Genomic DNA, 72089 nt, shown 5'->3' on the forward strand with positions numbered 1-72089 from the left:
TTGAATTGCTTAAATTTGCTAAAACAGTGCTTCTTTCGCTGAGAAAACGCGTTTCTGCACTTTAAGAAGTTAATACAACTCTAAACATTAGTTTTGAACTCAGTTATAACGTATTGTTATGGGAACACTCTCCCTACTCTCAGAAATGACTTTTTTTTACATTTTAACATGTTTTTCCGCTACGGAATTACTATATAACCTGTTCTAAATAAAAATGTATTCATGGGTGCTCATTTGGGTAAACATGTTTAGATATGTTGCAATAGTGCTTCTTTCGCTGAGAAAACGCGTTTCTGCACATTAAGAAGTTAATACAACTCAAAGACATTAGTTTTGAACTCAGTTATAAAGTATTGTTGTGGGAACACTTTCTCTACTGTCAGAAATGACTTTTCTTACATTTTAACTTATTTTTTCACTACGGAATTACTATACTACCTATTCTAAATAAAACCGTAACCAAGGTTGCTCCTGTTTGTTGAATTGCTTAAATTTGGTAAAATAGTGCTTCTTTCGCTGAGAAAACGCGTTTCTGCACTTTAAGAAGTTAATACAACTCTAAACATTAGTTTTGAACTCAGTTATAAAGTATTGTTGTGGGAACACTTTCCCTACTGTCAGAAATGACTTTTTTTTATATTTTAACTTGATTTTTCACTACGGACTCACCATATTACCTGTTCTAAATAAAACTGTATTCATGGGTGCTCATTTGGGTCAACATGTTTATATATGTTACAATAGTGCTTCTTTCGCTGAGAAAACTCGTTTCTGCACATTAAGAAGTTAATACAACTCTCAACATTAGTTTTGAACTCAGTTATAAAGTATTGTTGTGGGAACACTTTCCCTACTGTCAGAAATGACTTTTCTTACATTTTAACTTATTTTTTCACTACGGAATTACTATACTACCTATTCTAAATAAAACTGTAAGCAAGGTTGCTCCTGTTTGTTGAATTGCTTAGATTTGCTAAAATAGTGCTTCTTTCGCTGAGAAAACGCGTTTCTGCACTTTAAGAAGTTAATTCAACTCTCAACATTAGTTTAGAACTCAGTTATAAAGTATTGTTATGGGAACACTCTCCCTACTCTCAGAAATGACTTTTTTTACATTTTAACTTGTTTTTCCGCTACGGAATTACTATATAACCTGTTCTAAATAAAAATGTATTTATGGGTGCTCATTTGGGTAAACATGTTTAGATATGTTGCAATAGTGCTTCTTTCGCTGAGAAAACGCGTTTCTGCACATTAAGAAGTTAATACAACTCAAAGACATTAGTTTTGAACTCAGTTATAAAGTTTTGTTGTGGGAACACTTTCCCCACTGTCAGAAATGACTTTTCTTACATTTTAACTTATTTTTTCACTACGGAATTACTATACTACCTGTTCTAAATAAAACCGTAACCAAGGTTGCTCCTGTTTGTTGAATTGCTTAGATTTGCTAAAATAGTGCTTCTTTCGCTGAGAAAACGCGTTTCTGCACTTTAAGAAGTTAATACAACTCTCAACATTAGTTTTGAACTCAGTTATAAAGTATTGTTATGGGAACAGTTTCCCTACTCTCAGAAATGACTTTTCTTACATTTTAACTTGTTTTTTCACTACGGACTCACCATATTACCTGTTCTAAATAAAAATGTATTCATGGGTGCTCATTTGGGTAAACATGTTTAGATATGTTACAATTGTGCTTCTTTCGCTGAGAAAACGCGTTTCTGCACATTAAGAAGTTAATACAACTCAAAGACATTACTTTTGAACTCAGTTATAAAGTTTTGTTGTGGGAACACTTTCTCTACTGTCAGAAATGACTTTTCTTACATTTTAACTTATTTTTTCACTACGGAATTACTATACTACCTATTCTAAATAAAACCGTAACCAAGGTTGCTCCTGTTTGTTGAATTGCTTAAATTTGCTAAAACAGTGCTTCTTTCGCTGAGAAAACGCGTTTCTGCACTTTAAGAAGTTAATACAACTCTAAACATTAGTTTTGAACTCAGTTATAACGTATTGTTATGGGAACACTCTCCCTACTCTCAGAAATGACTTTTTTTTACATTTTAACATGTTTTTCCGCTACGGAATTACTATATAACCTGTTCTAAATAAAAATGTATTCATGGGTGCTCATTTGGGTAAACATGTTTAGATATGTTGCAATAGTGCTTCTTTCGCTGAGAAAACGCGTTTCTGCACATTAAGAAGTTAATACAACTCAAAGACATTAGTTTTGAACTCAGTTATAAAGTATTGTTGTGGGAACACTTTCTCTACTGTCAGAAATGACTTTTCTTACATTTTAACTTATTTTTTCACTACGGAATTACTATACTACCTATTCTAAATAAAACCGTAACCAAGGTTGCTCCTGTTTGTTGAATTGCTTAAATTTGGTACAATAGTGCTTCTTTCGCTGAGAAAACGCGTTTCTGCACTTTAAGAAGTTAATACAACTCTAAACATTAGTTTTGAACTCAGTTATAAAGTATTGTTGTGGGAACACTTTCCCTACTGTCAGAAATGACTTTTTTTTATATTTTAACTTGATTTTTCACTACGGACTCACCATATTACCTGTTCTAAATAAAACTGTATTCATGGGTGCTCATTTGGGTCAACATGTTTATATATGTTACAATAGTGCTTCTTTCGCTGAGAAAACTCGTTTCTGCACATTAAGAAGTTAATACAACTATCAACATTAGTTTTGAACTCAGTTATAAAGTATTGTTGTGGGAACACTTTCCCTACTGTCAGAAATGACTTTTCTTACATTTTAACTTATTTTTTCACTACGGAATTACTATACTACCTATTCTAAATAAAACTGTAAGCAAGGTTGCTCCTGTTTGTTGAATTGCTTAGATTTGCTAAAATAGTGCTTCTTTCGCTGAGAAAACGCGTTTCTGCACTTTAAGAAGTTAATTCAACTCTCAACATTAGTTTAGAACTCAGTTATAAAGTATTGTTATGGGAACACTCTCCCTACTCTCAGAAATGACTTTTTTTACATTTTAACTTGTTTTTCCGCTACGGAATTACTATATAACCTGTTCTAAATAAAAATGTATTTATGGGTGCTCATTTGGGTAAACATGTTTAGATATGTTGCAATAGTGCTTCTTTCGCTGAGAAAACGCGTTTCTGCACATTAAGAAGTTAATACAACTCAAAGACATTAGTTTTGAACTCAGTTATAAAGTTTTGTTGTGGGAACACTTTCCCCACTGTCAGAAAGGACTTTTCTTACATTTTAACTTATTTTTTCACTACGGAATTACTATACTACCTGTTCTAAATAAAACCGTAACCAAGGTTGCTCCTGTTTGTTGAATTGCTTAGATTTGCTAAAATAGTGCTTCTTTCGCTGAGAAAACGCGTTTCTGCACTTTAAGAAGTTAATACAACTCTAAACATTAGTTTTGAATTCAGTTATAAAGTATTGTTGTGGGAACACTTTCCCTACTGTCAGAAATGACTTTTTTTTATATTTTAACTTGATTTTTCACTACGGACTCACCATATTACCTGTTCTAAATAAAAATGTATTCATGGGTGCTCATTTGGGTAAACATGTTTATATATGTTACAATAGTGCTTCTTTCGCTGAGAAAACTCGTTTCTGCACATTAAGAAGTTAATACAACTCTCAACATTAGTTTTGAACTCAGTTATAAAGTATTGTTGTGGGAACACTTTCCCTACTGTCAGAAATGACTTTTCTTACATTTTAACTTATTTTTTCACTACGGAATTACTATACTACCTATTCTAAATAAAACTGTAAGCAAGGTTGCTCCTGTTTGTTGAATTGCTTAGATTTGCTAAAATAGTGCTTCTTTCGCTGAGAAAACGCGTTTCTGCACTTTAAGAAGTTAATTCAACTCTCAACATTAGTTTAGAACTCAGTTATAAAGTATTGTTGTGGGAACATTTTCCCTACTGTCAGAAATGACTTTTCTTACATTTTATCTTATTTTTTCACTACGGAATTACTATACTACCTGTTCTAAATAAAACCGTAACCAAGGTTGCTCCTGTTTGTTGAATTGCTTAGATTTGCTAAAATAGTGCTTCTTTCGCTGAGAAAACGCGTTTCTGCACATTAAGAAGTTAATACAACTCAAAGACATTAGTTTTGAACTCAGTTATAAAGTTTTGTTGTGGGAACACTTTCCCCACTGTCAGAAATGACTTTTCTTACATTTTAACTTATTTTTTCACTACGGAATTACTATACTACCTGTTCTAAATAAAACCGTAACCAAGGTTGCTCCTGTTTGTTGAATTGCTTAAATTTGCTAAAATAGTGCTTCTTTCGCTGAGAAAACGCGTTTCTGCACTTTAAGAAGTTAATACAACTCTAAACATTAGTTTTGAACTCAGTTATAAAGTATTGTTGTGGGAACACTTTCCCTACTGTCAGAAATGACTTTTTTTTATATTTTAACTTGATTTTTCACTACGGACTCACCATATTACCTGTTCTAAATAAAACTGTATTCATGGGTGCTCATTTGGGTCAACATGTTTATATATGTTACAATAGTGCTTCTTTCGCTGAGAAAACTCGTTTCTGCACATTAAGAAGTTAATACAACTCTCAACATTAGTTTTGAACTCAGTTATAAAGTATTGTTGTGGGAACACTTTCCCTACTGTCAGAAATGACTTTTCTTACATTTTAACTTATTTTTTCACTACGGAATTACTATACTACCTATTCTAAATAAAACTGTAAGCAAGGTTGCTCCTGTTTGTTGAATTGCTTAGATTTGCTAAAATAGTGCTTCTTTCGCTGAGAAAACGCGTTTCTGCACTTTAAGAAGTTAATTCAACTCTCAACATTAGTTTAGAACTCAGTTATAAAGTATTGTTGTGGGAACATTTTCCCTACTGTCAGAAATGACTTTTCTTACATTTTATCTTATTTTTTCACTACGGAATTACTATACTACCTGTTCTAAATAAAACCGTAACCAAGGTTGCTCCTGTTTGTTGAATTGCTTAGATTTGCTAAAATAGTGCTTCTTTCGCTGAGAAAACGCGTTTCTGCACATTAAGAAGTTAATACAACTCAAAGACATTAGTTTTGAACTCAGTTATAAAGTTTTGTTGTGGGAACACTTTCCCCACTGTCAGAAATGACTTTTCTTACATTTTAACTTATTTTTTCACTACGGAATTACTATACTACCTGTTCTAAATAAAACCGTAACCAAGGTTGCTCCTGTTTGTTGAATTGCTTAGATTTGCTAAAATAGTGCTTCTTTCGCTGAGAAAACGCGTTTCTGCACTTTAAGAAGTTAATACAACTCTAAACATTAGTTTTGAACTCAGTTATAAAGTATTGTTATGGGAACACTCTCCCTACTCTCAGAAATGACTTTTTTTTACATTTTAACTTGTTGTTCCGCTACGGAATTACTATATAACCTGTTCTAAATAAAAATGTATTCATGGGTGCTCATTTGGGTAAACATGTTTAGATATTTTACAATTGTGCTTCTTTCGCTGAGAAAACGCGTTTCTGCACATTAAGAAGTTAATACAACTCAAAGACATTACTTTTGAACTCAGTTATAAAGTTTTGTTGTGGGAACACTTTCTCTACTGTCAGAAATGACTTTTCTTACATTTTAACTTATTTTTTCACTACGGAATTACTATACTACCTATTCTAAATAAAACCGTAACCAAGGTTGCTCCTGTTTGTTGAATTGCTTAAATTTGCTAAAATAGTGCTTCTTTCGCTGAGAAAACGCGTTTCTGCACTTTAAGAAGTTAATACAACTCTAAACATTAGTTTTGAACTCAGTTATAAAGTATTGTTGTGGGAACACTTTCCCTACTGTCAGAAATGACTTTTTTTTATATTTTAACTTGATTTTTCACTACGGACTCACCATATTACCTGTTCTAAATAAAACTGTATTCATGGGTGCTCATTTGGGTCAACATGTTTATATATGTTACAATAGTGCTTCTTTCGCTGAGAAAACTCGTTTCTGCACATTAAGAAGTTAATACAACTCTCAACATTAGTTTTGAACTCAGTTATAAAGTATTGTTGTGGGAACACTTTCCCTACTGTCAGAAATGACTTTTCTTACATTTTAACTTATTTTTTCACTACGGAATTACTATACTACCTATTCTAAATAAAACTGTAAGCAAGGTTGCTCCTGTTTGTTGAATTGCTTAGATTTGCTAAAATAGTGCTTCTTTCGCTGAGAAAACGCGTTTCTGCACTTTAAGAAGTTAATTCAACTCTCAACATTAGTTTAGAACTCAGTTATAAAGTATTGTTGTGGGAACATTTTCCCTACTGTCAGAAATGACTTTTCTTACATTTTATCTTATTTTTTCACTACGGAATTACTATATTACCTGTTCTAAATAAAACTGTAACCAAGGTTGCTCCTGTTTGTTGAATTGCTTAAATTGGCTAAAATAGTGCTTCTTTCGCTGAGAAAACGCGTTTATGCACTTTAAGAAGTTAATACAACGCTAAACACTAGTTTTGAACTCAGTTATAACGTATTGTTATGGGAACACTCTCCCTACTCTCAGAAATGACTTTTTTTACATTTTAACTTGTTTTTCCGCTACGGAATTACTATATAACCTGTTCTAAATAAAAATGTATTCATGGGTGCTCATTTGGGTAAACATGTTTAGATATGTTGCAATAGTGCTTCTTTCGCTGAGAAAACGCGTTTCTGCACATTAAGAAGTTAATACAACTCAAAGACATTAGTTTTGAACTCAGTTATAAAGTTTTGTTGTGGGAACACTTTCCCCACTGTCAGAAATGACTTTTCTTACATTTTAACTTATTTTTTCACTACGGAATTACTATACTGCCTGTTCTAAATAAAAATGTATTCATGGGTGCTCATTTGGGTAAACATGTTTAGATATGTTGCAATAGTGCTTCTTTCGCTGAGAAAACGCGTTTCTGCACATTAAGAAGTTAATACAACTCAAAGACATTAGTTTTGAACTCAGTTATAAAGTTTTGTTGTGGGAACACTTTCCCCACTGTCAGAAATGACTTTTCTTACATTTTAACTTATTTTTTCACTACGGAATTACTATACTGCCTGTTCTAAATAAAACCGTAACCAAGGTTGCTCCTGTTTGTTGAATTGCTTAGATTTGCTAAAATAGTGCTTCTTTCGCTGAGAAAACGCGTTTCTGCACTTTAAGAAGTTAATACAACTCAAAGACATTACTTTTGAACTCAGTTATAAAGTATTGTTATGGGAACACTCTCCCTACTCTCAGAAATGACTTTTTTTTATATTTTAACTTGTTGTTCCGCTACAGAATTACTATATAACCTGTTCTAAATAAAAATGTATTCATGGGTGCTCATTTGGGTAAACATGTTTAGATATGTTACAATAGTGCTTCTTTCGCTGAGAAAACGCGTTTCTTCACTCTAAGAAGTTAATACAACTCTCAACATTAGTTTTGAACTCAGTTATAAAGTATTGTTATGGGAACAGTTTCCCTACTGTCAGAAATGACTTTTCTTACATTTTAACTTGTTTTTTCACTACGGACTCACCATATTACCTGTTCTAAATAAAAATGTATTCATGGGTGCTCATTTGGGTAAACATGTTTAGATATGTTACAATAGTGCTTCTTTCGCTGATAAAACGCGTTTCTGCACATTAAGAAGTTAATACAACTCTAAACATTAGTTTAGAACTCATTTATAAAGTATTGGTATGGGAACACTTTCCCTACTGTCAGAAATGACTTTTTTTATATTTTAACTTGATTTTTCACTACGGAATTACTATATTACCTGTTCTAAATAAAACTGTATTCATGGGTGCTCATTTGGGTCAACATGTTTATATATGTTACAATAGTGCTTCTTTCGCTGAGAAAACTCGTTTCTGCACATTAAGAAGTTAATACAACTCTCAACATTAGTTTTGAACTCAGTTATAAAGTATTGTTGTGGGAACACTTTCCCTACTGTCAGAAATGACTTTTCTTACATTTTAACTTATTTTTTCACTACGGAATTACTATACTACCTATTCTAAATAAAACTGTAAGCAAGGTTGCTCCTGTTTGTTGAATTGCTTAGATTTGCTAAAATAGTGCTTCTTTCGCTGAGAAAACGCGTTTCTGCACTTTAAGAAGTTAATTCAACTCTCAACATTAGTTTAGAACTCAGTTATAAAGTATTGTTGTGGGAACATTTTCCCTACTGTCAGAAATGACTTTTCTTACATTTTATCTTATTTTTTCACTACGGAATTACTATACTACCTGTTCTAAATAAAACCGTAACCAAGGTTGCTCCTGTTTGTTGAATTGCTTAGATTTGCTAAAATAGTGCTTCTTTCGCTGAGAAAACGCGTTTCTGCACATTAAGAAGTTAATACAACTCAAAGACATTAGTTTTGAACTCAGTTATAAAGTTTTGTTGTGGGAACACTTTCCCCACTGTCAGAAATGACTTTTCTTACATTTTAACTTATTTTTTCACTACGGAATTACTATACTACCTGTTCTAAATAAAACCGTAACCAAGGTTGCTCCTGTTTGTTGAATTGCTTAGATTTGCTAAAATAGTGCTTCTTTCGCTGAGAAAACGCGTTTCTGCACTTTAAGAAGTTAATACAACTCTAAACATTAGTTTTGAACTCAGTTATAAAGTATTGTTATGGGAACACTCTCCCTACTCTCAGAAATGACTTTTTTTTACATTTTAACTTGTTGTTCCGCTACGGAATTACTATATAACCTGTTCTAAATAAAAATGTATTCATGGGTGCTCATTTGGGTAAACATGTTTAGATATTTTACAATTGTGCTTCTTTCGCTGAGAAAACGCGTTTCTGCACATTAAGAAGTTAATACAACTCAAAGACATTACTTTTGAACTCAGTTATAAAGTTTTGTTGTGGGAACACTTTCTCTACTGTCAGAAATGACTTTTCTTACATTTTAACTTATTTTTTCACTACGGAATTACTATACTACCTATTCTAAATAAAACCGTAACCAAGGTTGCTCCTGTTTGTTGAATTGCTTAAATTTGCTAAAATAGTGCTTCTTTCGCTGAGAAAACGCGTTTCTGCACTTTAAGAAGTTAATACAACTCTAAACATTAGTTTTGAACTCAGTTATAAAGTATTGTTGTGGGAACACTTTCCCTACTGTCAGAAATGACTTTTTTTTATATTTTAACTTGATTTTTCACTACGGACTCACCATATTACCTGTTCTAAATAAAACTGTATTCATGGGTGCTCATTTGGGTCAACATGTTTATATATGTTACAATAGTGCTTCTTTCGCTGAGAAAACTCGTTTCTGCACATTAAGAAGTTAATACAACTCTCAACATTAGTTTTGAACTCAGTTATAAAGTATTGTTGTGGGAACACTTTCCCTACTGTCAGAAATGACTTTTCTTACATTTTAACTTATTTTTTCACTACGGAATTACTATACTACCTATTCTAAATAAAACTGTAAGCAAGGTTGCTCCTGTTTGTTGAATTGCTTAGATTTGCTAAAATAGTGCTTCTTTCGCTGAGAAAACGCGTTTCTGCACTTTAAGAAGTTAATTCAACTCTCAACATTAGTTTAGAACTCAGTTATAAAGTATTGTTGTGGGAACATTTTCCCTACTGTCAGAAATGACTTTTCTTACATTTTATCTTATTTTTTCACTACGGAATTACTATATTACCTGTTCTAAATAAAACTGTAACCAAGGTTGCTCCTGTTTGTTGAATTGCTTAAATTGGCTAAAATAGTGCTTCTTTCGCTGAGAAAACGCGTTTATGCACTTTAAGAAGTTAATACAACGCTAAACACTAGTTTTGAACTCAGTTATAACGTATTGTTATGGGAACACTCTCCCTACTCTCAGAAATGACTTTTTTTACATTTTAACTTGTTTTTCCGCTACGGAATTACTATATAACCTGTTCTAAATAAAAATGTATTCATGGGTGCTCATTTGGGTAAACATGTTTAGATATGTTGCAATAGTGCTTCTTTCGCTGAGAAAACGCGTTTCTGCACATTAAGAAGTTAATACAACTCAAAGACATTAGTTTTGAACTCAGTTATAAAGTTTTGTTGTGGGAACACTTTCCCCACTGTCAGAAATGACTTTTCTTACATTTTAACTTATTTTTTCACTACGGAATTACTATACTGCCTGTTCTAAATAAAAATGTATTCATGGGTGCTCATTTGGGTAAACATGTTTAGATATGTTGCAATAGTGCTTCTTTCGCTGAGAAAACGCGTTTCTGCACATTAAGAAGTTAATACAACTCAAAGACATTAGTTTTGAACTCAGTTATAAAGTTTTGTTGTGGGAACACTTTCCCCACTGTCAGAAATGACTTTTCTTACATTTTAACTTATTTTTTCACTACGGAATTACTATACTGCCTGTTCTAAATAAAACCGTAACCAAGGTTGCTCCTGTTTGTTGAATTGCTTAGATTTGCTAAAATAGTGCTTCTTTCGCTGAGAAAACGCGTTTCTGCACTTTAAGAAGTTAATACAACTCAAAGACATTACTTTTGAACTCAGTTATAAAGTATTGTTATGGGAACACTCTCCCTACTCTCAGAAATGACTTTTTTTTATATTTTAACTTGTTGTTCCGCTACAGAATTACTATATAACCTGTTCTAAATAAAAATGTATTCATGGGTGCTCATTTGGGTAAACATGTTTAGATATGTTACAATAGTGCTTCTTTCGCTGAGAAAACGCGTTTCTTCACTCTAAGAAGTTAATACAACTCTCAACATTAGTTTTGAACTCAGTTATAAAGTATTGTTATGGGAACAGTTTCCCTACTGTCAGAAATGACTTTTCTTACATTTTAACTTGTTTTTTCACTACGGACTCACCATATTACCTGTTCTAAATAAAAATGTATTCATGGGTGCTCATTTGGGTAAACATGTTTAGATATGTTACAATAGTGCTTCTTTCGCTGATAAAACGCGTTTCTGCACATTAAGAAGTTAATACAACTCTAAACATTAGTTTAGAACTCATTTATAAAGTATTGGTATGGGAACACTTTCCCTACTGTCAGAAATGACTTTTTTTATATTTTAACTTGATTTTTCACTACGGAATTACTATATTACCTGTTCTAAATAAAACTGTAACCAAGGTTGCTCCTGTTTGTTGAATTGCTTAAATTGGCTAAAATGGTGCTTCTTTCGCTGAGAAAACGCGTTTATGCACTTTAAGAAGTAAATATAACTCTAAACATTAGTTTTGAACTCAGTTACAACATATTGTTATGGGAACACTCTCCCTACTCTCAGAAATGACTTTTTTTTACATTTTAACTTATTTTTTCACTACGGAATTACTATACTACCTGTTCTAAATAAAACCGTAACCAAGGTTGCTCCTGTTTGTTGAATTGCTTAGATTTGCTAAAATAGTGCTTCTTTCGCTGAGAAAACGCGTTTCTGCACATTAAGAAGTTAATACAACTCAAAGACATTAGTTTTGAACTCAGTTATAAAGTTTTGTTGTGGGAACACTTTCCCCACTGTCAGAAATGACTTTTCTTACATTTTAACTTATTTTTTCACTACGGAATTACTATACTGCCTGTTCTAAATAAAACCGTAACCAAGGTTGCTCCTGTTTGTTGAATTGCTTAGATTTGCTAAAATAGTGCTTCTTTCGCTGAGAAAACGCGTTTCTGCACTTTAAGAAGTTAATACAACTCTAAACATTAGTTTTGAACTCAGTTATAACGTATTGTTATGGGAACACTCTCCCTACTCTCAGAAATGACTTTTTTTTACATTTTAACATGTTTTTCCGCTACGGAATTACTATATAACCTGTTCTAAATAAAAATGTATTCATGGGTGCTCATTTGGGTAAACATGTTTAGATATGTTGCAATAGTGCTTCTTTCGCTGAGAAAACGCGTTTCTGCACATTAAGAAGTTAATACAACTCAAAGACATTAGTTTTGAACTCAGTTATAAAGTATTGTTGTGGGAACACTTTCTCTACTGTCAGAAATGACTTTTCTTACATTTTAACTTATTTTTTCACTACGGAATTACTATACTACCTATTCTAAATAAAACCGTAACCAAGGTTGCTCCTGTTTGTTGAATTGCTTAAATTTGGTAAAATAGTGCTTCTTTCGCTGAGAAAACGCGTTTCTGCACTTTAAGAAGTTAATACAACTCTAAACATTAGTTTTGAACTCAGTTATAAAGTATTGTTGTGGGAACACTTTCCCTACTGTCAGAAATGACTTTTTTTTATATTTTAACTTGATTTTTCACTACGGACTCACCATATTACCTGTTCTAAATAAAACTGTATTCATGGGTGCTCATTTGGGTCAACATGTTTATATATGTTACAATAGTGCTTCTTTCGCTGAGAAAACTCGTTTCTGCACATTAAGAAGTTAATACAACTCTCAACATTAGTTTTGAACTCAGTTATAAAGTATTGTTGTGGGAACACTTTCCCTACTGTCAGAAATGACTTTTCTTACATTTTAACTTATTTTTTCACTACGGAATTACTATACTACCTATTCTAAATAAAACTGTAAGCAAGGTTGCTCCTGTTTGTTGAATTGCTTAGATTTGCTAAAATAGTGCTTCTTTCGCTGAGAAAACGCGTTTCTGCACTTTAAGAAGTTAATTCAACTCTCAACATTAGTTTAGAACTCAGTTATAAAGTATTGTTATGGGAACACTCTCCCTACTCTCAGAAATGACTTTTTTTACATTTTAACTTGTTTTTCCGCTACGGACTCACCATATTACCTGTTCTAAATAAAAATGTATTCATGGGTGCTCATTTGGGTAAACATGTTTAGATATGTTACAATTGTGCTTCTTTCGCTGAGAAAACGCGTTTCTGCACATTAAGAAGTTAATACAACTCTCAACATTAGTTTTGAACTCAGTTATAAAGTTTTGTTGTGGGAACACTTTCTCTACTGTCAGAAATGACTTTTCTTACATTTTAACTTATTTTTTCACTACGGAATTACTATACTACCTATTCTAAATAAAACCGTAACCAAGGTTGCTCCTGTTTGTTGAATTGCTTAAATTTGCTAAAACAGTGCTTCTTTCGCTGAGAAAACGCGTTTCTGCACTTTAAGAAGTTAATACAACTCTAAACATTAGTTTTGAACTCAGTTATAACGTATTGTTATGGGAACACTCTCCCTACTCTCAGAAATGACTTTTTTTTACATTTTAACATGTTTTTCCGCTACGGAATTACTATATAACCTGTTCTAAATAAAAATGTATTCATGGGTGCTCATTTGGGTAAACATGTTTAGATATGTTGCAATAGTGCTTCTTTCGCTGAGAAAACGCGTTTCTGCACATTAAGAAGTTAATACAACTCAAAGACATTAGTTTTGAACTCAGTTATAAAGTCTTGTTGTGGGAACACTTTCTCTACTGTCAGAAATGACTTTTCTTACATTTTAACTTATTTTTTCACTACGGAATTACTATACTACCTATTCTAAATAAAACCGTAACCAAGGTTGCTCCTGTTTGTTGAATTGCTTAGATTTGCTAAAATAGTGCTTCTTTCGCTGAGAAAACGCGTTTCTGCACTTTAAGAAGTTAATTCAACTCTCAACATTAGTTTAGAACTCAGTTATAAAGTATTGTTATGGGAACACTCTCCCTACTCTCAGAAATGACTTTTTTTACATTTTAACTTGTTTTTCCGCTACGGAATTACTATATAACCTGTTCTAAATAAAAATGTATTTATGGGTGCTCATTTGGGTAAACATGTTTAGATATGTTGCAATAGTGCTTCTTTCGCTGAGAAAACGCGTTTCTGCACATTAAGAAGTTAATACAACTCAAAGACATTAGTTTTGAACTCAGTTATAAAGTTTTGTTGTGGGAACACTTTCCCCACTGTCAGAAATGACTTTTCTTACATTTTAACTTATTTTTTCACTACGGAATTACTATACTACCTGTTCTAAATAAAACCGTAACCAAGGTTGCTCCTGTTTGTTGAATTGCTTAAATTTGCTAAAATAGTGCTTCTTTCGCTGAGAAAACGCGTTTCTGCACATTAAGAAGTTAATACAACTCAAAGACATTAGTTTTGAACTCAGTTATAAAGTTTTGTTGTGGGAACACTTTCCCCACTGTCAGAAAGGACTTTTCTTACATTTTAACTTATTTTTTCACTACGGAATTACTATACTACCTGTTCTAAATAAAACCGTAACCAAGGTTGCTCCTGTTTGTTGAATTGCTTAGATTTGCTAAAATAGTGCTTCTTTCGCTGAGAAAACGCGTTTCTGCACTTTAAGAAGTTAATACAACTCTAAACATTAGTTTTGAACTCAGTTATAAAGTATTGTTATGGGAACACTCTCCCTACTCTCAGAAATGACTTTTCTTACATTTTAACTTGTTTTTTCACTACGGACTCACCATATTACCTGTTCTAAATAAAAATGTATTCATGGGTGCTCATTTGGGTAAACATGTTTAGATATGTTACAATTGTGCTTCTTTCGCTGAGAAAACGCGTTTCTGCACATTAAGAAGTTAATACAACTCTCAACATTAGTTTTGAACTCAGTTATAAAGTTTTGTTGTGGGAACACTTTCTCTACTGTCAGAAATGACTTTTCTTACATTTTAACTTATTTTTTCACTACGGAATTACTATACTACCTATTCTAAATAAAACCGTAACCAAGGTTGCTCCTGTTTGTTGAATTGCTTAAATTTGCTAAAACAGTGCTTCTTTCGCTGAGAAAACGCGTTTCTGCACTTTAAGAAGTTAATACAACTCTAAACATTAGTTTTGAACTCAGTTATAACGTATTGTTATGGGAACACTCTCCCTACTCTCAGAAATGACTTTTTTTTACATTTTAACTTGTTGTTCCGCTACGGAATTACTATATAACCTGTTCTAAATAAAAATGTATTCATGGGTGCTCATTTGGGTAAACATGTTTAGATATGTTACAATAGTGCTTCTTTCGCTGAGAAAACGCGTTTCTGCACATTAAGAAGTTAATACAACTCAAAGACATTACTTTTGAACTCAGTTATAAAGTTTTGTTGTGGGAACACTTTCTCCACTGTCAGAAATGACTTTTCTTACATTTTAACTTATTTTTTCACTACGGAATTACTATACTACCTATTCTAAATAAAACTGTAAGCAAGGTTGCTCCTGTTTGTTGAATTGCTTAGATTTGCTAAAATAGTGCTTCTTTCGCTGAGAAAACGCGTTTCTGCACTTTAAGAAGTTAATTCAACTCTCAACATTAGTTTAGAACTCAGTTATAAAGTATTGTTGTGGGAACATTTTCCCTACTGTCAGAAATGACTTTTCTTACATTTTATCTTATTTTTTCACTACGGAATTACTATACTACCTGTTCTAAATAAAACCGTAACCAAGGTTGCTCCTGTTTGTTGAATTGCTTAAATTTGCTAAAATAGTGCTTCTTTCGCTGAGAAAACGCGTTTCTGCACTTTAAGAAGTTAATACAACTCTAAACATTAGTTTTGAACTCAGTTATAAAGTATTGTTGTGGGAACACTTTCCCTACTGTCAGAAATGACTTTTTTTTATATTTTAACTTGATTTTTCACTACGGACTCACCATATTACCTGTTCTAAATAAAACTGTATTCATGGGTGCTCATTTGGGTCAACATGTTTATATATGTTACAATAGTGCTTCTTTCGCTGAGAAAACTCGTTTCTGCACATTAAGAAGTTAATACAACTCTCAACATTAGTTTTGAACTCAGTTATAAAGTATTGTTGTGGGAACACTTTCCCTACTGTCAGAAATGACTTTTCTTACATTTTAACTTATTTTTTCACTACGGAATTACTATACTACCTATTCTAAATAAAACTGTAAGCAAGGTTGCTCCTGTTTGTTGAATTGCTTAGATTTGCTAAAATAGTGCTTCTTTCGCTGAGAAAACGCGTTTCTGCACTTTAAGAAGTTAATTCAACTCTCAACATTAGTTTAGAACTCAGTTATAAAGTATTGTTGTGGGAACATTTTCCCTACTGTCAGAAATGACTTTTCTTACATTTTATCTTATTTTTTCACTACGGAATTACTATATTACCTGTTCTAAATAAAACTGTAACCAAGGTTGCTCCTGTTTGTTGAATTGCTTAAATTGGCTAAAATAGTGCTTCTTTCGCTGAGAAAACGCGTTTATGCACTTTAAGAAGTTAATACAACGCTAAACACTAGTTTTGAACTCAGTTATAACGTATTGTTATGGGAACACTCTCCCTACTCTCAGAAATGACTTTTTTTACATTTTAACTTGTTTTTCCGCTACGGAATTACTATATAACCTGTTCTAAATAAAAATGTATTCATGGGTGCTCATTTGGGTAAACATGTTTAGATATGTTGCAATAGTGCTTCTTTCGCTGAGAAAACGCGTTTCTGCACATTAAGAAGTTAATACAACTCAAAGACATTAGTTTTGAACTCAGTTATAAAGTTTTGTTGTGGGAACACTTTCCCCACTGTCAGAAATGACTTTTCTTACATTTTAACTTATTTTTTCACTACGGAATTACTATACTGCCTGTTCTAAATAAAAATGTATTCATGGGTGCACATTTGGGTAAACATGTTTAGATATGTTGCAATAGTGCTTCTTTCGCTGAGAAAACGCGTTTCTGCACATTAAGAAGTTAATACAACTCAAAGACATTAGTTTTGAACTCAGTTATAAAGTTTTGTTGTGGGAACACTTTCCCCACTGTCAGAAATGACTTTTCTTACATTTTAACTTATTTTTTCACTACGGAATTACTATACTGCCTGTTCTAAATAAAACCGTAACCAAGGTTGCTCCTGTTTGTTGAATTGCTTAGATTTGCTAAAATAGTGCTTCTTTCGCTGAGAAAACGCGTTTCTGCACTTTAAGAAGTTAATACAACTCAAAGACATTACTTTTGAACTCAGTTATAAAGTATTGTTATGGGAACACTCTCCCTACTCTCAGAAATGACTTTTTTTTATATTTTAACTTGTTGTTCCGCTACAGAATTACTATATAACCTGTTCTAAATAAAAATGTATTCATGGGTGCTCATTTGGGTAAACATGTTTAGATATGTTACAATAGTGCTTCTTTCGCTGAGAAAACGCGTTTCTTCACTCTAAGAAGTTAATACAACTCTCAACATTAGTTTTGAACTCAGTTATAAAGTATTGTTATGGGAACAGTTTCCCTACTGTCAGAAATGACTTTTCTTACATTTTAACTTGTTTTTTCACTACGGACTCACCATATTACCTGTTCTAAATAAAAATGTATTCATGGGTGCTCATTTGGGTAAACATGTTTAGATATGTTACAATAGTGCTTCTTTCGCTGATAAAACGCGTTTCTGCACATTAAGAAGTTAATACAACTCTAAACATTAGTTTAGAACTCAGTTATAAAGTATTGGTATGGGAACACTTTCCCTACTGTCAGAAATGACTTTTTTTATATTTTAACTTGATTTTTCACTACGGAATTACTATATTACCTGTTCTAAATAAAACTGTAACCAAGGTTGCTCCTGTTTGTTGAATTGCTTAAATTGGCTAAAATGGTGCTTCTTTCGCTGAGAAAACGCGTTTATGCACTTTAAGAAGTAAATATAACTCTAAACATTAGTTTTGAACTCAGTTACAACGTCTTGTTATGGGAACACTCTCCCTACTCTCAGAAATGACTTTTTTTTACATTTTAACTTATTTTTTCACTACGGAATTACTATACTACCTGTTCTAAATAAAACCGTAACCAAGGTTGCTCCTGTTTGTTGAATTGCTTAGATTTGCTAAAATAGTGCTTCTTTCGCTGAGAAAACGCGTTTCTGCACATTAAGAAGTTAATACAACTCAAAGACATTAGTTTTGAACTCAGTTATAAAGTTTTGTTGTGGGAACACTTTCCCCACTGTCAGAAATGACTTTTCTTACATTTTAACTTATTTTTTCACTACGGAATTACTATACTGCCTGTTCTAAATAAAACCGTAACCAAGGTTGCTCCTGTTTGTTGAATTGCTTAGATTTGCTAAAATAGTGCTTCTTTCGCTGAGAAAACGCGTTTCTGCACTTTAAGAAGTTAATACAACTCTAAACATTAGTTTTGAACTCAGTTATAAAGTATTGTTATGGGAACACTCTCCCTACTCTCAGAAATGACTTTTTTTTACATTTTAACTTGTTGTTCCGCTACGGAATTACTATATAACCTGTTCTAAATAAAAATGTATTCATGGGTGCTCATTTGGGTAAACATGTTTAGATATGTTACAATAGTGCTTCTTTCGCTGAGAAAACGCGTTTCTGCACATTAAGAAGTTAATACAACTCAAAGACATTACTTTTGAACTCAGTTATAAAGTTTTGTTGTGGGAACACTTTCTCCACTGTCAGAAATGACTTTTCTTACATTTTAACTTATTTTTTCACTACGGAATTACTATACTGCCTGTTCTAAATAAAACCGTAACCAAGGTTGCTCCTGTTTGTTGAATTGCTTAGATTTGCTAAAATAGTGCTTCTTTCGCTGAGAAAACGCGTTTCTTCACTTTAAGAAGTTAATACAACTCAAAGACATTACTTTTGAACTCAGTTATAAAGTATTGTTATGGGAACACTCTCCCTACTCTCAGAAATGACTTTTTTTTACATTTTAACTTGTTGTTCCGCTACAGAATTACTATATAACCTGTTCTAAATAAAAATGTATTCATGGGTGCTCATTTGGGTAAACATGTTTAGATATGTTACAATAGTGCTTCTTTCGCTGAGAAAACGCGTTTCTGCACTCTAAGAAGTTAATACAACTCTCAACATTAGTTTTGAACTCAGTTATAAAGTATTGTTATGGGAACAGTTTCCCTACTGTCAGAAATGACTTTTCTTACATTTTAACTTGTTTTTTCACTACGGACTCACCATATTACCTGTTCTAAATAAAAATGTATTCATGGGTGCTCATTTGGGTAAACATGTTTAGATATGTTACAATAGTGCTTCTTTCGCTGAGAAAACGAGTTTCTGCACATTAAGAAGTTAATACAACTCAAAGACATTAGTTTTGAACTCAGTTATAAAGTATTGTTGTGGGAACACTTTCCCTACTGTCAGAAATGACTTTTCTTACATTTTAACTTATTTTTTCACTACGGAATTACTATACTACCTATTCTAAATAAAACCATAACCAAGGTTGCTCCTGTTTGTTGAATTGCTTAAATTTGCTAAAATAGTGCTTCTTTCGCTGAGAAAACGCGTTTCTGCACATTAAGAAGTTAATACAACTCTAAACATTAGTTTAGAACTCAGTTATAAAGTATTGGTATGGGAACACTTTCCCTACTGTCAGAAATGACTTTTTTTATATTTTAACTTGATTTTTCACTACGGACTTACTATATTACCTGTTCTAAATAAAACTGTAACCAAGGTTGTTCCTGTTTGTTGAATTGCTTAAATTGGCTAAAATGGTGCTTCTTTCGCTGAGAAAACGCGTTTCTGCACTTTAAGAAGTTAATTCAACTCTCAACATTAGTTTAGAACTCAGTTATAAAGTATTGTTGTGGGAACATTTTCCCTACTGTCAGAAATGACTTTTCTTACATTTTATCTTATTTTTTCACTACGGAATTACTATATTACCTGTTCTAAATAAAACTGTAACCAAGGTTGCTCCTGTTTGTTGAATTGCTTAAATTGGCTAAAATAGTGCTTCTTTCGCTGAGAAAACGCGTTTATGCACTTTAAGAAGTTAATACAACGCTAAACACTAGTTTTGAACTCAGTTATAACGTATTGTTATGGGAACACTCTCCCTACTCTCAGAAATGACTTTTTTTACATTTTAACTTGTTTTTCCGCTACGGAATTACTATATAACCTGTTCTAAATAAAAATGTATTCATGGGTGCTCATTTGGGTAAACATGTTTAGATATGTTGCAATAGTGCTTCTTTCGCTGAGAAAACGCGTTTCTGCACATTAAGAAGTTAATACAACTCAAAGACATTAGTTTTGAACTCAGTTATAAAGTTTTGTTGTGGGAACACTTTCCCCACTGTCAGAAATGACTTTTCTTACATTTTAACTTATTTTTTCACTACGGAATTACTATACTGCCTGTTCTAAATAAAAATGTATTCATGGGTGCACATTTGGGTAAACATGTTTAGATATGTTACAATAGTGCTTCTTTCGCTGATAAAACGCGTTTCTGCACATTAAGAAGTTAATACAACTCTAAACATTAGTTTAGAACTCAGTTATAAAGTATTGGTATGGGAACACTTTCCCTACTGTCAGAAATGACTTTTTTTATATTTTAACTTGATTTTTCACTACGGAATTACTATATTACCTGTTCTAAATAAAACTGTAACCAAGGTTGCTCCTGTTTGTTGAATTGCTTAAATTGGCTAAAATGGTGCTTCTTTCGCTGAGAAAACGCGTTTATGCACTTTAAGAAGTAAATATAACTCTAAACATTAGTTTTGAACTCAGTTACAACGTCTTGTTATGGGAACACTCTCCCTACTCTCAGAAATGACTTTTTTTTACATTTTAACTTATTTTTTCACTACGGAATTACTATACTACCTGTTCTAAATAAAACCGTAACCAAGGTTGCTCCTGTTTGTTGAATTGCTTAGATTTGCTAAAATAGTGCTTCTTTCGCTGAGAAAACGCGTTTCTGCACATTAAGAAGTTAATACAACTCAAAGACATTAGTTTTGAACTCAGTTATAAAGTTTTGTTGTGGGAACACTTTCCCCACTGTCAGAAATGACTTTTCTTACATTTTAACTTATTTTTTCACTACGGAATTACTATACTGCCTGTTCTAAATAAAACCGTAACCAAGGTTGCTCCTGTTTGTTGAATTGCTTAGATTTGCTAAAATAGTGCTTCTTTCGCTGAGAAAACGCGTTTCTGCACTTTAAGAAGTTAATACAACTCTAAACATTAGTTTTGAACTCAGTTATAAAGTATTGTTATGGGAACACTCTCCCTACTCTCAGAAATGACTTTTTTTTACATTTTAACTTGTTGTTCCGCTACGGAATTACTATATAACCTGTTCTAAATAAAAATGTATTCATGGGTGCTCATTTGGGTAAACATGTTTAGATATGTTACAATAGTGCTTCTTTCGCTGAGAAAACGCGTTTCTGCACATTAAGAAGTTAATACAACTCAAAGACATTACTTTTGAACTCAGTTATAAAGTTTTGTTGTGGGAACACTTTCTCCACTGTCAGAAATGACTTTTCTTACATTTTAACTTATTTTTTCACTACGGAATTACTATACTGCCTGTTCTAAATAAAACCGTAACCAAGGTTGCTCCTGTTTGTTGAATTGCTTAGATTTGCTAAAATAGTGCTTCTTTCGCTGAGAAAACGCGTTTCTTCACTTTAAGAAGTTAATACAACTCAAAGACATTACTTTTGAACTCAGTTATAAAGTATTGTTATGGGAACACTCTCCCTACTCTCAGAAATGACTTTTTTTTACATTTTAACTTGTTGTTCCGCTACAGAATTACTATATAACCTGTTCTAAATAAAAATGTATTCATGGGTGCTCATTTGGGTAAACATGTTTAGATATGTTACAATAGTGCTTCTTTCGCTGAGAAAACGCGTTTCTGCACTCTAAGAAGTTAATACAACTCTCAACATTAGTTTTGAACTCAGTTATAAAGTATTGTTATGGGAACAGTTTCCCTACTGTCAGAAATGACTTTTCTTACATTTTAACTTGTTTTTTCACTACGGACTCACCATATTACCTGTTCTAAATAAAAATGTATTCATGGGTGCTCATTTGGGTAAACATGTTTAGATATGTTACAATAGTGCTTCTTTCGCTGAGAAAACGAGTTTCTGCACATTAAGAAGTTAATACAACTCAAAGACATTAGTTTTGAACTCAGTTATAAAGTATTGTTGTGGGAACACTTTCCCTACTGTCAGAAATGACTTTTCTTACATTTTAACTTATTTTTTCACTACGGAATTACTATACTACCTATTCTAAATAAAACCATAACCAAGGTTGCTCCTGTTTGTTGAATTGCTTAAATTTGCTAAAATAGTGCTTCTTTCGCTGAGAAAACGCGTTTCTGCACATTAAGAAGTTAATACAACTCTAAACATTAGTTTAGAACTCAGTTATAAAGTATTGGTATGGGAACACTTTCCCTACTGTCAGAAATGACTTTTTTTATATTTTAACTTGATTTTTCACTACGGACTTACTATATTACCTGTTCTAAATAAAACTGTAACCAAGGTTGTTCCTGTTTGTTGAATTGCTTAAATTGGCTAAAATGGTGCTTCTTTCGCTGAGAAAACGCGTTTATGCACTTTAAGAAGTTAATACAACTCTAAACATTAGTTTTGAACTCAGTTATAACGTAGTGTTATTGGAACACTCTCCCTACTCTCAGAAATGACTTTTCTTACATTTTAACTTATTTTTTCACTACGGAATTACTATACTGCCTGTTCTAAATAAAACCGTAACCAAGGTTGCTCCTGTTTGTTGAATTGCTTAGATTTGCTAAAATAGTGCTTCTTTCGCTGAGAAAACGCGTTTCTTCACTTTAAGAAGTTAATACAACTCAAAGACATTACTTTTGAACTCAGTTATAAAGTATTGTTATGGGAACACTCTCCCTACTCTCAGAAATGACTTTTTTTTACATTTTAACTTGTTGTTCCGCTACAGAATTACTATATAACCTGTTCTAAATAAAAATGTATTCATGGGTGCTCATTTGGGTAAACATGTTTAGATATGTTACAATAGTGCTTCTTTCGCTGAGAAAACGCGTTTCTGCACTCTAAGAAGTTAATACAACTCTCAACATTAGTTTTGAACTCAGTTATAAAGTATTGTTATGGGAACAGTTTCCCTACTGTCAGAAATGACTTTTCTTACATTTTAACTTGTTTTTTCACTACGGACTCACCATATTACCTGTTCTAAATAAAAATGTATTCATGGGTGCTCATTTGGGTAAACATGTTTAGATATGTTACAATAGTGCTTCTTTCGCTGAGAAAACGAGTTTCTGCACATTAAGAAGTTAATACAACTCAAAGACATTAGTTTTGAACTCAGTTATAAAGTATTGTTGTGGGAACACTTTCCCTACTGTCAGAAATGACTTTTCTTACATTTTAACTTATTTTTTCACTACGGAATTACTATACTACCTATTCTAAATAAAACCATAACCAAGGTTGCTCCTGTTTGTTGAATTGCTTAAATTTGCTAAAATAGTGCTTCTTTCGCTGAGAAAACGCGTTTCTGCACATTAAGAAGTTAATACAACTCTAAACATTAGTTTAGAACTCAGTTATAAAGTATTGGTATGGGAACACTTTCCCTACTGTCAGAAATGACTTTTTTTATATTTTAACTTGATTTTTCACTACGGACTTACTATATTACCTGTTCTAAATAAAACTGTAACCAAGGTTGCTCCTGTTTGTTGAATTGCTTAAATTGGCTAAAATGGTGCTTCTTTCGCTGAGAAAACGCGTTTATGCACTTTAAGAAGTTAATACAACTCTAAACATTAGTTTTGAACTCAGTTATAACGTATTGTTATGGGAACACTCTCCCTACTCTCAGAAATGACTTTTTTTACATTTTAACTTGTTTTTCCGCTACGGAATTACTATATAACCTGTTCTAAATAAAAATGTATTCATGGGTGCTCATTTGGGTAAACATGTTTAGATATGTTACAATAGTGCTTCTTTCGCTGAGAAAACGCGTTTCTGCACATTAAGAAGTTAATACAACTCAAAGACATTAGTTTTGAACTCAGTTATAAAGTTTTGTTGTGGGAACACTTTCCCCACTGTCAGAAATGACTTTTCTTACATTTTAACTTATTTTTTCACTACGGAATTACTATACTGCCTGTTCTAAATAAAACCGTAACCAAGCTTGCTCCTGTTTGTTGAAATTGCTTAGATTTGCTAAAATAGTGCTTCTTTCGCTGAGAAAACGCGTTTCTGCACTTTAAGAAGTTAATACAACTCAAAGACATTAGTTTTGAACTCAGTTATAAAGTATTGTTATGGGAACACTTTCCCTACTCTCAGAAATGACTTTTCTTACATTTTAACTTGTTTTTTCACTACGGACTCACCATATTACCTGTTCTAAATAAAACTGTATTCATGGGTGCTCATTTGTGTCAACATGTTTATATATGTTACAATAGTGCTTCTTTCGCTGTGAAAACGCGTTTCTGCACATTAAGAAGTAAATACAACTCAAAGACATTAGTTTTGAACTCAGTTATAAAGTTTTGTTGTGGGAACACTTTCTCCACTGTCAGAAATGACTTTTCTTACATTTTAACTTATTTTTTCACTACGGAATTACTATACTACCTGTTCTAAATAAAAATGTATTCATGGGTGCTAATTTGGGTAAACATGTTTAGATATGTTACAATAGTGCTTCTTTCGCTGAGAAAACTCGTTTCTGCACATTAAGAAGTTAATACAACTCTCAACATTAGTTTTGAACTCAGTTATAAAGTATTGTTGTGGGAACATTTTCCCTACTGTCAGAAATGACTTTTCTTACATTTTAACTTATTTTTTCACTACGGAATTACTATACTACCTATTCTAAATAAAACTGTAAGCAAGGTTGCTCCTGTTTGTTTGAATTGCTTAAATTTGCTAAAACAGTGCTTCTTTCGCTGAGAAAACGCGTTTCTGCACTTTAAGAAGTTAATACAACTCTAAACATTAGTTTTGAACTCAGTTATAACGTATTGTTATGGGAACACTCTCCCTACTCTCAGAAATGACTTTTTTTTACATTTTAACATGTTTTTCCGCTACGGAATTACTATATAACCTGTTCTAAATAAAAATGTATTCATGGGTGCTCATTTGGGTAAACATGTTTAGATATGTTGCAATAGTGCTTCTTTCGCTGAGAAAACGCGTTTCTGCACTTTAAGAAGTTAATACAACTCTAAACATTAGTTTTGAACTCAGTTATAACGTATTGTTATGGGAACACTCTCCCTACTCTCAGAAATGACTTTTTTTTACATTTTAACATGTTTTTCCGCTACGGAATTACTATATAACCTGTTCTAAATAAAAATGTATTCATGGGTGCTCATTTGGGTAAACATGTTTAGATATGTTGCAATAGTGCTTCTTTCGCTGAGAAAACGCGTTTCTGCACATTAAGAAGTTAATACAACTCAAAGACATTAGTTTTGAACTCAGTTATAAAGTTTTGTTGTGGGAACACTTTCCCCACTGTCAGAAATGACTTTTCTTACATTTTAACTTATTTTTTCACTACGGAATTACTATACTGCCTGTTCTAAATAAAAATGTATTCATGGGTGCTCATTTGGGTAAACATGTTTAGATATGTTGCAATAGTGCTTCTTTCGCTGAGAAAACGCGTTTCTGCACATTAAGAAGTTAATACAACTCAAAGACATTAGTTTTGAACTCAGTTATAAAGTTTTGTTGTGGGAACACTTTCCCCACTGTCAGAAATGACTTTTCTTACATTTTAACTTATTTTTTCACTACGGAATTACTATACTGCCTGTTCTAAATAAAACCGTAACCAAGGTTGCTCCTGTTTGTTGAATTGCTTAGATTTGCTAAAATAGTGCTTCTTTCGCTGAGAAAACGCGTTTCTGCACTTTAAGAAGTTAATACAACTCAAAGACATTACTTTTGAACTCAGTTATAAAGTATTGTTATGGGAACACTCTCCCTACTCTCAGAAATGACTTTTTTTTACATTTTAACTTGTTGTTCCGCTACAGAATTACTATATAACCTGTTCTAAATAAAAATGTATTCATGGGTGCTCATTTGGGTAAACATGTTTAGATATGTTACAATAGTGCTTCTTTCGCTGAGAAAACGCGTTTCTGCACTCTAAGAAGTTAATACAACTCTCAACATTAGTTTTGAACTCAGTTATAAAGTATTGTTATGGGAACAGTTTCCCTACTGTCAGAAATGACTTTTCTTACATTTTAACTTGTTTTTTCACTACGGACTCACCATATTACCTGTTCTAAATAAAAATGTATTCATGGGTGCTCATTTGGGTAAACATGTTTAGATATGTTACAATAGTGCTTCTTTCGCTGATAAAACGCGTTTCTGCACATTAAGAAGTTAATACAACTCTAAACATTAGTTTAGAACTCAGTTATAAAGTATTGGTATGGGAACACTTTCCCTACTGTCAGAAATGACTTTTTTTATATTTTAACTTGATTTTTCACTACGGAATTACTATATTACCTGTTCTAAATAAAACTGTAACCAAGGTTGCTCCTGTTTGTTGAATTGCTTAAATTGGCTAAAATGGTGCTTCTTTCGCTGAGAAAACTCGTTTATGCACTTTAAGAAGTAAATACAACTCTAAACATTAGTTTTGAACTCAGTTATAACGTAGTGTTATTGGAACACTCTCCCTACTCTCAGAAATGACTTTTTTTACATTTTAACTTATTTTTTCACTACGGAATTACTATACTACCTGTTCTAAATAAAACCGTAACCAAGGTTGCTCCTGTTTGTTGAATTGCTTAGATTTGCTAAAATAGTGCTTCTTTCGCTGAGAAAACGCGTTTCTGCACATTAAGAAGTTAATACAACTCAAAGACATTAGTTTTGAACTCAGTTATAAAGTTTTGTTGTGGGAACACTTTCCCCACTGTCAGAAATGACTTTTCTTACATTTTAACTTATTTTTTCACTACGGAATTACTATACTGCCTGTTCTAAATAAAACCGTAACCAAGGTTGCTCCTGTTTGTTGAATTGCTTAGATTTGCTAAAATAGTGCTTCTTTCGCTGAGAAAACGCGTTTCTGCACTTTAAGAAGTTAATACAACTCAAAGACATTACTTTTGAACTCAGTTATAAAGTATTGTTATGGGAACACTCTCCCTACTCTCAGAAATGACTTTTTTTTACATTTTAACTTGTTTTTCCGCTACGGAATTACTATATAACCTGTTCTAAATAAAAATGTATTCATGGGTGCTCATTTGGGTAAACATGTTTAGATATGTTACAATAGTGCTTCTTTCGCTGAGAAAACGCGTTTCTGCACATTAAGAAGTTAATACAACTCTAAACATTAGTTTTGAACTCAGTTATAAAGTTTTTTGTGGGAACACTTTCCCCACTGTCAGAAATGACTTTTCTTACATTTTAACTTATTTTTTCACTACAGAATTACTATACTACCTGTTCTAAATACAAACCGTAACCAAGGTTGCGCCTGTTTGTTGAATTGCTTAGATTTGCTAAAATAGTGCTTCTTTCACTGAGAAAACGCGTTTCTGCACTTTAAGAAGTTAATACAACTCTCAACGTTAGTTTAGAACTCAGTTATAAAGTATTGTTATGGGAACATTTTCCCTACTGTCAGAAATGACTTTTCTTACATTTTAACTTATTTTTTCACTACGGAATTACTATACTACCTGTTCTAAATAAAACCGTAACCAAGGTTGCTCCTGTTTGTTGAATTGCTTAGATTTGCTAAAATAGTGCTTCTTTCGCTGAGAAAAGGCGTTTCTGCACTTTAAGAAGTTAATACAACTCTAAACATTAGTTTTGAACTCAGTTATAAAGTATTGTTGAACACTTTCCCTACTGTCAGAAATGACTTTTTTTATACATTTTAACTTGATTTTTCACTACGGACTTACTATATTAACTGTTCTAAATAAAACTGTAACCAAGGTTGCTCCTGTTTGTTGAATTGCTTAAATTGGCTAAAATAGTGCTTCTTTCGCTGAGAAAACGCGTTTCTGCACTTTAAGACGTTAATACAACTCTAAACATTAGTTTTGAACTCAGTTATAACGTATTGTTATGGGAACACTCTCCCTACTCTCAGAAATGACTTTTTTTTACATTTTAACTTGTTTTTCCGCTACGGAATTACTATATAACCTGTTCTAAATAAAAATGTATTCATGGGTGCTCATTTGGGTAAACATGTTTAGATATGTTACAATAGTGCTTCTTTCGCTGAGAAAACGCGTTTCTGCACATTAAGAAGTTAATACAACTCAAACACATTAGTTTTGAACTCAGTTATAAAGTTTTGTTGTGGGAACACTTTCTCCACTGTCAGAAATGACTTTTCTTACAATTTAACTTATTTTTTCACTACGGAATTACTATACTGCCTGTTCTAAATAAAACCGTAACCAAGGTTGCTCCTGTTTGTTGAATTGCTTAGATTTGCTAAAATAGTGCTTCTTTCGCTGAGAAAACGCGTTTCTGCACTCTAAGAAGTTAATACAACTCTCAACATTAGTTTTGAACTCAGTTATAAAGTATTGTTATGGGAACATTTTCCCTACTGTCAGAAATGACTTTTCTTACATTTTAACTTGTTTTTTCACTACGGACTCACCATATTACCTGTTCTAAATAAAACTGTATTCATGGGTGCTCATTTGTGTCAACATGTTTATATATGTTACAATAGTGCTTCTTTCGCTGATAAAACGCGTTTCTGCACATTAAGAAGTTAATACATCTCAAAGACATTAGTTTTGAACTCAGTTATAAAGTTTTGTTCTGGGAACACTTTCCCCACTGTCAGAAATGACTTTTCTTACATTTTAACTTATTTTTTCACTACGGAATTACTATACTACCTGTTCTAAATACAAACCGTAACCAAGGTTGCTCCTGTTTGTTGAATTGCTTAGATTTGCTAAAATAGTGCTTCTTTCGCTGAGAAAACGCGTTTCTGCACTTTAAGAAGTTAATACAACTCTCAACGTTAGTTTAGAACTCAGTTATAAAGTATTGTTATGGGAACATTTTCCCTACTGTCAGAAATGACTTTTCTTACATTTCAACTTATTTTTTCACTACGGAATTACTATACTACCTGTTCTAAATAAAACCGTAACCAAGGTTGCTCCTGTTTGTTGAATTGCTTAGATTTGCTAAAATAGTGCTTCTTTCGCTGAGAAAAGGCGTTTCTGCACTTTAAGAAGTTAATACAACTCTAAACATTAGTTTTGAACTCAGTTATAAAGTATTGTTGAACACTTTCCTTACTGTCAGAAATGACTTTTTTATACATTTTAACTTAATTTTTCACTACGGACTTACTATATTACCTGTTCTAAATAAAACTGTAACCAAGGTTGCTCCTGTTTGTTGAATTGCTTAAATTGGCTAAAATAGTGCTTCTTTCGCTGAGAAAACGCGTTTCTGCACTTTAAGAAGTTAATACAACTCTCAACGTTAGTTTTGAACTCAGTTATAAAGTATTGTTAAGGGAACACTTTCCCTATTGTCAGAAATGACTTTTCCTACATTTTAACTTATTTTTTCACTACGGAATTACTATACTACCTGTTCTAAATAAAACTGTAACCAAGGTTGCTCCTGTTTGTTGAAATGCTTAGATTTGCTAAAATAGTGCTTCTTTCGCTGAGAAAACGCGTTTCTGCACTTTCAGAAGTTAATACAACTCTAAACGTTAGTTTTGAACTCAATTATTATAGAGTATTGTTATAGGAACACTTTCCCTACTTTCAGAAATTACTTTTTTTTGTACATTTTAACTTGTTTTGTTCACTACGGAATTACTATACTACCTGTTCTAAATAAAACTGTAACCAAGGTTGCTCCTGTTTTTTGAATTGCTTAGATTTGCTAAAATAGTGCTTCTTTCGCTGAGAAAACGCGTTTCTGCACTTTAAGAAGTTAATACAACTCTAAACATTAATTTTGAACTCAGTTATAAAGTATTGTTATAGGAACACTTTCCCTACTTTCAGAAATTACTTTTTTTTGTACATTTTAACTTGTTTTGTTCACTACGGAATCACTATACTACCTGTTCTAAATAAAACTGTAACCAAGGTTGCTCCTGTTTTTTGAATTGCTTAGATTTGCTAAAATAGTGCTTCTATCGCTGAGAAAACACGTTTCTGCACATGAAAAGGTTAATACAACTCTGGACATTATTTTTGAACTCAGATATAAACTATTTTTCTTCTTGTAAAATGCATTGAACGGTTTGAATTAGCCATGGACAGCACTGACATGCTTTAATTACAGCTTGCCATATAGAAATCTTAACTATGTGTTGTTGTGAAGAAAAGTCCTATGTTGTTTTAGCTACACTGAAAATTGATTTTCTACTTGGCAAAATGAGTGAAATAGTTTACACTAGCTTTAAACAACATAATGTAGGCTTACGTGACACATTGTTCTATTTGGAAATTGTAAAGACTCTCTGAACTCAAACTTCTTCAAGGTTTTTTTTCAAGAAGGGAAATGCAGTTTTGTCATCCTTTCATTCTAGGCTGAGAAAAATAACACATAGGAGTAGATTATAAGGTCCTGTGTTACAGTTTCTGCAGTGCTTAAAGGCGTTTTGGCACAGTTGAAAGCGGATCAACCTCTTTCCAGGAGCGACGAGAGTCATTTTGAATGACTGTCATTTAAATATCTAAACTAAAAACAGAAGTTATTCTTTTTCGTTTGAACCTCATGAAAACAATGAACTTATGATGTTTTCATGCAAGCCTGACCAGTGAAGCACATTTGTGTACTCATAAGTGAAAGTCCCTTAGCGTTGTTTCTGCAACGCTGAAAAGCGTTTCTGCACACGGAAAAGCACATCTAACACTCAAGTAGCCTTAAACTGCTCAGAGAATTACTGTGTTGAAAAAAACCTTTCCCACTCTCAGAAAACTCGTTTCTTCTTTTATTCAAGTCCATTTCAATGAGCTAGCACTAATGTGATCTTTTTATTCCTATCTTGACCAAAAAGAATACTTGCTGGCATGTTGTCACTCTCTGTACTGATGATTGTACTTTTAAATGTAATAAATTTCATGGACAAGTACCTGCTAGCCTGATCAAAGAAAGACATTTGTGGATTTATGAGTGATAGTCCTATTTTGAAGGTTCTGCTTTACTAAAAAGCGTTTTTCTTCTTGGAAAATGCATTAAACGGTTTGAATTAGCCATGGACAGCACTGACACGCTTCAATTACATCTTGCCTTGTAGAAATCTTAAATATGTGTTGTTGCGAGGAAACGTCCTATGTTGTTGTTTTAGCTACACTGAAAGATTCTCTGAACTTAAAATTCTTCAAGACAGGTTTTTTTTTTAAGAAGGGAAATGCAGTTTTGTCATCCTTTCATTCTAGGCTGAGCAAAATAACACATAGGAGTAGATTATAAGGTCCTGTGTTACAGTTTCTGCAGTGCTTAAAGGCGTTTTGGCACAGTTGAAAGCGGATCAACCTCTTTCCAGGAGCGGCGAGAGTCATTTTGAATGATTGTCATTTAAATAACTGAACTAAAAACAGAAGTTATTCTTTTTCGTTTGAACCTCATGAAAACAATGAACTTATGATGTTTTCATGCAAGCCTGACCAGTGAAGCACATTTGTGTACTCATAAGTGAAAGTCCCTTGGCGTTGTTTCTGCAACGCTGAAAAGCGTTTCTGCACACGGAAAAGCACATCTAACACTCAAGTAGCCTTAAACTGCTCAGAGAATTACTGTGTTGAAAACAACCTTTCCCACTCTCAGAAAACTCGTTTCTTCTTTTATTCAAGTCCATTTCAATGAGCTAGCACTAATGTGATCTTTTTATTCCTATCTTGACCAAAAAGAATACTTGCTGGCATGTTGTCACTCTCTGTACTGATGATCGTACTTTTAAATGTAATACATTTCATGGACAAGTACCTGCTAGCCTGATCAAAGAAAGACATTTGTGGATTTATGAGTGATAGTTCTATTTTGAAGGTTCTGCTTCACTAAAATGCGTTTTTCTTCTTGTAAAATGCATTAAACTGTTTGAATTAGCCATTGACAGCACTGACACGCTTCAATTACATCTTGCCTTGTAGAAATCTTAAATATGTGTTATTGTGAGGAAAAGTCCTATGTTGTTGTTTTAGCTACACTGAAAATTGATTTTCTACTTGGAAAAATGAGTGAAATAGTTTACACTTGCTTTAAACAACATAATGTAGGCTTACGTGACACATTGTGCTATTTGGAAATTGTAAAGACTCTGAACTCAAAATTCTTTAAGTTTTTTTTTAAGAAGGGAAATGCAATTTTGTCATCCTTTCATTCTAGGCTGAGCAAAATAACACATGGGAGTAGATTATAAGGTCCTGTGTTACAGTTTCTGCAGTGCTTAAAGGCGTTTTGGCACAGTTGAAAGCGGATCAACCTCTTTCCAGGAGCGACGAGAGTCATTTTGAATGATTGTCATTTAAATATCTAAACTAAAAACAGAAGTTATTCTTTTTCGTTTGAACCTCATGAAAACAATGAACTTATGATGTTTTCATGCAAGCCTGACCAGTGAAGCACATTTGTGTACTCATAAGTGAAAGTCCCTTGGCGTTGTTTCTGGAACGCTGAAAAGCGTTTCTGCACACGGAAAAGCACATCTAACACTCAAGTAGGCTTAAACTGCTCAAAGAATTACTGTGTTGAAAAAAACCTTTCCCACTCTCAGAAAACTCGTTTCTTCTTTTATTCAAGTCCATTTCAATGAGCTAGCACTAATGTGATCTTTTTATTCCTATCTTGATCAAAAAGAATACTTGCTGGCATGTTGTCACTCTCTGTACTGATGATCGTACTTTTTAATGTAATACATTTCATGGACAAGTACCTGCTAGCCTGATCAAAGAAAGACATTTGTGGATTTATGAGTGCTAGTTCTATTTTGAAGGTTCTGCTTCACTAAAATGCGTTTTTCTTCTTGTAAAATGCATTAAACTGTTTGAATTAGCCATTGACAGCACTGACACGCTTCAATTACATCTTGCCTTGTAGAAATCTTAAATATGTGTTATTGTGAGGAAAAGTCCTATGTTGTTGTTTTAGCTACACTGAAAATTGATTTTCTACTTGGAAAAATGAGTGAAATAGTTTACACTTGCTTTAAACAACATAATGTAGGCTTACGTGACACATTGTGCTATTTGGAAATTGTAAAGACTCTGAACTCAAAATTCTTTAAGTTTTTTTTTAAGAAGGGAAATGCAATTTTGTCATCCTTTCATTCTAGGCTGAGCAAAATAACACATGGGAGTAGATTATAAGGTCCTGTGTTACAGTTTCTGCAGTGCTTAAAGGCGTTTTGGCACAGTTGAAAGCGGATCAACCTCTTTCCAGGAGCGACGAGAGTCATTTTGAATGATTGTCATTTAAATATCTAAACTAAAAACAGAAGTTATTCTTTTTCGTTTGAACCTCATGAAAACAATGAACTTATGATGTTTTCATGCAAGCCTGACCAGTGAAGCACATTTGTGTACTCATAAGTGAAAGTCCCTTGGCGTTGTTTCTGGAACGCTGAAAAGCGTTTCTGCACACGGAAAAGCACATCTAACACTCAAGTAGGCTTAAACTGCTCAAAGAATTACTGTGTTGAAAAAAACCTTTCCCACTCTCAGAAAACTCGTTTCTTCTTTTATTCAAGTCCATTTCAATGAGCTAGCACTAATGTGATCTTTTTATTCCTATCTTGATCAAAAAGAATACTTGCTGGCATGTTGTCACTCTCTGTACTGATGATCGTACTTTTTAATGTAATACATTTCATGGACAAGTACCTGCTAGCCTGATCAAAGAAAGGCATTTGTGGATTTATGAGTGATAGTCCTATTTTGAAGGTTCTGCTTTACTAAAAAGCGTTTTTCTTCTTGTAAAATGCATTAAACTGTTTGAATTAGCCATGCACAGCACTGACACGCTTCAATTACATCTTGCCATGTAGAAATCTTAAATATGGGTTTGTTGCCAGGAAACGTCCTATGTTGTTGTTTTAGCTACACTGAAAGATTCTCTGAACTTAAAATTCTTCAAGACAAGTTTTTTTTAAGAAGGGAAATGCAGTTTTGTCATCCTTTCATTCTAGGCTGAGCAAAATAACACATAGGAGTAGATTATAAGGTCCTGTGTTACAGTATCTGCAGTGCTTAAAGGCGTTTTGGCACAGTTGAAAGCGGATCAACCTCTTTCCAGGAGCGGCGAGAGTCATTTTGAATGATTGTCATTTAAATAACTGAACTTAAAACAGAAGTTATTCTTTTTCGTTTGAACCTCATGAAAACAATGAACTTATGATGTTTTCATGCAAGCCTGACCAGTGATGCACATTTGTGTACTCATAAGTGAAAGTCCCTTGGCGTTGTTTCTGCAACGCTGAAAAGCGTTTCTGCACACGGAAAATCACATCTAACACTCAAGTAGCCTTAAACTGCTCAGAGAATTACTGTGTTGAAAAAAACCTTTCCCACTCTCAGAAAACTCGTTTCTTCTTTTATTCAAGTCAATTTCAATGAGCTAGCACTAATGTGATCTTTTTATTCCTATCTTGATCAAAAAGAATACTTGCTGGCATGTTGTCACTCTCTGTACTGATGATCGTACTTTTTAATGTAATACATTTCATGGACAAGTACCTGCTAGCCTGATCAAAGAAAGGCATTTGTGGATTTATGAGTGATAGTCCTATTTTGAAGGTTCTGCTTTACTAAAAAGCGTTTTTCTTCTTGTAAAATGCATTAAACTGTTTGAATTAGCCATGCACAGCACTGACACGCTTCAATTACATCTTGCCATGTAGAAATCTTAAATATGGGTTTGTTGCCAGGAAACGTCCTATGTTGTTGTTTTAGCTACACTGAAAGATTCTCTGAACTTAAAATTCTTCAAGACAGGTTTTTTTTTAAGAAGGGAAATGCAGTTTTGTCATCCTTTCATTCTAGGCTGAGCAAAATAACACATAGGAGTAGATTATAAGGTCCTGTGTTACAGTTTCTGCAGTGCTTAAAGGCGTTTTGGCACAGTTGAAAGCGGATCAACCTCTTTCCAGGAGCGGCGAGAGTCATTTTGAATGATTGTCATTTAAATAACTGAACTAAAAACAGAAGTTATTCTTTTTCATTTGAACCTCATGAAAACAATGAACTTATGATGTTTTCATGCAAGCCTGACCAGTGAAGCACATTTGTGTACTCATAAGTGAAAGTCCCTTGGCGTTGTTTCTGCAACGCTGAAAAGCGTTTCTGCACACGGAAAAGCACATCTAACACTCAAGTAGCCTTAAACTGTTCAGAGAATTACTGTCTTGAAAACAACCTTTCCCACTCTCAGAAAACTCGTTTCTTCTTTTATTCAAGTCCATTTCAATGAGCTAGCACTAATGTGATCTTTTTATTCCTATCTTGACCAAAAAGAATACTTGCTGGCATGTTGTCACTCTCTGTACTGATGATCGTACTTTTAAATGTAATACATTTCATGGACAAGTACCTGCTAGCCTGATCAAAGAAAGGCATTTGTGGATTTATGAGTGATAGTCCTATTTTGAAGGTTCTGCTTTACTAAAAAGCGTTTTTCTTCTTGTAAAATGCATTAAACTGTTTGAATTAGCCATGCACAGCACTGACACGCTTCAATTACATCTTGCCATGTAGAAATCTTAAATATGGGTTTGTTGCCAGGAAACGTCCTATGTTGTTGTTTTAGCTACACTGAAAGATTCTCTGAACTTAAAATTCTTCAAGACAGGTTTTTTTTAAGAAGGGAAATGCAGTTTTGTCATCCTTTCATTCTAGGCTGAGCAAAATAACACATAGGAGTAGATTATAAGGTCCTGTGTTACAGTTTCTGCAGTGCTTAAAGGCGTTTTGGCACAGTTGAAAGCGGATCAACCTCTTTCCAGGAGCGACGAGAGTCATTTTGAATGATTGTCATTTAAACATCTAAACTAAAAACAGAAGTTATTCTTTTTCGTTTGAACCTCATGAAAACAATGAACTTATGATGTTTTCATGCAAGCCTGACCAGTGAAGCACATTTGTGTACTCATAAGTGAAAGTCCCTTGGCATTGTTTCTGCACATGGCAAAGCACATCTAACACTCAAGTAGGCTTAAACTGCTCAAAGAATTACTGTGTTGAAAAAAACCTTTCCCACTCTCAGAAAACTCGTTTCTTCTTTTATTCAAGTCCATTTCAATGAGCTAGCACTAATGTGATCTTTTTATTCCTATCTTGACCAAAAAGAATACTTGCTGGCATGTTGTCACTCTCTGTACTGATGATCGTACTTTTAAATGTAATACATTTCATGGACAAGTACCTGCTAGCCTGATCAAAGAAAGACATTTGTGGATTTATGAGTGATAGTTCTATTTTGAAGGTTCTGCTTCACTAAAATGCGTTTTTCTTCTTGTAAAATGCATTAAACTGTTTGAATTAGCCATTGACAGCACTGACACGCTTCAATTACATCTTGCCTTGTAGAAATCTTAAATATGTGTTATTGTGAGGAAAAGTCCTATGTTGTTGTTTTAGCTACACTGAAAATTGATTTTCTACTTGGAAAAATGAGTGAAATAGTTTACACTTGCTTTAAACAACATAACGTAGGCTTACGTGACACATTGTGCTATTTGGAAATTGTACAGACTCTCTGAACTCAAAATTCCTTAAGTTTTTTTTTAAGAAGGGAAATGCAATTTTGTCATCCTTTCATTCTAGGCTGAGCAAAATAACACATGGGAGTAGATTATAAGGTCCTGTGTTACAGTTTCTGCAGTGCTTAAAGGCGTTTTGGCACAGTTGAAAGCGGATCAACCTCTTTCCAGGAGCGGCGAGAGTCATTTTGAATGATTGTCATTTAAATAACTGAACTAAAAACAGAAGTTATTCTTTTTCATTTGAACCTCATGAAAACAATGAACTTATGATGTTTTCATGCAAGCCTGACCAGTGAAGCACATTTGTGTACTCATAAGTGAAAGTCCCTTGGCGTTGTTTCTGCAACGCTGAAAAGCGTTTCTGCACACGGAAAAGCACATCTAACACTCAAGTAGCCTTAAACTGCTCAGAGAATTACTGTCTTGAAAACAACCTTTCCCACTCTCAGAAAACTCGTTTCTTCTTTTATTCAAGTCCATTTCAATGAGCTAGCACTAATGTGATCTTTTTATTCCTATCTTGACCAAAAAGAATACTTGCTGGCATGTTGTCACTCTCTGTACTGATGATCGTACTTTTAAATGTAATACATTTCATGGACAAGTACCTGCTAGCCTGATCAAAGAAAGGCATTTGTGGATTTATGAGTGATAGTCCTATTTTGAAGGTTCTGCTTTACTAAAAAGCGTTTTTCTTCTTGTAAAATGCATTAAACTGTTTGAATTAGCCATGCACAGCACTGACACGCTTCAATTACATCTTGCCATGTAGAAATCTTAAATATGGGTTTGTTGCCAGGAAACGTCCTATGTTGTTGTTTTAGCTACACTGAAAGATTCTCTGAACTTAAAATTCTTCAAGACAGGTTTTTTTTAAGAAGGGAAATGCAGTTTTGTCATCCTTTCATTCTAGGCTGAGCAAAATAACACATAGGAGTAGATTATAAGGTCCTGTGTTACAGTTTCTGCAGTGCTTAAAGGCGTTTTGGCACAGTTGAAAGCGGATCAACCTCTTTCCAGGAGCGACGAGAGTCATTTTGAATGATTGTCATTTAAACATCTAAACTAAAAACAGAAGTTATTCTTTTTCGTTTGAACCTCATGAAAACAATGAACTTATGATGTTTTCATGCAAGCCTGACCAGTGAAGCACATTTGTGTACTCATAAGTGAAAGTCCCTTGGCATTGTTTCTGCACACGGCAAAGCACATCTAACACTCAAGTAGGCTTAAACTGCTCAAAGAATTACTGTGTTGAAAAAAACCTTTCCCACTCTCAGAAAACTCGTTTCTTCTTTTATTCAAGTCCATTTCAATGAGCTAGCACTAATGTGATCTTTTTATTCCTATCTTGACCAAAAAGAATACTTGCTGGCATGTTGTCACTCTCTGTACTGATGATCGTACTTTTAAATGTAATACATTTCATGGACAAGTACCTGCTAGCCTGATCAAAGAAAGACATTTGTGGATTTATGAGTGATAGTTCTATTTTGAAGGTTCTGCTTCACTAAAATGCGTTTTTCTTCTTGTAAAATGCATTAAACTGTTTGAATTAGCCATTGACAGCACTGACACGCTTCAATTACATCTTGCCTTGTAGAAATCTTAAATATGTGTTATTGTGAGGAAAAGTCCTATGTTGTTGTTTTAGCTACACTGAAAATTGATTTTCTACTTGGAAAAATGAGTGAAATAGTTTACACTTGCTTTAAACAACATAACGTAGGCTTACGTGACACATTGTGCTATTTGGAAATTGTACAGACTCTCTGAACTCAAAATTCCTTAAGTTTTTTTTTAAGAAGGGAAATGCAATTTTGTCATCCTTTCATTCTAGGCTGAGCAAAATAACACATGGGAGTAGATTATAAGGTCCTGTGTTACAGTTTCTGCAGTGCTTAAAGGCGTTTTGGCACAGTTGAAAGCGGATCAACCTCTTTCCAGGAGCGACGAGAGTCATTTTGAATGATTGTCATTTAAATATCTAAACTAAAAACAGAAGTTATTCTTTTTCGTTTGAACCTCATGAAAACAATGAACTTATGATGTTTTCATGCAAGCCTGACCAGTGAAGCACATTTGTGTACTCATAAGTGAAAGTCCCTTGGCGTTGTTTCTGCAACGCTGAAAAGCGTTTCTGCACACGGAAAAGCACATCTAACACTCAAGTAGCCTTAAACTGCTCAGAGAATTACTGTGTTGAAAAAAACCTTTCCCACTCTCAGAAAACTCGTTTCTTCTTTTATTCAAGTCCATTTCAATGAGCTAGCACTAATGTGATCTTTTTATTCCTATCTTGACCAAAAAGAATACTTGCTGGCATGTTGTCACTCTCTGTACTGATGATTGTACTTTTAAATGTAATAAATTTCATGGACAAGTACCTGCTAGCCTGATCAAAGAAAGACATTTGTGGATTTATGAGTGATAGTCCTATTTTGAAGGTTCTGCTTTACTAAAAAGCGTTTTTCTTCTTGGAAAATGCATTAAACGGTTTGAATTAGCCATGGACAGCACTGACACGCTTCAATTACATCTTGCCTTGTAGAAATCTTAAATATGTGTTGTTGCGAGGAAACGTCCTATGTTGTTGTTTTAGCTACACTGAAAGATTCTCTGAACTTAAAATTCTTCAAGACAGGTTTTTTTTTAAGAAGGGAAATGCAGTTTTGTCATCCTTTCATTCTAGGCTGAGCAAAATAACACATAGGAGTAGATTATAAGGTCCTGTGTTACAGTTTCTGCAGTGCTTAAAGGCGTTTTGGCACAGTTGAAAGCGGATCAACCTCTTTCCAGGAGCGGCGAGAGTCATTTTGAATGATTGTCATTTAAATAACTGAACTAAAAACAGAAGTTATTCTTTTTCGTTTGAACCTCATGAAAACAATGAACTTATGATGTTTTCATGCAAGCCTGACCAGTGAAGCACATTTGTGTACTCATAAGTGAAAGTCCCTTGGCGTTGTTTCTGCAACGCTGAAAAGCGTTTCTGCACACGGAAAAGCACATCTAACACTCAAGTAGCCTTAAACTGCTCAGAGAATTACTGTGTTGAAAACAACCTTTCCCACTCTCAGAAAACTCGTTTCTTCTTTTATTCAAGTCCATTTCAATGAGCTAGCACTAATGTGATCTTTTTATTCCTATCTTGACCAAAAAGAATACTTGCTGGCATGTTGTCACTCTCTGTACTGATGATCGTACTTTTAAATGTAATACATTTCATGGACAAGTACCTGCTAGCCTGATCAAAGAAAGACATTTGTGGATTTATGAGTGATAGTTCTATTTTGAAGGTTCTGCTTCACTAAAATGCGTTTTTCTTCTTGTAAAATGCATTAAACGGTTTGAATTAGCCATTGACAGCACTGACACGCTTCAATTACATCTTGCCTTGTAGAAATCTTAAATATGTGTTATTGTGAGGAAAAGTCCTATGTTTTTGTTTTAGCTACACTGAAAATTGATTTTCTACTTGGAAAAATGAGTGAAATAGTTTACACTTGCTTTAAACAACATAATGTAGGCTTACGTGACACATTGTGCTATTTGGAAATTGTAAAGACTCTCTGAACTCAAAATTCTTTAAGTTTTTTTTTAAGAAGGGAAATGCAATTTTGTCATCCTTTCATTCTAGGCTGAGCAAAATAACACATGGGAGTAGATTATAAGGTCCTGTGTTACAGTTTCTGCAGTGCTTAAAGGCGTTTTGGCACAGTTGAAAGCGGATCAACCTCTTTCCAGGAGCGACGAGAGTCATTTTGAATGATTGTCATTTAAATATCTAAACTAAAAACAGAAGTTATTCTTTTTCGTTTGAACCTCATGAAAACAATGAACTTATGATGTTTTCATGCAAGCCTGACCAGTGAAGCACATTTGTGTACTCATAAGTGAAAGTCCCTTGGCGTTGTTTCTGGAACGCTGAAAAGCGTTTCTGCACACGGAAAAGCACATCTAACACTCAAGTAGGCTTAAACTGCTCAAAGAATTACTGTGTTGAAAAAAACCTTTCCCACTCTCAGAAAACTCGTTTCTTCTTTTATTCAAGTCCATTTCAATGAGCTAGCACTAATGTGATCTTTTTATTCCTATCTTGATCAAAAAGAATACTTGCTGGCATGTTGTCACTCTCTGTACTGATGATCGTACTTTTTAATGTAATACATTTCATGGACAAGTACCTGCTAGCCTGATCAAAGAAAGGCATTTGTGGATTTATGAGTGATAGTCCTATTTTGAAGGTTCTGCTTTACTAAAAAGCGTTTTTCTTCTTGTAAAATGCATTAAACTGTTTGAATTAGCCATGCACAGCACTGACACGCTTCAATTACATCTTGCCATGTAGAAATCTTAAATATGGGTTTGTTGCCAGGAAACGTCCTATGTTGTTGTTTTAGCTACACTGAAAGATTCTCTGAACTTAAAATTCTTCAAGACAGGTTTTTTTTAAGAAGGGAAATGCAGTTTTGTCATCCTTTCATTCTAGGCTGAGCAAAATAACACATAGGAGTAGATTATAAGGTCCTGTGTTACAGTTTCTGCAGTGCTTAAAGGCGTTTTGGCACAGTTGAAAGCGGATCAACCTCTTTCCAGGAGCGACGAGAGTCATTTTGAATGATTGTCATTTAAACATCTAAACTAAAAACAGAAGTTATTCTTTTTCGTTTGAACCTCATGAAAACAATTAACTTATGATGTTTTCTTGCAAGCCTGACCAGTGAAGCACATTTGTGTACTCATAAGTGAAAGTCCCTTGGCGTTGTTTCTGGAACGCTGAAAAGCGTTTCTGCACACGGCAAAGCACATCTAACATTCAAGTAGGCTTAAACTGCTCAAAGAATTACTGTGTTGAAAAAAACCTTTGCCACTCTCAGAAAACTCGTTTCTTCTTTTATTCAAGTCCATTTCAATGAGCTAGCACTAATGTGATCTTTTTATTCCTATCTTGACCAAAAAGAATACTTGCTGGCATGTTGTCACTCTCTGTACTGATAATCGTACTTTTAAATGTAATAAATTTCATGGACAAGAACCTGCTAGCCTGAACAAAGAAAGACTTTTGTGGATTTATGAGTGATAGTCCTATTTTGAAGGTTCTGCTTTACTAAAAAGCGTTTTTCTTCTTGGAAAATGCATTAAACGGTTTGAATTAGCCATGGACAGCACTGACACGCTTCAATTACATCTTGCCATGTAGAAATCTTAAATATGTGTTGTTGCGAGGAAACGTCCTATGTTGTTGTTTTAGCTACACTGAAAGATTCTCTGAACTTAAAATTCTTCAAGACAGGTTTTTTTTTAAGAAGGGAAATGCAGTTTTGTCATCCTTTCATTCTAGGCTGAGCAAAATAACACATAGGAGTAGATTATAAGGTCCTGTGTTACAGTTTCTGCAGTGCTTAAAGGCGTTTTGGCACAGTTGAAAGCGGATCAACCTCTTTCCAGGAGCGACGAGAGTCATTTTGAATGACTGTCATTTAAATATCTAAACTAAAAACAGAAGTTATTCTTTTTCGTTTGAACCTCATGAAAACAATGAACTTATGATGTTTTCATGCAAGCCTGACCAGTGAAGCACATTTGTGTACTCATAAGTGAAAGTCCCTTGGCGTTGTTTCTGCAACGCTGAAAAGCGTTTCTGCACACGGAAAAGCACATCTAACACTCAAGTAGCCTTAAACTGCTCAGAGAATTACTGTGTTGAAAACAACCTTTCCCACTCTCAGAAAACTCGTTTCTTCTTTTATTCAAGTCCATTTCAATGAGCTAGCACTAATGTGATCTTTTTATTCCTATCTTGACCAAAAAGAATACTTGCTGGCATGTTGTCACTCTCTGTACTGATGATCGTACTTTTAAATGTAATACATTTCATGGACAAGTACCTGCTAGCCTGATCAAAGAAAGACATTTGTGGATTTATGAGTGATAGTTCTATTTTGAAGGTTCTGCTTCACTAAAATGCGTTTTTCTTCTTGTAAAATGCATTAAACTGTTTGAATTAGCCATTGACAGCACTGACACGCTTCAATTACATCTTGCCTTGTAGAAATCTTAAATATGTGTTATTGTGAGGAAAAGTCCTATGTTGTTGTTTTAGCTACACTGAAAATTGATTTTCTACTTGGAAAAATGAGTGAAATAGTTTACACTTGCTTTAAACAACATAATGTAGGCTTACGTGACACATTGTGCTATTTGGAAATTGTAAAGACTCTGAACTCAAAATTCTTTAAGTTTTTTTTTAAGAAGGGAAATGCAATTTTGTCATCCTTTCATTCTAGGCTGAGCAAAATAACACATGGGAGTAGATTATAAAGTCCTGTGTTACAGTTTCTGCAGTGCTTAAAGGCGTTTTGGCACAGTTGAAAGCGGATCAACCTCTTTCCAGGAGCGACGAGAGTCATTTTGAATGATTGTCATTTAAATATCTAAACTAAAAACAGAAGTTATTCTTTTTCGTTTGAACCTCATGAAAACAATGAACTTATGATGTTTTCATGCAAGCCTGACCAGTGAAGCACATTTGTGTACTCATAAGTGAAAGTCCCTTGGCGTTGTTTCTGGAACGCTGAAAAGCGTTTCTGCACACGGAAAAGCACATCTAACACTCAAGTAGGCTTAAACTGCTCAAAGAATTACTGTGTTGAAAAAAACCTTTCCCACTCTCAGAAAACTCGTTTCTTCTTTTATTCAAGTCCATTTCAATGAGCTAGCACTAATGTGATCTTTTTATTCCTATCTTGATCAAAAAGAATACTTGCTGGCATGTTGTCACTCTCTGTACTGATGATCGTACTTTTTAATGTAATACATTTCATGGACAAGTACCTGCTAGCCTGATCAAAGAAAGACATTTGTGGAATTATGAGTGATAGTTCTATTTTGAAGGTTCTGCTTCACTAAAATGCGTTTTTCTTCTTGTAAAATGCATTAAACTGTTTGAATTAGCCATTGACAGCACTGACACGCTTCAATTACATCTTGCCTTGTAGAAATCTTAAATATGTGTTATTGTGAGGAAAAGTCCTATGTTGTTGTTTTAGCTACACTGAAAATTGATTTTCTACTTGGAAAAATGAGTGAAATAGTTTACACTTGCTTTAAACAACATAATGTATGCTTACGTGACACATTGTGCTATTTGGAAATTGTAAAGACTCTGAACTCAAAATTCTTTAAGTTTTTTTTTAAGAAGGGAAATGCAATTTTGTCATCCTTTCATTCTAGGCTGAGCAAAATAACACATGGGAGTAGATTATAAGGTCCTGTGTTACAGTTTCTGCAGTGCTTAAAGGCGTTTTGGCACAGTTGAAAGCGGATCAACCTCTTTCCAGGAGCGACGAGAGTCATTTTGAATGATTGTCATTTAAATATCTAAACTAAAAACAGAAGTTATTCTTTTTCGTTTGAACCTCATGAAAACAATGAACTTATGATGTTTTCATGCAAGCCTGACCAGTGAAGCACATTTGTGTACTCATAAGTGAAAGTCCCTTGGCGTTGTTTCTGGAACGCTGAAAAGCGTTTCTGCACACGGAAAAGCACATCTAACACTCAAGTAGGCTTAAACTGCTCAAAGAATTACTGTGTTGAAAAAAACCTTTCCCACTCTCAGAAAACTCGTTTCTTCTTTTATTCAAGTCCATTTCAATGAGCTAGCACTAATGTGATCTTTTTATTCCTATCTTGATCAAAAAGAATACTTGCTGGCATGTTGTCACTCTCTGTACTGATGATCGTACTTTTTAATGTAATACATTTCATGGACAAGTACCTGCTAGCCTGATCAAAGAAAGGCATTTGTGGATTTATGAGTGATAGTCCTATTTTGAAGGTTCTGCTTTACTAAAAAGCGTTTTTCTTCTTGTAAAATGCATTAAACTGTTTGAATTAGCCATGCACAGCACTGACACGCTTCAATTACATCTTGCCATGTAGAAATCTTAAATATGGGTTTGTTGCCAGGAAACGTCCTATGTTGTTGTTTTAGCTACACTGAAAGATTCTCTGAACTTAAAATTCTTCAAGACAAGTTTTTTTTAAGAAGGGAAATGCAGTTTTGTCATCCTTTCATTCTAGGCTGAGCAAAATAACACATAGGAGTAGATTATAAGGTCCTGTGTTACAGTATCTGCAGTGCTTAAAGGCGTTTTGGCACAGTTGAAAGCGGATCAACCTCTTTCCAGGAGCGGCGAGAGTCATTTTGAATGATTGTCATTTAAATAACTGAACTTAAAACAGAAGTTATTCTTTTTCGTTTGAACCTCATGAAAACAATGAACTTATGATGTTTTCATGCAAGCCTGACCAGTGAAGCACATTTGTGTACTCATAAGTGAAAGTCCCTTGGCGTTGTTTCTGCACACGGCAAAGCACATCTAACACTCAAGTAGGCTTAAACTGCTCAAAGAATTACTGTGTTGAAAAAAACCTTTCCCACTCTCAGAAAACTCGTTTCTTCTTTTATTCAAGTCCATTTCAATGAGCTAGCACTAATGTGATCTTTTTATTCCTATCTTGACCAAAAAGAATACTTGCTGGCATGTTGTCACTCTCTGTACTGATGATCGTACTTTTAAATGTAATACATTTCATGGACAAGTACCTGCTAGCCTGATCAAAGAAAGACATTTGTGGATTTATGAGTGATAGTTCTATTTTGAAGGTTCTGCTTCACTAAAATGCGTTTTTCTTCTTGTAAAATGCATTAAACTGTTTGAATTAGACATTGACAGCACTGACACGCTTCAATTACATCTTGCCTTGTAGAAATCTTAAATATGTGTTATTGTGAGGAAAAGTCCTATGTTGTTGTTTTAGCTACACTGAAAATTGATTTTCTACTTGGAAAAATGAGTGAAATAGTTTACACTTGCTTTAAACAACATAACGTAGGCTTACGTGACACATTGTGCTATTTGGAAATTGTACAGATTCTATGAACTCAAAATTCCTTAAGTTTTTTTTTAAGAAGGGAAATGCAATTTTGTCATCCTTTCATTCTAGGCTGAGCAAAATAACACATGGGAGTAGATTATAAGGTCCTGTGTTACAGTTTCTGCAGTGCTTAAAGGCGTTTTGGCACAGTTGAAAGCGGATCAACCTCTTTCCAGGAGCGACGAGAGTCATTTTGAATGATTGTCATTTAAATATCTAAACTAAAAACAGAAGTTATTCTTTTTCGTTTGAACCTCATGAAAACAATGAACTTATGATGTTTTCATGCAAGCCTGACCAGTGAAGCACATTTGTGTACTCATAAGTGAAAGTCCCTTGGCGTTGTTTCTGGAACGCTGAAAAGCGTTTCTGCACACGGAAAAGCACATCTAACACTCAAGTAGGCTTAAACTGCTCAAAGAATTACTGTGTTGAAAAAAACCTTTCCCACTCTCAGAAAACTCGTTTCTTCTTTTATTCAAGTCCATTTCAATGAGCTAGCACTAATGTGATCTTTTTATTCCTATCTTGATCAAAAAGAATACTTGCTGGCATGTTGTCACTCTCTGTACTGATGATCGTACTTTTTAATGTAATACATTTCATGGACAAGTACCTGCTAGCCTGATCAAAGAAAGGCATTTGTGGATTTATGAGTGATAGTCCTATTTTGAAGGTTCTGCTTTACTAAAAAGCGTTTTTCTTCTTGTAAAATGCATTAAACTGTTTGAATTAGCCATTGTAGTATATTCATTGGCTTTGCAGATGTAGAAAAGAAAGGGGGTCCCGTTTCTTGACCAAATATACACAAATTGAACAGAGATAAGATGCTGTTTAGATTTGGACATCCCGTTGGGCAGACGTGTCAGTGAGTTAAACGCTGTCCAGAAGTGGCCATGGACCACTTAGGTAATGGGGGAGCTAATGGCTGTTCCCTATGGATGAAATGTAAACATTCCATATATGGCAACATTCCAACAGAATGTGGCGTGAAATAAGGTATAAAAACTCAAGGTATTCCTAAGTCGGGAAGAGAGAGACCGAAGGGCACCCAGAATTGGCAGACTCTCTCCACACTGTTCTTTCGATTGCAATAAAATATATTAGTGTTACAACTAAAGACGGTGGCTACAGACTCTCCTTTTTGAATAACAAGTCCATCTCCAGAAGAAGACGAACCGAGACGACAAATTTTGGCGCCCGAACAGGGACCCAGCTGTGACTTCCGGCGGCACCAGACGGTACCACGTGGAAAACTTTTGCTCGTGAGCCAACAATACACGGTGAGCACTTCTCTCACTATTCGAGCTTGGGTTTCCGCGTTATGCTGAGATGTGTGCAGTGAGGCTGCACTGGCGTGCAATTGTAAAATTTGAGGTTGTGACATTATTTGGGAGGAGACTCTGTTCTAAATTTGGGTCGTTTGTGGGTTGTGCCACCACAATACGGGGGTGTAAGGAATGAGAAAATACGTAGGAACAAGAGTAATGACAAGGTATAAGGAAAATGAGGAACACAAAAGGGGTGTTGTTGAAAAAGCAGTGAGTAACATTGATAAGGCCATGTTAATTTGCGCCACGCAGGCTTTGAGAGCTAGGGCCCTTGTCTCTCTTAGGATTGTAAGACGTGAGCAGGTTCAGGTTGCAGTGTGAAAGTTAGCTTAACAGGGTGATATAAGAGAAATATGGGGGTTTTTTAAGAGAAGAAACATGGGGTGTTATAGAAGAAGACAAGTACTATGGGATGTTACGGAAAAACAAAGAGAAATATGGGGTGTTGTAGAAGAAAAAGAGAAATATGGGAAGTTTAAGAGAAGAAAAAAAAGGGTAATACAAGAGAAAAGAGAAAAGAAGGGGTTTTTAGAGTAAAAAGGGTAATACAAGAGAAAAAAGAAAAGAGGGGTGAGTACTTATCTAAGTGTCAGAAGTAAAGAGAAAAGGGTATAGTGCACAGAAGAGAAGACTTAAGGGTTAGCATAAAACAGTCGACTTGGGGTGTGTGTGTGTGTGTGTGCGCGTGCCCAGGGATTTATGTGTGTGTGTCAGTCTGTGTGTGGAGGCTGAGGGGCTGGTACCCTCCTCCCTTTCTTTGTCATGTTTTGTCTGGGTTAAAAGGGATATGTTTGGTAAGAGGAGAGTAATTCACAAACTCTCCATAATGTTGGCTTTTATTGAAAAAAAAAAAAAAAAAACATGCATATGGTCAAATACCCGATCTCGTTGGCTTTCTGAGATCCTATGCCTTGCAGGAGGTCTCTTCTGACAAAAGTATGGGGCCTGAAAGTCACTCCTTACGGGGAGGAGGAGCTGTATTTGAGGCTGTGCACCAGAAGCAATAAAAGCCAGATTAATTGAGGTTATGAAAAGATTTAAAGGGGACATGCAATTTAAATTAATTCTGATATTGTTTCAGACCATGTGTACCTTTGTGGGAGGTTGTAAATTTAAAGGAAAATATGGGGGCCCATAGAGAGAGGAAAAAAAAAAAAAAAAAAAAAAGGAGTGAATGTTATGTGTTGTATGTCTAGTTTGTTATGTGTTGTATGTCTAGTTTGTGTTATTGTTTAATGGCAAATAATAGATAAAGGGATCCCATAAACATAGTTAAGTGATAATGATTATAGAACAGTAGTGTTAAATAAATAGGTTTCTCAGATGTGTGGGTTGGAATGAGGTATAGGAAAATTAATGAGCCCTGTCTGGATAACAGAGAGGGAGATAGGTAAGGGTAAAATTTCATAAACCACCAAAACAGCCCATATTGGCACCAGGTCATGTACAGTACAAGAATACTGTTAATAAGTCCTGTGATTGTCGTGTGGATCCTGGAATGTGGGTTTTTTTTTTTTTTAAAGTGTAATTTCAACCTACCATCTGAGAGACAAATTTAAATCAATTCAAAGTTACTTATATATATATATATATATATATATATATATATGTGTATATATGTGCATGTAGAAGAGGTGATATTAGTAGTATGTCTAATTTGAAGGAAAGTTTATATATGGTTGAGATGAGTAGTATTGGTCAGCAATGTAGGAGAATAGTCTCTGGTATGTTACTGTTGAGAAGGAATAAATGAAATTAATACTGATTGTAGAATGTTGATATAATATGATAGCCATAATGTGAGATAAGTAGAGGAGTGTATTAAATATACACTTTGTGTTTGCATATAACTATATAAAGGCGAGTGGTTACTAAAGGAATTTAGTAATAGGTTTGTGATTCTGTATTTTGCAATGGCTAAGGCGTGGCTGAGCGCCAGATGTGTAATGCAGTGTTAGTGACAAGATATGCAGGAGCACAGGGGCCTGGCGGAGTGAGATTTTTCCTATGAGGAGGAATGATGGTTCATGGTTAAGAGTTTGGTTGTGGTGTCATATGAGATAATATATTATAATAATAATATTAGTCTTGTTAAATATGTGTTCATAAGAAGTATGACTAGAGAATAGTAATAGTAGAATGGTTGGTTTGTATGGGTTAAAAGATGTCTAAGGTTGTTGTTTTTCCTGTGTTGAAATGGGTCCAGTGATGTTCTTGGTATGGCTTGTGTTGAAGAATAGACTATTATAGTGCTTCTAGCCAACTATCTTTGGGATTATTATAATGGAGGTGGTGATTTTCTTGGTGTTCTGTGGCAGTGAGTGCAGTGAGTGTGTGGCTTGGAGTGCTGGTTGTGCTTTGAGAATGCATTAAACCTAAGTGATTATTAGACCCAGTATGAACTGTTATGCAAATTGTTCAGGGTGCAGACCATTATGATGATAATGTTGTTTTACTAGTATCACTCATGTTGGTAGTTACCTTACACAGGGTTACTTTATGAGAGGAACTAGTGAGCCTCGATGGGTTAAATTAGTTTTTCTGTTTTGTTGGTATTTCTCTCCCTTTCTGCACAGCGGGAGAAAGGGGACTATCCACCATACATACTAGTGTGAAGATAGGCTTTGCACACATATGTTTCTGGTTGACCTATGACCCCTGGCTAAGGGAGAGTCAGGCATGTCAACATAAATATACACTTGGGCTTAAGAAGGTGAAGAGTGTTAAATTGGTTTAAGCGGAATAGTCTATTTTATGATGATAGTTGAGAAACTATGTTGGCAGTAGGCTAAGAGTCCCTTGGGGATATGAAGAATGATTCAAGATGGTATTTTAGTATGTAGGAACAGAAGGAAGATGTATGGAAAGTGGATGGAAATAGGATGGAAAATGTATGTTTACAGTGAATTGTTATGGACCTTGAGAGTTTATGACAATATTAACTCTGGCGTGATTCTCCTTTTCTCTTTTATGGGATGTGAGATGAGGCAGGAAAGAAGGTTTGAGAACATTGAGGTTAGGGAGGTCCCAGAAACAGCAGGAATTATTTCAGGGGAGTGTAAAGCACCAAAGGGTGCTGAGGGCACTGATTCCTCTACAGGGGAAGTCAGAGAGTCAAATAGAAATCCAAGACCAGTTCGAAAAAGGGTCAAACCTAAACGATACGAAGATTGAGTTAAATGTATTAGTGGGAAATTCCACTTTATTAACATTAAATATTACTAAAGGCATAAATGTGTCACATGCACCAGAATTAGCTATACAGGTGATTCCAGTAACAGTAACTCCTGTGCAGTTGGTAATTACAGCCAAACTAGGTAGATCGGTTCTTCTTCCATGTAGGTGTGGGAGATTTAATACTGGAGGTAATGATCCCCCTGAGTGGAGAAATAGTTATGGTGAAGAGATTGTATTAGCAGGACCTACAGTTGATATGGTGCCTTACAATCAAAGAAAGTATGTTCTATCCAATGACATGAGGTGGTTTAGAGTTAAATATGATTGTTCAATTCTTATGCGTAATATTACATGGGAAGACCAAGGGGAGTATACATGTACTTACTTTGAGCCAGAGTTCAGCTTTGTACCAGTGCAAAAAGTGTGGAAACAGGAGTATGTAACTCGTAAGATGATAGTTACCATTAAAAACTCAAGCATAACAGAGAGCTCCATAGGGGATAAAGGGGACCAGGAACAATTTCCTATAGTAACCATCTCAGGGGTAAAAACTGTACCAAGGCAGGTTACAACTGTAGCTCCAGAAACAACCACAAGTATTAATGTTACGAGTCAGGTTACTACTATAATCATAAATAATACAGAACCCATAAGAACCACAGTGATGACAAAAACGCCTGTAGGTGTTATTTTAGGAAATAGAGCTAGTGAGAATATAGCAAGCTCAACTGCAGTGAATGGTACAGGGATAACAACACCAGTAATGGAAGTAGCAAAAGTGACCCAGCCATCTAATATGACATTAGTAACACTGCAAGATGAAGTAAATAAAACTGAGAAATTGTTAGTAACCATAGCACGGGGTGAGAGCAATATTGATGAGAGTGTTAGAGATAGAGTGGTAGAAAGTGAAGTAAGTAGAGATGTAATGATGCATGAACCTTCTACCAAGGTGACAAATGTATTACAGGACTTAGACTGGATTCCAGGTGATGTGATAGATCAGAATCGAGCACTGAAAAAGAGAGAAGCTAAGTGGAAGGCATATGGATTTGATTCATCTGTGTTGCAAATATCAGACCCGTGGGCAGCCAGGAATTTATGGTTTCAGCAGATAACACATTCTGTAAGAACAAGCAAACAAATTAGTGGTCCATGTGTGGTTAAAGTCCCGACACCAGGAACTTGGCCTTCTATTTTGGAAACAGTCCCTGAACCTTTAAGTACAGAATGTCAGTTTTATGCATTATCATGGCTGTTCTACAAACAGCAGGCAGCATATGATATATGGATGGCTACATCAGTGGGTTTGTTTAGACCTGGAGAGAAGTGTAGTTGGATGAGGCAATTACCATATGTAAACATAATTGATCAGCATGAACATGTACAGACAGCAGTTCCTGGTTCAATGGACGTAAAGGCAGTAAAGGCTAAAGGTTGTTTTTGTTCTAATAATACTCATGGTGGGTCTGGAACGTTCATGGGAATTTCAGATTGTGACAGCTATATGATATATTTGGATGATAAACATAAAAATAGGGATGGTTTGTTTGAAGTGGTGTTCCGGCTACCACGTGGCCAGAATAAAATAGTGATGGTGCATCATGAAACATTGCCAGGTAATGTGACCCTAGGAAATTTTAAAGATCTTTGGTGGGTTTGTGATGATAAGGCATATATATTTTTGCCATATGGGTGGACAGGATGTTGTTATTTGGCAACATTAAAATTGCCATATGAAGTATACACTATTGAGAAAGGTGAAGCACCTGATGACACCCAAGCTAAGGTAATTCCTGGGTATAGACATAAAAGGGAAATGGCTCAATTTCATAATTTAGAGGCCTACCACTGGAGGATAAGTATAGGAGAAAAATGGGGAATAGGCTTATTTCCATGGTACGGTGTGACCTTCCTAGCAGACCATATTGATAACATCACTTACACCTTACAGGGATTTGCTAATGAGACTATTAGAGGGTTTGAATATTTATCAAATACTCAGAAGAGTCACAGATTGACGTTATTAAAGCATGATATGGCTCTTGATTACATTCTGGCTAAGCAAGGGGGGTTATGTGTAGCTCTTAATTTAACAGGAGATGCTTGTTATACTTTAATCCCTGATAATTCTGATAATATGACTAATGTAATAGGGGCACTAAAAAAGATAAGAGAGGCATTTGGCCCATCTCAAGGAGCAGGATGGTCTGTGAATGCATGGTTGCTGGAAAGATTAGGACCAATGGGAACATTGTTGGCTCAGTTGTTTGGTGCTGCGCTTTTGTCGCTATGTGTAATGTTCTGTTGTTGCACACTGATATTGACTTTTGCTAAGGCAATGATTTTAAGATGGGTTGGAATTGTAATGCCGGGGGAACAAATGCAACTGCCATTATTACCTAGGACAGATTCAGAAGAAGATGAGGGATTAGTATTAGAAGGTGATTTGGTGGATAAATATCCATTCTGAGTATCTACTTGGATTATGACTTTAATTTAGTGAATCAAGTCTTTTATCATAAGTTATAACACCTATGTTATATTACCACAGCTTATGAAAAAGGGGATTTAAGTATATGATAGTATGGCTGAAAAGGGTGGCTTGAAAGATGATTTTCTGAGTAGTAATAGTTTGACACGTATAATACTGTTGTTGTGAAATCTGCATTTGATGTTTTGAAGAAAAGATATTGGCTGTTGTTTCTATCTTTCCCTTCAGACTAGCGTGGGGAGTACCATTGTGGGGGACTGGTATTCAGAGATCCCAAGAGGCAGAAAAGGGGTCAGATGTTGATGGACATTACTAATCGAGAGATCTGAAGATCTTTTGAACAAGGACATTGTAAATTCATCTATCCCGACTCACCATCAAGGAACACTCACCATCAAGGAACACCGTTGTTGATGAACTCCAATGTGCCACATTTAAATTTGTCAATTATTACTGTCTGTACTCTAAATACACTACATGTACAAATAGTAGTTTTGATATGTATAATCTATTGATATTATTTTGTAAATGAGTTGTAAGATGATGTATTTTATTGTGAGTAAGCACAGCGTGACCCCAGGGGTTTTGATTTTTTCTCGATACTAGGGTCAGTAATGGTGGGCAGGGACAGGTGTATTGGAAGGTCCGATGGGTCGACCAGCCTGAAAGTACACATTATGTTTGGTTTAATTTGGGGTTCAAAATGTATTTACTCACACTAGAAGATGTCCATATTCAATATATATATCAATGAGACATTCCTTCTTTTTACATTGGCCTGGAGTACAGTATGTGGTCGCCTGGGGCAGAGGGACCGTGAGAGAGTTTTTTTCCTGTCTTGGATGATTGAGGGATATTAAAAGTGAGATAGCTGCCTGGCAGGTTTTCGCTCTCACATTCTGTGAAATAAGTGTTAAAAAAGGCAAACATAGAAGGAATAGGTCTTTAGAAGCACATGTAACCATGTGTGTGATGCTCTTTTATTTTATTGAGCCTCTGATTAGGCTCAAAGGGGGCAAATGTAGTATATTCATTGGCTTTGCAGATGTAGAAAAGAAAGGGGGTCCCGTTTCTTGACCAAATATACACAAATTGAACAGAGATAAGATGCTGTTTAGATTTGGACATCCCGTTGGGCAGACGTGTCAGTGAGTTAAACGCTGTCCAGAAGTGGCCATGGACCACTTAGGTAATGGGGGAGCTAATGGCTGTTCCCTATGGATGAAATGTAAACATTCCATATATGGCAACATTCCAACAGAATGTGGCGTGAAATAAGGTATAAAAACTCAAGGTATTCCTAAGTCGGGAAGAGAGAGACCGAAGGGCACCCAGAATTGGCAGACTCTCTCCACACTGTTCTTTCGATTGCAATAAAATATATTAGTGTTACAACTAAAGACGGTGGCTACAGACTCTCCTTTTTGAATAACAAGTCCATCTCCAGAAGAAGACGAACCGAGACGACACCATGCACAGCACTGACACGCTTCAATTACATCTTGCCATGTAGAAATCTTAAATATGGGTTTGTTGCCAGGAAACGTCCTATGTTGTTGTTTTAGCTACACTGAAAGATTCTCTGAACTTAAAATTCTTCAAGACAAGTTTTTTTTAAGAAGGGAAATGCAGTTTTGTCATCCTTTCATTCTAGGCTGAGCAAAATAACACATAGGAGTAGATTATAAGGTCCTGTGTTACAGTATCTGCAGTGCTTAAAGGCGTTTTGGCACAGTTGAAAGCGGATCAACCTCTTTCCAGGAGCGGCGAGAGTCATTTTGAATGATTGTCATTTAAATAACTGAACTTAAAACAGAAGTTATTCTTTTTCGTTTGAACCTCATGAAAACAATGAACTTATGATGTTTTCATGCAAGCCTGACCAGTGATGCACATTTGTGTACTCATAAGTGAAAGTCCCTTGGCGTTGTTTCTGCAACGCTGAAAAGCGTTTCTGCACACGGAAAAGCACATCTAACACTCAAGTAGCCTTAAACTGCTCAGAGAATTACTGTCTTGAAAACAACCTTTCCCACTCTCAGAAAACTCGTTTCTTCTTTTATTCAAGTCCATTTCAATGAGCTAGCACTAATGTGATCTTTTTATTCCTATCTTGACCAAAAAGAATACTTGCTGGCATGTTGTCACTCTCTGTACTGATGATCGTACTTTTAAATGTAATACATTTCATGGACAAGTACCTGCTAGCCTGATCAAAGAAAGGCATTTGTGGATTTATGAGTGATAGTCCTATTTTGAAGGTTCTGCTTTACTAAAAAGCGTTTTTCTTCTTGTAAAATGCATTAAACTGTTTGAATTAGCCATGCACAGCACTGACACGCTTCAATTACATCTTGCCATGTAGAAATCTTAAATATGGGTTTGTTGCCAGGAAACGTCCTATGTTGTTGTTTTAGCTACACTGAAAGATTCTCTGAACTTAAAATTCTTCAAGACAGGTTTTTTTTAAGAAGGGAAATGCAGTTTTGTCATCCTTTCATTCTAGGCTGAGCAAAATAACACATAGGAGTAGATTATAAGGTCCTGTGTTACAGTTTCTGCAGTGCTTAAAGGCGTTTTGGCACAGTTGAAAGCGGATCAACCTCTTTCCAGGAGCGACGAGAGTCATTTTGAATGATTGTCATTTAAACATCTAAACTAAAAACAGAAGTTATTCTTTTTCGTTTGAACCTCATGAAAACAATGAACTTATGATGTTTTCATGCAAGCCTGACCAGTGAAGCACATTTGTGTACTCATAAGTGAAAGTCCCTTGGCATTGTTTCTGCACATGGCAAAGCACATCTAACACTCAAGTAGGCTTAAACTGCTCAAAGAATTACTGTGTTGAAAAAAACCTTTCCCACTCTCAGAAAACTCGTTTCTTCTTTTATTCAAGTCCATTTCAATGAGCTAGCACTAATGTGATCTTTTTATTCCTATCTTGACCAAAAAGAATACTTGCTGGCATGTTGTCACTCTCTGTACTGATGATCGTACTTTTAAATGTAATACATTTCATGGACAAGTACCTGCTAGCCTGATCAAAGAAAGACATTTGTGGATTTATGAGTGATAGTTCTATTTTGAAGGTTCTGCTTCACTAAAATGCGTTTTTCTTCTTGTAAAATGCATTAAACTGTTTGAATTAGCCATTGACAGCACTGACACGCTTCAATTACATCTTGCCTTGTAGAAATCTTAAATATGTGTTATTGTGAGGAAAAGTCCTATGTTGTTGTTTTAGCTACACTGAAAATTGATTTTCTACTTGGAAAAATGAGTGAAATAGTTTACACTTGCTTTAAACAACATAACGTAGGCTTACGTGACACATTGTGCTATTTGGAAATTGTACAGACTCTCTGAACTCAAAATTCCTTAAGTTTTTTTTTAAGAAGGGAAATGCAATTTTGTCATCCTTTCATTCTAGGCTGAGCAAAATAACACATGGGAGTAGATTATAAGGTCCTGTGTTACAGTTTCTGCAGTGCTTAAAGGCGTTTTGGCACAGTTGAAAGCGGATCAACCTCTTTCCAGGAGCGACGAGAGTCATTTTGAATGATTGTCATTTAAATATCTAAACTAAAAACAGAAGTTATTCTTTTTCGTTTGAACCTCATGAAAACAATGAACTTATGATGTTTTCATGCAAGCCTGACCAGTGAAGCACATTTGTGTACTCATAAGTGAAAGTCCCTTGGCGTTGTTTCTGCAACGCTGAAAAGCGTTTCTGCACACGGAAAAGCACATCTAACACTCAAGTAGCCTTAAACTGCTCAGAGAATTACTGTGTTGAAAAATACCTTTCCCACTCTCAGAAAACTCGTTTCTTCTTTTATTCAAGTCCATTTCAATGAGCTAGCACTAATGTGATCTTTTTATTCCTATCTTGACCAAAAAGAATACTTGCTGGCATGTTGTCACTCTCTGTACTGATGATTGTACTTTTAAATGTAATAAATTTCATGGACAAGTACCTGCTAGCCTGATCAAAGAAAGACATTTGTGGATTTATGAGTGATAGTCCTATTTTGAAGGTTCTGCTTTACTAAAAAGCGTTTTTCTTCTTGGAAAATGCATTAAACTGTTTGAATTAGCCATGGACAGCACTGACACGCTTCAATTACATCTTGCCTTGTAGAAATCTTAAATATGTGTTGTTGCGAGGAAATGTCCTATGTTGTTGTTTTAGCTACACTGAAAGATTCTCTGAACTTAAAATTCTTCAAGACAGGTTTTTTTTTAAGAAGGGAAATGCAGTTTTGTCATCCTTTCATTCTAGGCTGAGCAAAATAACACATAGGAGTAGATTATAAGGTCCTGTGTTACAGTTTCTGCAGTGCTTAAAGGCGTTTTGGCACAGTTGAAAGCGGATCAACCTCTTTCCAGGAGCGGCGAGAGTCATTTTGAATGATTGTCATTTAAATAACTGAACTAAAAACAGAAGTTATTCTTTTTCGTTTGAACCTCATGAAAACAATGAACTTATGATGTTTTCATGCAAGCCTGACCAGTGAAGCACATTTGTGTACTCATAAGTGAAAGTCCCTTGGCGTTGTTTCTGCAACGCTGAAAAGCGTTTCTGCACACGGAAAAGCACATCTAACACTCAAGTAGCCTTAAACTGCTCAGAGAATTACTGTGTTGAAAACAACCTTTCCCACTCTCAGAAAACTCGTTTCTTCTTTTATTCAAGTCCATTTCAATGAGCTAGCACTAATGTGATCTTTTTATTCCTATCTTGATCAAAAAGAATACTTGCTGGCATGTTGTCACTCTCTGTACTGATGATCGTACTTTTAAATGTAATACATTTCATGGACAAGTACCTGCTAGCCTGATCAAAGAAAGACATTTGTGGATTTATGAGTGATAGTTCTATTTTGAAGGTTCTGCTTCACTAAAATGCGTTTTTCTTCTTGTAAAATGCATTAAACTGTTTGAATTAGCCATTGACAGCACTGACACGCTTCAATTACATCTTGCCTTGTAGAAATCTTAAATATGTGTTATTGTGAGGAAAAGTCCTATGTTGTTGTTTTAGCTACACTGAAAATTGATTTTCTACTTGGAAAAATGAGTGAAATAGTTTACACTTGCTTTAAACAACATAATGTAGGCTTACGTGACACATTGTGCTATTTGGAAATTGTAAAGACTCTCTGAACTCAAAATTCTTTAAGTTTTTTTTTAAGAAGGGAAATGCAATTTTGTCATCCTTTCATTCTAGGCTGAGCAAAATAACACATGGGAGTAGATTATAAGGTCCTGTGTTACAGTTTCTGCAGTGCTTAAAGGCGTTTTGGCACAGTTGAAAGCGGATCAACCTCTTTCCAGGAGCGACGAGAGTCATTTTGAATGATTGTCATTTAAACATCTAAACTAAAAACAGAAGTTATTCTTTTTCGTTTGAACCTCATGAAAACAATGAACTTATGATGTTTTCATGCAAGCCTGACCAGTGAAGCACATTTGTGTACTCATAAGTGAAAGTCCCTTGGCATTGTTTCTGCACACGGCAAAGCACATCTAACACTCAAGTAGGCTTAAACTGCTCAAAGAATTACTGTGTTGAAAAAAACCTTTCCCACTCTCAGAAAACTCGTTTCTTCTTTTATTCAAGTCCATTTCAATGAGCTAGCACTAATGTGATCTTTTTATTCCTATCTTGACCAAAAAGAATACTTGCTGGCATGTTGTCACTCTCTGTACTGATGATCGTACTTTTAAATGTAATACATTTCATGGACAAGTACCTGCTAGCCTGATCAAAGAAAGACATTTGTGGATTTATGAGTGATAGTTCTATTTTGAAGGTTCTGCTTCACTAAAATGCGTTTTTCTTCTTGTAAAATGCATTAAACTGTTTGAATTAGACATTGACAGCACTGACACGCTTCAATTACATCTTGCCTTGTAGAAATCTTAAATATGTGTTATTGTGAGGAAAAGTCCTATGTTGTTGTTTTAGCTACACTGAAAATTGATTTTCTACTTGGAAAAATGAGTGAAATAGTTTACACTTGCTTTAAACAACATAACGTAGGCTTACGTGACACATTGTGCTATTTGGAAATTGTACAGACTCTATGAACTCAAAATTCCTTAAGTTTTTTTTTAAGAAGGGAAATGCAATTTTGTCATCCTTTCATTCTAGGCTGAGCAAAATAACACATGGGAGTAGATTATAAGGTCCTGTGTTACAGTTTCTGCAGTGCTTAAAGGCGTTTTGGCACAGTTGAAAGCGGATCAACCTCTTTCCAGGAGCGACGAGAGTCATTTTGAATGATTGTCATTTAAATATCTAAACTAAAAACAGAAGTTATTCTTTTTCGTTTGAACCTCATGAAAACAATGAACTTATGATGTTTTCATGCAAGCCTGACCAGTGAAGCACATTTGTGTACTCATAAGTGAAAGTCCCTTGGCGTTGTTTCTGCAACGCTGAAAAGCGTTTCTGCACACGGAAAAGCACATCTAACACTCAAGTAGCCTTAAACTGCTCAGAGAATTACTGTGTTGAAAAATACCTTTCCCACTCTCAGAAAACTCGTTTCTTCTTTTATTCAAGTCCATTTCAATGAGCTAGCACTAATGTGATCTTTTTATTCCTATCTTGACCAAAAAGAATACTTGCTGGCATGTTGTCACTCTCTGTACTGATGATTGTACTTTTAAATGTAATAAATTTCATGGACAAGTACCTGCTAGCCTGATCAAAGAAAGACATTTGTGGATTTATGAGTGATAGTCCTATTTTGAAGGTTCTGCTTTACTAAAAAGCGTTTTTCTTCTTGGAAAATGCATTAAACTGTTTGAATTAGCCATGGACAGCACTGACACGCTTCAATTACATCTTGCCTTGTAGAAATCTTAAATATGTGTTGTTGCGAGGAAATGTCCTATGTTGTTGTTTTAGCTACACTGAAAGATTCTCTGAACTTAAAATTCTTCAAGACAGGTTTTTTTTTAAGAAGGGAAATGCAGTTTTGTCATCCTTTCATTCTAGGCTGAGCAAAATAACACATAGGAGTAGATTATAAGGTCCTGTGTTACAGTTTCTGCAGTGCTTAAAGGCGTTTTGGCACAGTTGAAAGCGGATCAACCTCTTTCCAGGAGCGGCGAGAGTCATTTTGAATGATTGTCATTTAAATAACTGAACTAAAAACAGAAGTTATTCTTTTTCGTTTGAACCTCATGAAAACAATGAACTTATGATGTTTTCATGCAAGCCTGACCAGTGAAGCACATTTGTGTACTCATAAGTGAAAGTCCCTTGGCGTTGTTTCTGCAACGCTGAAAAGCGTTTCTGCACACGGAAAAGCACATCTAACACTCAAGTAGCCTTAAACTGCTCAGAGAATTACTGTGTTGAAAACAACCTTTCCCACTCTCAGAAAACTCGTTTCTTCTTTTATTCAAGTCCATTTCAATGAGCTAGCACTAATGTGATCTTTTTATTCCTATCTTGATCAAAAAGAATACTTGCTGGCATGTTGTCACTCTCTGTACTGATGATCGTACTTTTAAATGTAATACATTTCATGGACAAGTACCTGCTAGCCTGATCAAAGAAAGACATTTGTGGATTTATGAGTGATAGTTCTATTTTGAAGGTTCTGCTTCACTAAAATGCGTTTTTCTTCTTGTAAAATGCATTAAACTGTTTGAATTAGCCATTGACAGCACTGACACGCTTCAATTACATCTTGCCTTGTAGAAATCTTAAATATGTGTTATTGTGAGGAAAAGTCCTATGTTGTTGTTTTAGCTACACTGAAAATTGATTTTCTACTTGGAAAAATGAGTGAAATAGTTTACACTTGCTTTAAACAACATAATGTAGGCTTACGTGACACATTGTGCTATTTGGAAATTGTAAAGACTCTCTGAACTCAAAATTCTTTAAGTTTTTTTTTAAGAAGGGAAATGCAATTTTGTCATCCTTTCATTCTAGGCTGAGCAAAATAACACATGGGAGTAGATTATAAGGTCCTGTGTTACAGTTTCTGCAGTGCTTAAAGGCGTTTTGGCACAGTTGAAAGCGGATCAACCTCTTTCCAGGAGCGACGAGAGTCATTTTGAATGATTGTCATTTAAACATCTAAACTAAAAACAGAAGTTATTCTTTTTCGTTTGAACCTCATGAAAACAATGAACTTATGATGTTTTCATGCAAGCCTGACCAGTGAAGCACATTTGTGTACTCATAAGTGAAAGTCCCTTGGCATTGTTTCTGCACACGGCAAAGCACATCTAACACTCAAGTAGGCTTAAACTGCTCAAAGAATTACTGTGTTGAAAAAAACCTTTCCCACTCTCAGAAAACTCGTTTCTTCTTTTATTCAAGTCCATTTCAATGAGCTAGCACTAATGTGATCTTTTTATTCCTATCTTGACCAAAAAGAATACTTGCTGGCATGTTGTCACTCTCTGTACTGATGATCGTACTTTTAAATGTAATACATTTCATGGACAAGTACCTGCTAGCCTGATCAAAGAAAGACATTTGTGGATTTATGAGTGATAGTTCTATTTTGAAGGTTCTGCTTCACTAAAATGCGTTTTTCTTCTTGTAAAATGCATTAAACTGTTTGAATTAGACATTGACAGCACTGACACGCTTCAATTACATCTTGCCTTGTAGAAATCTTAAATATGTGTTATTGTGAGGAAAAGTCCTATGTTGTTGTTTTAGCTACACTGAAAATTGATTTTCTACTTGGAAAAATGAGTGAAATAGTTTACACTTGCTTTAAACAACATAACGTAGGCTTACGTGACACATTGTGCTATTTGGAAATTGTACAGACTCTCTGAACTCAAAATTCCTTAAGTTTTTTTTTAAGAAGGGAAATGCAATTTTGTCATCCTTTCATTCTAGGCTGAGCAAAATAACACATGGGAGTAGATTATAAGGTCCTGTGTTACAGTTTCTGCAGTGCTTAAAGGCGTTTTGGCACAGTTGAAAGCGGATCAACCTCTTTCCAGGAGCGACGAGAGTCATTTTGAATGATTGTCATTTAAATATCTAAACTAAAAACAGAAGTTATTCTTTTTCGTTTGAACCTCATGAAAACAATGAACTTATGATGTTTTCATGCAAGCCTGACCAGTGAAGCACATTTGTGTACTCATAAGTGAAAGTCCCTTGGCGTTGTTTCTGCAACGCTGAAAAGCGTTTCTGCACACGGAAAAGCACATCTAACACTCAAGTAGCCTTAAACTGCTCAGAGAATTACTGTGTTGAAAAATACCTTTCCCACTCTCAGAAAACTCGTTTCTTCTTTTATTCAAGTCCATTTCAATGAGCTAGCACTAATGTGATCTTTTTATTCCTATCTTGACCAAAAAGAATACTTGCTGGCATGTTGTCACTCTCTGTACTGATGATTGTACTTTTAAATGTAATAAATTTCATGGACAAGTACCTGCTAGCCTGATCAAAGAAAGACATTTGTGGATTTATGAGTGATAGTCCTATTTTGAAGGTTCTGCTTTACTAAAAAGCGTTTTTCTTCTTGGAAAATGCATTAAACTGTTTGAATTAGCCATGGACAGCACTGACACGCTTCAATTACATCTTGCCTTGTAGAAATCTTAAATATGTGTTGTTGCGAGGAAATGTCCTATGTTGTTGTTTTAGCTACACTGAAAGATTCTCTGAACTTAAAATTCTTCAAGACAGGTTTTTTTTTAAGAAGGGAAATGCAGTTTTGTCATCCTTTCATTCTAGGCTGAGCAAAATAACACATAGGAGTAGATTATAAGGTCCTGTGTTACAGTTTCTGCAGTGCTTAAAGGCGTTTTGGCACAGTTGAAAGCCGATCAACCTCTTTCCAGGAGCGGCGAGAGTCATTTTGAATGATTGTCATTTAAATAACTGAACTAAAAACAGAAGTTATTCTTTTTCGTTTGAACCTCATGAAAACAATGAACTTATGATGTTTTCATGCAAGCCTGACCAGTGAAGCACATTTGTGTACTCATAAGTGAAAGTCCCTTGGCGTTGTTTCTGCAACGCTGAAAAGCGTTTCTGCACACGGAAAAGCACATCTAACACTCAAGTAGCCTTAAACTGCTCAGAGAATTACTGTGTTGAAAACAACCTTTCCCACTCTCAGAAAACTCGTTTCTTCTTTTATTCAAGTCCATTTCAATGAGCTAGCACTAATGTGATCTTTTTATTCCTATCTTGATCAAAAAGAATACTTGCTGGCATGTTGTCACTCTCTGTACTGATGATCGTACTTTTAAATGTAATACATTTCATGGACAAGTACCTGCTAGCCTGATCAAAGAAAGACATTTGTGGATTTATGAGTGATAGTTCTATTTTGAAGGTTCTGCTTCACTAAAATGCGTTTTTCTTCTTGTAAAATGCATTAAACTGTTTGAATTAGCCATTGACAGCACTGACACGCTTCAATTACATCTTGCCTTGTAGAAATCTTAAATATGTGTTATTGTGAGGAAAAGTCCTATGTTGTTGTTTTAGCTACACTGAAAATTGATTTTCTACTTGGAAAAATGAGTGAAATAGTTTACACTTGCTTTAAACAACATAATGTAGGCTTACGTGACACATTGTGCTATTTGGAAATTGTAAAGACTCTCTGAACTCAAAATTCTTTAAGTTTTTTTTTAAGAAGGGAAATGCAATTTTGTCATCCTTTCATTCTAGGCTGAGCAAAATAACACATGGGAGTAGATTATAAGGTCCTGTGTTACAGTTTCTGCAGTGCTTAAAGGCGTTTTGGCACAGTTGAAAGCGGATCAACCTCTTTCCAGGAGCGACGAGAGTCATTTTGAATGATTGTCATTTAAACATCTAAACTAAAAACAGAAGTTATTCTTTTTCGTTTGAACCTCATGAAAACAATGAACTTATGATGTTTTCATGCAAGCCTGACCAGTGAAGCACATTTGTGTACTCATAAGTGAAAGTCCCTTGGCATTGTTTCTGCACACGGCAAAGCACATCTAACACTCAAGTAGGCTTAAACTGCTCAAAGAATTACTGTGTTGAAAAAAACCTTTCCCACTCTCAGAAAACTCGTTTCTTCTTTTATTCAAGTCCATTTCAATGAGCTAGCACTAATGTGATCTTTTTATTCCTATCTTGACCAAAAAGAATACTTGCTGGCATGTTGTCACTCTCTGTACTGATGATCGTACTTTTAAATGTAATACATTTCATGGACAAGTACCTGCTAGCCTGATCAAAGAAAGACATTTGTGGATTTATGAGTGATAGTTCTATTTTGAAGGTTCTGCTTCACTAAAATGCGTTTTTCTTCTTGTAAAATGCATTAAACTGTTTGAATTAGACATTGACAGCACTGACACGCTTCAATTACATCTTGCCTTGTAGAAATCTTAAATATGTGTTATTGTGAGGAAAAGTCCTATGTTGTTGTTTTAGCTACACTGAAAATTGATTTTCTACTTGGAAAAATGAGTGAAATAGTTTACACTTGCTTTAAACAACATAACGTAGGCTTACGTGACACATTGTGCTATTTGGAAATTGTACAGACTCTATGAACTCAAAATTCCTTAAGTTTTTTTTTAAGAAGGGAAATGCAATTTTGTCATCCTTTCATTCTAGGCTGAGCAAAATAACACATGGGAGTAGATTATAAGGTCCTGTGTTACAGTTTCTGCAGTGCTTAAAGGCGTTTTGGCACAGTTGAAAGCGGATCAACCTCTTTCCAGGAGCGACGAGAGTCATTTTGAATGATTGTCATTTAAATATCTAAACTAAAAACAGAAGTTATTCTTTTTCGTTTGAACCTCATGAAAACAATGAACTTATGATGTTTTCATGCAAGCCTGACCAGTGAAGCACATTTGTGTACTCATAAGTGAAAGTCCCTTGGCGTTGTTTCTGCAACGCTGAAAAGCGTTTCTGCACACGGAAAAGCACATCTAACACTCAAGTAGCCTTAAACTGCTCAGAGAATTACTGTGTTGAAAAAAACCTTTCCCACTCTCAGAAAACTCGTTTCTTCTTTTATTCAAGTCCATTTCAATGAGCTAGCACTAATGTGATCTTTTTATTCCTATCTTGACCAAAAAGAATACTTGCTGGCATGTTGTCACTCTCTGTACTGATGATTGTACTTTTAAATGTAATAAATTTCATGGACAAGTACCTGCTAGCCTGATCAAAGAAAGACATTTGTGGATTTATGAGTGATAGTCCTATTTTGAAGGTTCTGCTTTACTAAAAAGCGTTTTTCTTCTTGGAAAATGCATTAAACGGTTTGAATTAGCCATGGACAGCACTGACACGCTTCAATTACATCTTGCCTTGTAGAAATCTTAAATATGTGTTGTTGCGAGGAAACGTCCTATGTTGTTGTTTTAGCTACACTGAAAGATTCTCTGAACTTAAAATTCTTCAAGACAAGTTTTTTTTTAAGAAGGGAAATGCAGTTTTGTCATCCTTTCATTCTAGGCTGAGCAAAATAACACATAGGAGTAGATTATAAGGTCCTGTGTTACAGTTTCTGCAGTGCTTAAAGGCGTTTTGGCACAGTTGAAAGCGGATCAACCTCTTTCCAGGAGCGGCGAGAGTCATTTTGAATGATTGTCATTTAAATAACTGAACTAAAAACAGAAGTTATTCTTTTTCGTTTGAACCTCATGAAAACAATGAACTTATGATGTTTTCATGCAAGCCTGACCAGTGAAGCACATTTGTGTACTCATAAGTGAAAGTCCCTTGGCGTTGTTTCTGCAACGCTGAAAAGCGTTTCTGCACACGGAAAAGCACATCTAACACTCAAGTAGCCTTAAACTGCTCAGAGAATTACTGTGTTGAAAACAACCTTTCCCACTCTCAGAAAACTCGTTTCTTCTTTTATTCAAGTCCATTTCAATGAGCTAGCACTAATGTGATCTTTTTATTCCTATCTTGACCAAAAAGAATACTTGCTGGCATGTTGTCACTCTCTGTACTGATGATCGTACTTTTAAATGTAATACATTTCATGGACAAGTACCTGCTAGCCTGATCAAAGAAAGACATTTGTGGATTTATGAGTGATAGTTCTATTTTGAAGGTTCTGCTTCACTAAAATGCGTTTTTCTTCTTGTAAAATGCATTAAACGGTTTGAATTAGCCATTGACAGCACTGACACGCTTCAATTACATCTTGCCTTGTAGAAATCTTAAATATGTGTTATTGTGAGGAAAAGTCCTATGTTGTTGTTTTAGCTACACTGAAAATTGATTTTCTACTTGGAAAAATGAGTGAAATAGTTTACACTTGCTTTAAACAACATAATGTAGGCTTACGTGACACATTGTGCTATTTGGAAATTGTAAAGACTCTCTGAACTCAAAATTCTTTAAGTTTTTTTTTAAGAAGGGAAATGCAATTTTGTCATCCTTTCATTCTAGGCTGAGCAAAATAACACATGGGAGTAGATTATAAGGTCCTGTGTTACAGTTTCTGCAGTGCTTAAAGGCGTTTTGGCACAGTTGAAAGCGGATCAACCTCTTTCCAGGAGCGACGAGAGTCATTTTGAATGATTGTCATTTAAATATCTAAACTAAAAACAGAAGTTATTCTTTTTCGTTTGAACCTCATGAAAACAATGAACTTATGATGTTTTCATGCAAGCCTGACCAGTGAAGCACATTTGTGTACTCATAAGTGAAAGTCCCTTGGCGTTGTTTCTGGAACGCTGAAAAGCGTTTCTGCACACGGAAAAGCACATCTAACACTCAAGTAGGCTTAAACTGCTCAAAGAATTACTGTGTTGAAAAAAACCTTTCCCACTCTCAGAAAACTCGTTTCTTCTTTTATTCAAGTCCATTTCAATGAGCTAGCACTAATGTGATCTTTTTATTCCTATCTTGATCAAAAAGAATACTTGCTGGCATGTTGTCACTCTCTGTACTGATGATCGTACTTTTTAATGTAATACATTTCATGGACAAGTACCTGCTAGCCTGATCAAAGAAAGGCATTTGTGGATTTATGAGTGATAGTCCTATTTTGAAGGTTCTGCTTTACTAAAAAGCGTTTTTCTTCTTGTAAAATGCATTAAACTGTTTGAATTAGCCATGCACAGCACTGACACGCTTCAATTACATCTTGCCATGTAGAAATCTTAAATATGGGTTTGTTGCCAGGAAACGTCCTATGTTGTTGTTTTAGCTACACTGAAAGATTCTCTGAACTTAAAATTCTTCAAGACAGGTTTTTTTTAAGAAGGGAAATGCAGTTTTGTCATCCTTTCATTCTAGGCTGAGCAAAATAACACATAGGAGTAGATTATAAGGTCCTGTGTTACAGTTTCTGCAGTGCTTAAAGGCGTTTTGGCACAGTTGAAAGCGGATCAACCTCTTTCCAGGAGCGACGAGAGTCATTTTGAATGATTGTCATTTAAACATCTAAACTAAAAACAGAAGTTATTCTTTTTCGTTTGAACCTCATGAAAACAATTAACTTATGATGTTTTCTTGCAAGCCTGACCAGTGAAGCACATTTGTGTACTCATAAGTGAAAGTCCCTTGGCGTTGTTTCTGGAACGCTGAAAAGCGTTTCTGCACACGGCAAAGCACATCTAACATTCAAGTAGGCTTAAACTGCTCAAAGAATTACTGTGTTGAAAAAAACCTTTGCCACTCTCAGAAAACTCGTTTCTTCTTTTATTCAAGTCCATTTCAATGAGCTAGCACTAATGTGATCTTTTTATTCCTATCTTGACCAAAAAGAATACTTGCTGGCATGTTGTCACTCTCTGTACTGATAATCGTACTTTTAAATGTAATAAATTTCATGGACAAGAACCTGCTAGCCTGAACAAAGAAAGACATTTGTGGATTTATGAGTGATAGTCCTATTTTGAAGGTTCTGCTTTACTAAAAAGCGTTTTTCTTCTTGGAAAATGCATTAAACGGTTTGAATTAGCCATGGACAGCACTGACACGCTTCAATTACATCTTGCCATGTAGAAATCTTAAATATGTGTTGTTGCGAGGAAACGTCCTATGTTGTTGTTTTAGCTACACTGAAAGATTCTCTGAACTTAAAATTCTTCAAGACAGGTTTTTTTTTAAGAAGGGAAATGCAGTTTTGTCATCCTTTCATTCTAGGCTGAGCAAAATAACACATAGGAGTAGATTATAAGGTCCTGTGTTACAGTTTCTGCAGTGCTTAAAGGCGTTTTGGCACAGTTGAAAGCGGATCAACCTCTTTCCAGGAGCGGCGAGAGTCATTTTGAATGATTGTCATTTAAATAACTGAACTAAAAACAGAAGTTATTCTTTTTCGTTTGAACCTCATGAAAACAATGAACTTATGATGTTTTCATGCAAGCCTGACCAGTGATGCACATTTGTGTACTCATAAGTGAAAGTCCCTTGGCGTTGTTTCTGCAACGCTGAAAATCGTTTCTGCACACGGAAAAGCACATCTAACACTCAAGTAGCCTTAAACTGCTCAGAGAATTACTGTGTTGAAAACAACCTTTCCCACTCTCAGAAAACTCGTTTCTTCTTTTATTCAAGTCAATTTCAATGAGCTAGCACTAATGTGATCTTTTTATTCCTATCTTGACCAAAAAGAATACTTGCTGGCATGTTGTCACTCTCTGTACTGATGATCGTACTTTTTAATGTAATAAATTTCATGGACAAGAACCTGCTAGCCTGATCAAAGAAAGGCATTTGTGGATTTATGAGTGATAGTCCTATTTTGAAGGTTCTGCTTTACTAAAAAGCGTTTTTCTTCTTGTAAAATGCATTAAACTGTTTGAATTAGCCATGCACAGCACTGACACGCTTCAATTACATCTTGCCATGTAGAAATCTTAAATATGGGTTTGTTGCCAGGAAACGTCCTATATTGTTGTTTTAGCTACACTGAAAGATTCTCTGAACTTAAAATTCTTCAAGACAGGTTTTTTTTAAGAAGGGAAATGCAGTTTTGTCATCCTTTCATTCTAGGCTGAGCAAAATAACACATAGGAGTAGATTATAAGGTCCTGTGTTACAGTTTCTGCAGTGCTTAAAGGCGTTTTGGCACAGTTGAAAGCGGATCAACCTCTTTCCAGGAGCGGCGAGAGTCATTTTGAATGATTGTCATTTAAATAACTGAACTAAAAACAGAAGTTATTCTTTTTCGTTTGAACCTCATGAAAACAATGAACTTATGATGTTTTCATGCAAGCCTGACCAGTGAAGCACATTTGTGTACTCATAAGTGAAAGTCCCTTGGCGTTGTTTCTGCAACGCTGAAAAGCGTTTCTGCACACGGAAAAGCACATCTAACACTCAAGTAGCCTTAAACTGCTCAGAGAATTACTGTGTTGAAAACAACCTTTCCCACTCTCAGAAAACTCGTTTCTTCTTTTATTCAAGTCCATTTCAATGAGCTAGCACTAATGTGATCTTTTTATTCCTATCTTGACCAAAAAGAATACTTGCTGGCATGTTGTCACTCTCTGTACTGATGATCGTACTTTTAAATGTAATACATTTCATGGACAAGTACCTGCTAGCCTGATCAAAGAAAGACATTTGTGGATTTATGAGTGATAGTTCTATTTTGAAGGTTCTGCTTCACTAAAATGCGTTTTTCTTCTTGTAAAATGCATTAAACGGTTTGAATTAGCCATTGACAGCACTGACACGCTTCAATTACATCTTGCCTTGTAGAAATCTTAAATATGTGTTATTGTGAGGAAAAGTCCTATGTTGTTGTTTTAGCTACACTGAAAATTGATTTTCTACTTGGAAAAATGAGTGAAATAGTTTACACTTGCTTTAAACAACATAATGTAGGCTTACGTGACACATTGTGCTATTTGGAAATTGTAAAGACTCTCTGAACTCAAAATTCTTTAAGTTTTTTTTTAAGAAGGGAAATGCAATTTTGTCATCCTTTCATTCTAGGCTGAGCAAAATAACACATGGGAGTAGATTATAAGGTCCTGTGTTACAGTTTCTGCAGTGCTTAAAGGCGTTTTGGCACAGTTGAAAGCGGATCAACCTCTTTCCAGGAGCGACGAGAGTCATTTTGAATGATTGTCATTTAAATATCTAAACTAAAAACAGAAGTTATTCTTTTTCGTTTGAACCTCATGAAAACAATGAACTTATGATGTTTTCATGCAAGCCTGACCAGTGAAGCACATTTGTGTACTCATAAGTGAAAGTCCCTTGGCGTTGTTTCTGGAACGCTGAAAAGCGTTTCTGCACACGGAAAAGCACATCTAACACTCAAGTAGGCTTAAACTGCTCAGAGAATTACTGTGTTGAAAAAAACCTTTCCCACTCTCAGAAAACTCGTTTCTTCTTTTATTCAAGTCCAATTCAATGAGCTAGCACTAATGTGATCTTTTTATTCCTATCTTGATCAAAAAGAATACTTGCTGGCATGTTGTCACTCTCTGTACTGATGATCGTACTTTTAAATGTAATACATTTCATGGACAAGTACCTGCTAGCCTGATCAAAGAAAGGCATTTGTGGATTTATGAGTGATAGTCCTATTTTGAAGGTTCTGCTTCACTAAAAAGCGTTTATCTTCTTGTAAAATGCATTAAACTGTTTGAATTAGCCATGGACAGCACTGACACGCTTCAATTACATCTTGCCTTGTAGAAATCTTAAATATGTGTTATTGTGAGGAAAAGTCCTATGTTGTTGTTTTAGCTACACTGAAAATTGATTTTCTACTTGGCAAAATGAGTGAAATAGTTTACACTTGCTTTAAACAACATAATGTAGGCTTACGTGACACATTGTGCTATTTGGAAAATGTAAAGACTCTCTGAACTCAAAATTCTTCAAGGTTTTTTTTTAAAAAGGAAAATGCAGTTTTGTCATCCTTTCATTCTAGGCTGAGCAAAATAACACATAGGAGTAGATTATAAGGTCCTGTGTTAGAGTTTCTGCAGTGCTTAAATGCGTTTTGGCACAGTTCAAATCGGATCAACCTCTTTCCAGGAGCGGCGAGAGTCATTTTGAATGATTGTCATTTAAATAACTAAACTAAAAGCAGAAGTTATTCTTTTTCGTTTGAACCTCATGAAAACAATGAACTTATGATGTTTTCATGCAAGCCTGACCAGTGAAGCACATTTGTGTAGTTATAAGTGAAAGTCCCTTGGCGGAGTTTCTGCAATGCTGAAAAGCATTTCTGCACACGGAAAAGCACATCTAACACTCAAGTAGCCTTAAACTGCTCAGAGAATTACTGTGTTGAAAAAAACCTTTCCCACTCTCAGAAAACTCGTTTCTTCTTTTATTCAAGTCCATTTCAATGAGCTAGCACTAATGTGATCTTTTTATTCCTATCTTGACCAAAAAGAATACTTGCTGGCATGTTGTCACTCTCTGTACTGATAATCGTACTTTCGAATGTAATAAATTTCATGGACAAGAACCTGCTAGCCTGAACAAAGAAAGACATTTGTGGATTTATGAGTGATAGTCCTATTTTGAAGGTTCTGCTTTACTAAAAAGCGTTGTTCTTCTTGGAAAATGCATTAAACGGTTTGAATTAGCCATGGACAGCACTGACACGCTTCAATTAAATCTTGCCTTGTAGAAATCTTAAATATGTGTTATTGTGAGGAAAAGTCCTATGTTGTTGTTTTAGCTACACTGAAAATTGATTTTCTACTTGGCAAAATGAGTGAAATAGTTTACACTTGCTTTAAACAACATAATGTAGGCTTACGTGACACATTGTTCTATTTGGAAATTGTAAAAACTCTCTGAACTCAAAATTCTTCAAGGTTTTTTTTTAAGAAGGGAAATGCAGTTTTGTCATCCTTTCATTCTAGGCTGAGCAAATTAACACATAGGAGTAGATTATAAGGTCCTGTGTTACAGTTTCTGCAGTGCTTAAAGGTGTTTTGGCACAGTTGAAAGCGGATCAACCTCTTTCCAGGAGCGACGAGAGTCATTTTGAATGATTGTCATTTAAATATCTAAACTAAAAACAGAAGTTATTCTTTTTCGTTTGAACCTCATGAAAACAATGAACTTATGATGTTTTCATGCAAGCCTGACCAGTGAAGCACATTTGTGTACTCATAAGTGAAAGTCCCTTGGCGTTGTTTCTGGAACGCTGAAAAGCGTTTCTGCACACGGAAAAGCACATCTAACACTCAAGTAGGCTTAAACTGCTCAATGAATTACTGTGTTGAAAAAAACATTTCCCACTCTCAGAAAACTCGTTTCTTCTTTTATTCAAGTCCATTTCAATGAGCTAGCACTAATGTGATCTTTTTATTCCTATCTTGACCAAAAAGAATACTTGCTGGCATGTTGTCACTCTCTGTACTGATGATCGTACTTTTAAATGTAATACATTTCATGGACAAGTACCTGCTAGCCTGATCAAAGAAAGGCATTTGTGGATTTATGAGTGATAGTCCTATTTTGAAGGTTCTGCTTCACTAAAAAGCGTTTTTCTTCTTGTAAAATGCATTA

This window comes from Salminus brasiliensis, chromosome 22 (genome assembly GCF_030463535.1).
Source record: "Salminus brasiliensis chromosome 22, fSalBra1.hap2, whole genome shotgun sequence".
NCBI lineage: Eukaryota > Metazoa > Chordata > Actinopteri > Characiformes > Bryconidae > Salminus > Salminus brasiliensis.